Genomic DNA, 63,248 nt, shown 5'->3' with positions numbered 1-63,248 from the left:
AGTGGTAAGACGGCTGCATGGTCCCATGGTGTTTATACTTGCGTACTATTGCTTGTACAGATAAACATGGTACTTTTAGGTGTTTGGAAATTGCTCCCAAGGATGAACCAGACTTGTGGAGCTCTACCTTATTTTTCTGAGGTCTTGGCTGATTTCTTTTGATTTTCCCACGATGTCAAGCAAAGAGGCACTGAGTTTGAAGGTAGGCCTTGAAATACATCCACAGGTACACCTCCAATTGACTCAAATGATGTCAATTGGCGTACCAGAAGCGTTTAAAGCCATGACATCATTTTCTGGAATTTTCCAAGCTGTTTAAAGGCACAGTCAACTTAGTGTATGTAAACTTCTGACCCACTGGAATTGTGATACAGTGAAATATAAGTGAAATAATCTGTCTGTAAACAATTGTTGGAAAAATTACTTGCGTCATACACAAAGTAGATGTCCTAACCGACTTGCTAAAACTATAGTTTGTTAGCAAGAAGTTTGTGGAGTGGTTGAAAAGCGAGTTTTAATGACTCCAACCTAAGTGTATGTAAACTTCCAACTTCAACTGTATGTATAATAATGGTGTGTGTAGACAGTATGAACCGTATATGAATAGAAAAGGCATGTACAGCAGTAGTTGTATAGGATGAACCATTACTAGAATATAGTATCTATATATATATATATATAAGTGGGTAAAACAGAATGTAAACATTATTAAAGCGACTAGTGTTCAATTACTCTATAGTGCACAGCAGTCTCTAAGGTACTGGGTACAGTACAGGGTGGTAGCCGGCTAGTTTCAGTGAATAAGGTTCAGGGCAGGGTACTGAGAGGAGGCCAGCTAGTGGTGACTCGTTAACAGTCTGATGGCCTGGAGAAAGAAGCTGTTTATCAACCTCTCGGTCCCAGCTTTGATGTACCTGTATTGTCTCCTCCTTCTAGAGGCTAGGTTGGATGAGGTCCTTGGTGATCTTCTTGGTCTTCCTGTGAAACCAGATGCTTTAGATGTTCCCCCCATAATGCGTATGGGCTGACCACACCACTCTCTGGACAGCCCTGCTGTTGCGGATGGTGCAGTTGCCGTACCAGACAGTGATACAGCCCGACAGGATGCTCTCAATGATGCATCTGAAGAAGTTTGTGGGTCTTAGGGGCCAATATTAATTTATTCAGCCTCCTGAGGTTGAAGAGGCACTGTTACACCTTCTTCACCACACTGTCTGTGTGAAGAGACGATTTCATGTCGTCAGTGACGTACACACACACACACACACACACACACACACACACACACACACACACACACACACACACACACACACACACACACACACACACACACACACACACACACACACACACACACACACACACACACACACACACACACACACAATGTCAAGACCACTCACCATTGCTAATTCAAGATCACACACACCTCTCAACCTCTACTGGGCTGTACTACTGAATTAAAAGTACATCCCACCTAACCCCCATCCCCCAAGAAAATCCCTTTCATACATACGAGCAGCAGCAGCAGCAAGAGAGGTAACTCTGCTCTCAATGTTCATGAAGGAGTCTCATAGAGGAGTACAGTATGTGACAAAGCCAGCACTGTGCATTCATAAGGCCATTGTACATGACTATCTATAGCACATAATGTTATGGCTTTGGGACTAAGAGACTGAAAATGGATCTCAAACTAAATTAAATGTTTGTTGATGTAGTGGTTAGCAGGTGGGGTCTGGCGTTTTAGTAACCCAGTGTCACTGCTGCATAGCTTATTAACGTTAAATACTGTATCAGATAAGTTATATTTTAAGTAGTTCAAGGGATTGTGTATGATTCTAACATTACAGCAACATAATTCATTCCCTCTAATGGGATATTCACATGCAACTCAAACTTTCATGCTTACCTTCCACTGCTTTCAATGCTCTAATCTTGGCTCAAGTACAAGCCATGCATACATATCCCAACAAAGCATTTCTGTCCCTAAACAAACCACTCAAATGAATATATTAGGGAGAGACAACAACCCACCATTTTTTCTGTGGCATTGTGCCATGATGCCGAGTACCAGTCAGGGATGACAGGTAACACTAATACCAACCATTCAACCATTCACACTATTGCCCCTGGAACCCAGTTGCTAGGAGACCCTGTCCCACCATCTGCTACTATAGAGATAGAGTGGGAGGCCCGGGCACAATGGAGAGCCCGGTGATGATAACCAGCTGCGGCTAATATCCTCTTCAGACATCCAATGTTCAAAATGTCTAACCGTATCTACTTTTACACATTATGTACCAGCCTTTTGAGTCAGGCAGATGTTGGAACAAATGATTTTGCTTCATGGGATAATACATGTATGCATGAACAGTTATCGGTTATGCAGGTTTCTCTGAAATCCATAGTGGTCCAACAGCTGGAAAGTCAAAACATATGTACGATACAATTAACCTGGTTGCCAGATCTGTTTCTGTTTAAGCCAGCTCATTTCTGGTTGTTGTTCATCTCAAAAGCCAAAGTTGGCTCAAGTACAAAACAAGACTGGCAACCAGGTGAGTATAAAACGTACTTTGGCCTTTTTCTTCAGATCAATCAAATAAGAATCTTTATTGAGTCCCATATATTGCCATTAACCTTCCTTCCTTTACAAAAGACACACGAAAAATACATTTTCAAATAGTAAAAAAGTAGGAAATCTAACTGTCCCACAAGGTGTCCCAAGACAGACAGCAGAGCATACATGATCATCAATTGAATAAATAAATAAAACATTGAATATGGCTATTTACATGGTGGAATACAGTTTATCGTTATATAATAATAATGCATAATGCTTATGTTCATAGTGAATATACAGGTATTAACATTGTAATTGTCTCAACCAAACAATGCATTATCTCACAGAGAAAGCCCAGGGTTCGACAGTGGCTCTGGGCCAATCACAATCTTTCATTCTGCAACTTCCTGATACAAGCAATCTAGGCAGGTCCATTGTTTGGTTAATGTATTGTTGATGGGAGAGCCTTTGGTTGTTGTGCTGGGATGTGTGACACCCTCTGATTGGGTATTTCCACTGTCAGTCACAGTCTGTTGATTTCAATTGGTTCTCCTGTTCCAGACTGTGGAAAGTTAATTTTAACTGTTGGTATTTTCTCTAATCTCGTAAAATCAGCAAAACAAATAAGCGAGGAGGCAGTGGAGGAGGCAGAACCAGGTAAACAGAGAACTACCAGTTCACAAACATCAATCTGTGAAGCTCCAGAATTAGCTATAGAAATAGATCTAGAATCAGGTAACCCTCTCCATATCTTCACCTCAACCACTAGGGGGGAAACACAACACTAACTTTAGATCAGTGTCGAGACACAAGGCACTCCACTTGCCTCATTTCATCATCAGTTTGCATCACCGTTATAATGCCAGCTTTGAGCATTATTTTGAAACCGAAAAGAGCTAAGGGTGCCGTCTCTTTTCCAAGGTGACATGAAAACCTCTTGCACGCCGCCACTGTTCATTGTACACATCACCATTACTGAAACATTTACAGAGGGTGGTAACAGCACACTCAGAAAGGCAAAAGGACGACAACTTGAGTGACACCTCATTTTTAAGATTGCTACCATTGATTGGAATTGAGGGGTGAGGGAGGAACTAAAAAGCTGTTACCTTTGAACAAAGGGAGTAGAAGGGGAGATTGTCCCCAAACACCAAATAAATTCATAAATAAATCAATACCTTAAATTCATGCTCGAATAAATAAAAAAACAAAGAACAGCAAAATATGTATTTTTCCAGATGAACAGTCAAGCAGTTTTCTGACAATCAGTTTCAATCCCTCAAAAGGAGTTTTGGACGATTTCAGGCTACAAGAAGTCTGGTGATTCTGGTTGATTGGTTGGGTGGTTTGTGTCTTCCATGTGTGTGTGAAGGTGGAAAGATCCACATAGGGTAGTGAGGGTGATTGTAGGTTAAAAAAACAACAACAACAACCTCATTGTAGTGTTGGTGGGTCTTGGGGTAACATCCTTGTCTGTCCAGTACGATGTTCATTGTCCATCTCATTCACCCCCCAGATAGACCATTACCTATGACCTATAACACTTAGCCTGTGGTCTCCTGTCCACCCTGAGGCCTGGGACAAGCATCAACATGCAGTGTGAATACAAACATGTCTCTGAGCCACTGTGTGTGTGCGTGTGTGCAGTTCTGTATATTCTGTACACTGGAAATGATTTATCATTCTTGTAAACACACAAGCACAAACACGCCCTTACACCTATGTATTGTGGGGGTACATGAACTGCATGTCAGGTGGATAGGGTCACGTGGATGAGCTAGCAGTAAACCTTATTGGTGAGTCCAACACTGAGCTGTGCCCTACAGCTAAGCCACGCCTCTCCAACACTCTAGGTCTGCCCACTCAGTCCCAGCCATTGTCCTTGATCATGTGGGCCAGTTCGATAATGAACTTCCCCTCCTTGTACTTCTGACTGCTCTCAAAGGCATGCTCCTGCGGAGATTGGGGGGGGGATACAGTGGGGGTAGAAATAAGAGAGGGAGAAGAGGATAGAAAGAGATAGAGAGAGAGAGACAGGGATCGAGAATGGGAAGGAGGGGAGAGAGTCAGTCACAAACATTAGTGAACGGATGAAACAAGCATTTTCATGAATGTAAACAGTGCCTTGATGTTTTCTATCTGGGGTAATCTCTCTTGTTGTTCTATATGTAATCTCAGTGTGAGTGATTGTGTATGTGTGCGCGCGAGAGTCAGTAAGTGAAATTGAATTGTGTGTGTGTGTATTTGAGTGTGTGAGTGATTGTGTGTAGGAGAGTGCAATAGTGTGTTTCTGTGCTGATTATCCCCCCATTGATAAGTGTACTAGGTCAGCAGCAGCACCTTTGGCAGTGTGACAGTGCGGGAACATCAGGCCTCGTGGATGATATTAATAATAATATCACACAGATGGCAGCGCCATAAAACACCACAAGGCCGCGTACCGTCCGGGTTTCTCTCCCTGACCTCCACCCAAGCACGCACGCACACACGCACACACACCTTAACCCACATAGTTAGCCACAAAGCAGAGTCAGGGACCCCAGCAATGTGGAGCATTTATGTCTATAGATGTGTTATACACCTATATGTATACAGAACTGTTTGTAGGGGATTCCTATGTAATTAGCTACTCACGTATTTCCATCCCAGTGTGGTTTTACAGTTTTCACAGTAAATATCAGCAACCGCATGAAGCCCTGTCAACAGAACCCTCTCTTCTGCTAGTCCACACCCCACGTTCACCCTGAGAGGGGGGGGATAATGTTATAAATGGAAAGAAAGGCAAAGAAAAGAAAGAATGAGAAATAGAGAAATAGGGGGTGTCAGAGGAGCGATGAAGTGATAAAATACGTGCTCAGGTACTTACACTGAGTTGAACAGGTACGCTCGGCCTTGACTTCCTTGGAAAGACTGGACGAGAAAGAGAGAGAACAGGATGAGAAAAGCCATACATTACTATCACAGGAGTAGACATTTGGAATGGTTGTTTTTTTAATTTTTTTAATTTGTCTTACACAGCTTCAAAGCAGACAGATGGCATAGCACATTCCTAAAACAAAGGTATCCCATTCTCTATCCCACTCAGAAAAGATTGTTTATATGTTCATTATTGTTAACTCAAGCACAGATAAGTAACTTTTTTCAAATTTGGCACACAGAAACATGAGGCCATGAGTAACTTGGTCAAAAAGATTGGCGCTGCCATAAATAGTCTCACTTAAACCCTAATATTTTTTTCTTTATCAATCTACACAAAATACCCCATAATGATGAAGTGAAGAAAGGTTTTCAAAAAAAAAGGAAATACCTTATTTACATAAGCATTCAGACCCTTTGCTATGAGACTCGATTGTGCTCAGGTGCATCCTGTTTCCATTGATCATCTTTGAGATGTTTCTACAACTTGATTGGAGTCCACCTGTGGTAAATTGAATTGATTGGACATGATATGGAAAGGCACACACCTGTCTATATAAGGTCCCACAGTTGACAGTGCTTGTCAGAGCAAAAACCAAGCCATGAGGTCGAAGGAATTGTCCGTAGAGCTCCGAGCATCTCTTGCATCGAGGCACATATCTGGGGAAGGGCACCAAAACATTTCTGCAGCCTTGAAGGTCCCCAAGAACACAGTGGCCTCCATCATTCTTAAATGGAAGAAGTTTGGAACCACCAAGACTCTTCCTAGAGCTGGCTGCCCTGCCAAACTGAGCAATCGGGGAGAACGGCCTTTGTCAGGGAGGTGACCAAGAACCCAATTGTCACTCTGACAGAACTCCAGAGATACTCTGTGGAGATGGGAGAATCTTCCAGAAAGGCAACCATCTCTGCAGCTCTCCACAAATCAGGCCTTTATGGTAGTGGCCAGACGGAAGCCACTCCTCAGTAAAAGGCGCGACAGCCCGCTTGGAGTTTGCCAAAAGGCACTTAAAGGACTCTCCGACCATAAGAAACAAGATTCTCTGGTCTGATGAAGCCAAGATTGATCTCTTTGGCCTGAATGCCAAGTGTCAGGCCTGGAGGAAACCAGGCACCGCTCCTCACCTGGCCAATCCCATCCCTACGGTGGAGCATGGTGGTGGAAGCATCATGCTGTGGGGATGTTTTTCAGCAGCAGGGACTGGGAGACTAGTCAGGATCGAGGGAAAGATGACTGGAGTAAAGTACAGAGAGATCCTTGATGAAAACCCACTCCACAGCTCTCAGGACCTCAGGCTGGGGAGAAGGTTCACCTTCCAACAGGGCAACGACCCTAAGCACACAGCCAAGACAACACAGGAGTCACTTAGGGACAAGTCTCAGAATGTCCTTGAGTAGCCTAGCCAGAGCCCGGACTTGAACCCGATCGAACATCTCTGGAGAGACCTGAAAATAGCTGTGCAGAGAAGCTCCCTGTCATGCAGGTGAATGAGGACCCAAAAGCGACTTGGCGAAAACAGAGTCTTTAATCCAGTAAAGTAATTCTACAAACATAAGACATAATTCCACTCGTAATGACGAGAACAGACTGGAGACTCGATCAAGAACTGCAGGTTGCCTCGGGAAGGCACTTGAACCTAGCAGACTCAGACACCTGCTCTCCACGCAGCATCTGAGGGAAACACGACACGACAGGGCGATACACAGACACAGCACGGTGAACAATAGACAAGGATCCGACAGGGCAGGAACGGAAAACAAGGAGAGAAATAGGGACTCTAATCAGGGAAAAGAATAGGGAACAGGTGTGGGAAGACTAAATGATTGATTAGGGGAATAGGAACAGCTGGGAGCAGGAACGGAACGATAGAGAGAAGAGAGAGAGGAAGGGAGAGAGAAAAAGGGGAACGAACCTAAAAAGACCAGCAGGGGAAAATGAACAGAGGGAAAAGCCAAAATGACAAGACAATCTAAGACAAAACATGACACTCCCCATCCAACCTGACAGAGATTGAGAGGATCTGCAGAGAATAATGGGAGAAACTCCCCAAATACAAGTGTGCCAAGCTTGTAGCATCATACCCAAGCAGCTACATCTGGTAAGGGGCGGGGTAGGGGGGGTGTATTTGTCAATAACTACTGGTGCGCAATGTCTAATATTAAAGAAGTCTCGAGGCATTGCTCGCCTGAGGTAGAATACCTCATGATAAGCTGTAGCCCACACTTTCTACCAAGAGAGTTCTCATCTATATTATTCGTAGCCATCTATTTACCATCACAAACTAACGCTGGCACTAAGACTGCACTCAACGAACTGTATAAGGCCATAAGCAAACAAGAAAATGCTCATCCAGAAGAGGCGCTCCTAGTTACCAGGGACTTTAATGCAGGCAAACTTAAATCCGTTCTACATCATTTCTACCAGCATGTGACATGTGCAACCAGAGGAAAAACAAGATCAAGATCACCTTCACTCACACACAGAGACGCATACAAAGCTCTCTCTCGCCCTCCATTTGTCAAATCTGACCATAATTCTATCCTCCTGATTCAGGCTTACAAGCAAAAACTAAAGCAGGAAGTAACAGTGACTCGCTCAATACAGGAAGTGGTCAGATGACGCAGATGCTACGCTACAGGACTGTTTTGCTAGCACAGACTGGAATATGTTCAGGGATTTATCCAATTGCATTGAGGAGTATATCACCTCAGTCACCGGATTCATCAATAAATGCATCGATGACATCACCCCCACATTGACCGTACGTACATTTTCCAACCAGAAGCCCTGGATTACAGGCAACAACCGCACCGAAGGCTTGAGTTGTCGCTTTTCACTAATCCGGACGCTTATAATAAATTCCGCTATGCCCTCAGATGAACCATCAAACAGGCAAAACATCGATACAGATTGAATCCTACTACACCGGCTCTGATGCTCGTCGGATGTGGCAGGGCTTGAAAAATATTACGGACTACAAAGGGGAACCCAGCCACAAGCTGCCCAGTAACACAAGCCTTACCAGACGAGCTAAATGACTTTTATGCTCTCTTCGAGTCAAACAACACTGAAGCATGCATGAGAGCCGTAGTCAATGTGAGCAAGACCTTTAATCAGGTCAACATTCATAAAGCCGAGGGGCCAGACGGATTACCAGGACATGTACTCAAAGCATGCGCGGTCCAACTGACAAGTGTCGTCACTGACATTTTCAACCTCTCCCTGACCGAGTCTGTAATACCTACATGTTTCAAACAGACCAACATAGTCCCTGTGCCCAAGAAAGTGAAGGTAACCTGCCTAAATTATTACCACCCCATAGCACTCACGTCAGTAGCCATGAAGTGCATTGAAAGGCTGGTCATGGCTCACATCAACACCATAATGCCGGAAGCCCTAGACCCACTCCAATTCGCATAACAGATCCACAGATGACACAATCTCAATCACACTCCACAGATGCCCTTTCCCATCTGGACAAAAGGAACATCTATGTGAGAATGCCATTCATTGACCACAGCTCAGCATTCAACACCATAGTGCCCACAAAGCTCATCACTAAGCTAAGGACCCTGGGACTAAACACCTCCCTCTGCAACTGGATCCTGATGGGCTGCCCCCAAGTGGTAAGGGTAGGCAGCAACACATCTGCCACGCTGATCCTCAACACTGGGGGTGCTTGCTAAGTCCCGTCCTGTACTCCATTTTCACCCACGACTGTGTGGCAAAGCACGACTCCAACACCATCATTAAGTTTGCTGACGACACAACAGTGGTAGGCCTGATCACTGATAATGATGAGGCCGCCAATAGGGAGGAGGTCAGAGACCTGGCAATGTGGTGCCAGGACAACAAACCTCTCCCTCAATGTGAGCAAGACAAAGGAGCTGATCATGGACTACTGGAAAAGGAGGGCTGAACAGGCCCCTATTAATATTGACGGGCTGAAGTGGAGGGGGTTGAGAGTTTTAAGTTCCTTGGTGTCCACATCACCAACGAACTATCATGGTCCAAACACACCAAGACAGTTGTGAAGAGGGCACGACAACACATTTCCCCCCCATGAGACTGAAAAGATTTGTCACGGGTCCTCAGATCCTCAAAAAGTTATACAGTTGCACCATCGACAGCATCCTGACCGGTTGTATCACCACCTGGTATGGCAACTGCTTGGGCATCTGACCATCAGGCACTACAGAGGGTAGTGCATGTGGCCCAGTACATCACTGGGGCCAAGCTTCCTGACATCCAGGACCTTATATACTAGGCGGTGTTAGACAAAGGCCCCAAAAAACATGAAAGACTCCAGTCATAGACTGTTATCTCTGCTACCGCACGGCAAGTAGAGCACCACGTCTAGGACCAAAAGGCTCCTCAACAGCTTCTACCCCCAAGCCATAAGACTGCTGAACAATTAATGAAATGGCCACCCAGACTATTTACATTGACGACCACCCCCCCCCCCCACTTTTGTTTTTACGCTGGTGCTACTCGCTGTTTATTATCTATGCACAGTCACTTTACAAATGATCTCGAATAACCTGTACCCCCGTGTAACAGTGTAGCTTCCGTCCCTCTCCTCACCTCCACCTGGGCTCGAACCAGGGACACTCTGCACACATCGACAACAGCCACTCTCGAAGAATCGTTACCCATCGCTCAACAAAAGCCGCGGCCCTTGCAGAGCAAGGGGAACAACTACTTCAAAGTCTCAGAGAGAGTGATGTCACCGATTGAAACGCTATTAGCGCGCACTGCACTAACTAGCTAGCCATTTCACATCGGTTATACCCGCACATTGACTAAATACCAGTACCCCCTTTATATAGCTTTGTTATTGTTATGTAAATGTATTGTGTTACATTTTTTCCTCAGATTTTTTAACATTTAGTTTATTTAGTAAATATTTTCTTAGCCTCTTAAGGATCCGCTTCTTCATTCCAATTTTTCACCTAAAATGACATACCCAAATTGAACTGCTTGTAGCTCAGGCAGTTAGTACCATTGGTACCATTTGAAAGGAAACACTTCGAAGTTTGTGGAAATGTGAAAGGAATGTAGGAGAATATAACACAATAGATCTGGTAAAAGATTATACAAAGGAATAAAACACCGTTCTTTTGTAACATCATCTTTGAAATGCAAGATAAAGGCCATAATGTATTTTTCCAGCCCAGGTGCAATTTGGATTTAGGCCACTAGATGGCAGCAGTGTACGTGTAAAGTTTCAGACTGATCCAATAAACCGTTTGCATTTCTGTTCAAAATGTTGTATAAAGACTGCCCAAATGTGCCCAATTTGTTTATTAATAACTTTTCATGTTCAAAATAGTGCACACTCCTCAAACAATGGCATGGTATTCGTTCACTGTAATAGCTACTGTAAATTGGACAGTGCAGTTAGATTAACAAGAATTTAAGCTTTCTGCCAATATCAGATATGTCTATGTCCTGGGAAATGTTCTTGTTAAAATGTTCTTGTTACTTACAACCTGATGCTCATCTTAGCCTAAGTTAGCTCAACCGTCACGTGGACGGGACACTGATGAACTGCATTGTTGGTTAAGGGCTTATAAGTAAGCATTTCACGGTAAGGTTGTATTCGGTGCATGTGACAAATAAAAATTTGATTTCATTTGACTCAAGGCTATAATCGCTACCAAAGGTGCTTCAACAAAGTACTGAGTAAAGGGTCTATATATATATTTATTTTTTAAAATTTGCAAACATTTCTAAAAAACAGTTTTTGCTTTGTCATTATGCAGTATTGTGTGTAGATTGATGAAGGGAAAAAACTATTTAATTCATTTTAGAACAAGTCTATAATGTAAAACAAATTGGAAAAAGTCAAGGGGTCTGAATACTTTTTGAATGCACTGTATATATTATATTTTATATTATGTGATGGGATGTATAGACATTATGGACAGTATGAGGATAGAACAAATAGTATATCTGAAGAATATGTGGATAGAATAGTATATGTAGAGAAATTGTTGAATAGGATGGCCTTGACTAGAATACAGTATATACATATGAAATGGGAAAAACACTATGTAAACATGATTAAGATGACTAGTGTTCCATGTCTACAGTATGTACATAGGGCAGCAGCCTCTAACGTGCAGGGATGAGTAACCGGGTGGTAGCCGGCTAGTGACAGTGACTATGTTCAGGGCAGGGTACTGGGTGGAGGCCTGCTAGTGATGGCTATTTAATAGTCTGATGACCTTGCGATCGAAGCAGTTTTTCGGTCCCAGCTTTGATGCACTTGTAATGACCTCGCCTTCTGGATGATAGCGGGGTGAACAGGCCGTGGCTCGGGTGGCTGAAGTCCTTGACGATCTTCTTGGCCTTCCTGTGACACCTGGTGCTGTAATGTCCTGAACGGCAGGCAGTGTGCTCCCGGTGATGCATTGGGCTGTCCGCACCACCCTCTGGAGAGCCCTGCGTTTGCGGACGGTGCAGTTGCCATACCAGGCGGTGATACAGCCCGACAGGATGCGCTCAGTGGTGCATCTGTAAAAGTTTGTGAGGGTCTTAGGGACTGTTCACCATGCTGTCTGTGTGGGTGGACCATTTCACATTGTCAGTGATGTGTACGCAGAGGAACATGAAGCTTTTCAGCTTCTCTACTGCGGCCTCTTCGATGTGGATGTGGGTGTGCTCCCTCTGCTGTCTCCTGAAGTCCACGATCAGCTCCTTCATTTTGTTGACATTGAGGGAGAGGTTATTTTCCTGGCACCACTTTGCCAGGGCCCTCACCTCCTCCCTTTAGGTTGTCTTGTTGTTGTTGGTAATCAGGCCTACCACTGTTGTGTCATCTGCAAAATTGATGATTGAGTTAGAGGCTTGCGTGGCCATGCGTTCTTGGGGGAAAAGGGAGTACAGGAGAGAGCTGAGCACGCACCCTTGTGGGGCCCCTGTATTGAAGATCAGCGTAGTGGAGGTGTTGTTGCCTACCTTCACCACCTGGGGGCTGCCCGTCAGGCAGTCCAGGACCCAGTTGCACAGGGTGGCGGTTCAGAACCAAGCCCCCGAGCTTAATGATGAGCTTGGAGGATACAATGGTGTTGAAGGCTGAGCTGTGGTCAATGAACAGCATTCTTACATAGGTATTCCTCTTGTCCAGATGGGATAGGGCAGTGTGCAGTGTGATGGCGATTGCATCGTCTGTGGACCTGTTGGGGCGGTGTGCAAACTGAACTTGGTCTAGGGTGGCAACTCAATCATAAAGTTTGCAGATGACACAACAGTAGTGGGCTTGATCACCAACAACAACCAGACAGCCTACAGGGAGGAGGTGAGGGCAGTCGGAGTGTGGTGTCAGAAAAACAACCTCTCAATCAATGTCAACAAAACAAAGGAGATGATCGTGGACTTCAGGAAAAAGCAGAGGGAGCACCCCCCTATCCACATCGACGGGACAGCAGTGGAAAAAGTGAAAGGTTTTAATGGTCCACCCACATAGACAGTGTGGTGAAGAAGGTGCAACAGCGCATCTTCAACCTCAGCAGGCTGAAGAAATTTGGCTTGTCACCCAAAACTCTCACAAATGTTTACAGATGCACAATTGAGAGCATCCTGTCAGGCTGTATCACCGCCTGGTACACCAACTGCATGGTCCTCAACCGCAAGGCTCTCCAGAGGGGGGGTGAGGTCTGCACAACGCATCACCGGGGGGCAAACTACCTACCCTCCAGGATACCTACAGCACCCGATGTTACAGGAAGGCCAAAAAGATCATCAAGGACAACAACCACCCGAGCCACTGCCTGTTCACCCCGCTATCATCCAGAAGGAGAGGTCAGTACAGGTGCATCAAAGCAGGGACCGAGAGACTGAAAAACAGCTTCTATCTCAAGGCCATCAGACTGTTAAACAGCCATCACTAACACAGAGAGGCTGCTGCCTACATACTGTCATGTTTGTCATTTATTATCATGTCTTGTCCCTGTGCTCCCCATGCTATTCGTTTCCCTCTGCTGGTCTTATTTGGTTCTTTCCCTCCTTCTATCCCTCTCTCTCCCCCTCCCTCTCTCACTCTCTCGCTCTCTCTTCTCTCTATCGTTCCGTTCCTGCTCCCAGCTGTTCCTATTCCCCTAATCATCATTTAGTCTTCCCACACCTGTTCCCGATCCTTTCCCCTGATTAGAGTCCCTATTTATTCCTTTGTGATCCGTTCCTGTCCCGTCGGTTCCTTGTATTGTATTCACCATGCTGTGATTGCGTTTCGCCCTGTCCTGTCGTGTTTTTGCTGTGATTGTGTATCGCCCTGTCCTGTCGTGTTTTTTTGCCTTCATCAGATGCTGCGTGTGAGCAGGTGTCTCTGTCGACTACGGCCTGCGCCTACCCGAAGCGACCTGCAGTCTGTGGCCGCTTCTCCAGTTATTTCCCCTCTACAAGTCTAGAGGATTTCTGTTATTCCCTGTTTGGACTTTAATAAACTCTGTTTCTGTTAAGTCGCTTTTGGGTCCTCTTTCACCCGCATGACAGAAGGAACCGACCAAGGAATGGACCCAGCGACTTCAGACGCTCGTTACACTGCCGTCGAGATCCAAGGAGCCATGCTCGGCAGACACGAGCAGGAATTGTCCGCTGCTCGCCATGCCGTGGAGAACCTGGCCGCTCAGGTTTCCGACCTCTCTGGACAGTTCCAGAGTCTACGTCTCGTGCCACCTGTTACTTCCTGGCCTGCCGAGCCTCCAGAACCTAGGGTTAATAACCCACCTTGCTACTCCGGGCAGCCCACTGAGTGCCGCTCCTTTCTCACGCAGTGTGAGATTGTGTTCTCTCTCCAACCCAACACATACTCTAGAGAGAGAGCTCGGGTTGCTTACGTCATTTCACTCCTTACTGGCCGGGCTCGAGAATGGGGCACAGCTATCTGGGAGGCAAGGGCTGATTGCTCTAACAAATTCCAGAACTTTAAAGAGGAGATGATTCGGGTTTTTGACCGTTCAGTTTTTGGTGGGGAGGCTTCTAGGGCCCTGGCTTCCTTATGCCAAGGTGAACGGTCCATAACGGATTATTCCATTGAGTTTCGCACTCTTGCTGCCTCTAGTGAGTGGAACGAGCCGGCGCTGCTCGCTCGTTTTCTGGAGGGACTCCACGCAGTGGTTAAGGATGAGATTCTCTCCCGGGAGGTTCCTTCAGATGTGGACTCTTTGATTGCTCTCGCCATCCGCATAGAACGACGGGTAGATCTTCGTCACCGGGCTCGTGGAAGAGAGCTCGCATCAACGGTGTTTCCCTGCTCCGCATCGCAACCATCTCCCTCCTCTGGCTTTGAGACTGAGCCCATGCAGCTGGGAGGGATTCGCATCTCGAATAAGGAGAGGGAACGGAGGATCACCAACCGCCTGTGCCTCTATTGCGGAGTTGCTGGACATTTTGTTAATTCATGTCCAGTAAAAGCCAGAGCTCATCTGTAAGCGGAGGGCTACAGGTGAGCGCAACTACTCAAGTCTCTCCATCAAGGTCCTGTACTACTTTGTCGGTCCACCTACGCTGGACCGGTTCGGGTGCTACATGTAGTGCCTTGATAGACTCTGGGGCTGAGGGTTGTTTCATGGACGAAGCATGGGTTCGGAAACATGACATTCCTTTCAGAGAGTTAGATAAGCCTACGCCCATGTTCGCCTTAGATGGTAGTCATCTTCCCAGTATCAGATTTGAGACACTACCTTTAACCCTCACAGTATCTGGTAACCACAGTGAGACTATTTCTTTTTTGATTTTCCGTTCACCGTTTACACCTGTTGTTTTGGGTCATCCCTGGCTAGTATGTCATAATCCTTCTATTAATTGGTCTAGTAATTCTATCCTATCCTGGAACGTTTCTTGTCATGTGAAGTGTTTAATGTCTGCCATCCCTCCCGTTTCTTCTGTCCCTACTTCTCAGGAGGAACCTGGCGATTTGACAGGAGTGCCGGAGGTATATCATGATCTGCGCACGGTCTTCAGTCGGTCCCGAGCCAACTCCCTTCCTCCTCACCGGTCGTATGATTGTAGTATTGATCTCCTTCCGGGGACCACTCCTCCTCGAGGTAGACTATACTCTCTGTCGGCTCCCGAACGTAAGGCTCTCGAGGATTATTTGTCTGTGTCTCTTGACGCCGGTACCATAGTGCCTTCTTCTTCTCCGGCCGGGGCGGGGTTCTTTTTGTTAAGAAGAAGGACGGTACTCTGCGCCCCTGCGTGGATTATCGAGGGCTGAATGACATAACGGTTAAGAATCGTTATCCGCTTCCCCTTATGTCATCAGCCTTCGAGATTCTGCAGGGAGCCAGGTGCTTTACTAAGTTGGACCTTCGTAACGCTTACCATCTCGTGCGCATCAGAGAGGGGGACGAGTGGAAAACGGCGTTTAACACTCCGTTAGGGCATTTTGAGTACCGGGTTCTGCCGTTCGGTCTCGCCAATGCGCCAGCTGTTTTTCAGGCATTAGTTAATGATGTTCTGAGAGACATGCTGAACATTTTTGTTTTTGTCTATCTTGACGATATCCTGATTTTTTCTCCGTCACTCGAGATTCATGTTCAGCACGTTCGACGTGTTCTACAGCGCCTTTTAGAGAATTGTCTCTACGTAAAGGCTGAGAAGTGCTCTTTTCATGTCTCCTCCGTTACTTTTCTCGGTTCCGTTATTTCCGCTGAAGGCATTCAGATGGATTCCGCTAAGGTCCAAGCTGTCAGTGATTGGCCCGTTCCAAGGTCACGTGTCGAGTTGCAGCGCTTTTTAGGTTTCGCTAATTTCTATCGGCGTTTCATTCGTAATTTCGGTCAAGTTGCTGCCCCTCTCACAGCTCTTACTTCTGTCAAGACGTGTTTTAAGTGGTCCGGTTCCGCCCAGGGAGCTTTTGATCTTCTAAAAGAACGTTTTACGTCCGCTCCTATCCTCGTTACTCCTGACGTCACTAGACAATTCATTGTCGAGGTTGACGCTTCAGAGGTAGGCGTGGGAGCCATTCTATCCCAGCGCTTCCAGTCTGACGATAAGGTTCATCCTTGCGCTTATTTTTCTCATCGCCTGTCGCCATCTGAGCGCAACTATGATGTGGGTAACCGTGAACTGCTCGCCATCCGCTTAGCCCTAGGCGAATGGCGACAGTGGTTGGAGGGGGCGACCGTTCCTTTTGTCGTTTGGACAGACCATAAGAACCTTGAGTACATCCGTTCTGCCAAACGACTTAATGCCCGTCAAGCACGTTGGGCGTTGTTTTTCGCTCGTTTCGAGTTTGTGATTTCTTGCCGTCCGGGTAGCAAGAACACCAAGCCTGATGCCTTATCCCGTCTGTTTAGTTCTTCTGTGGCTTCTACTGATCCCGAGGGGATTCTTCCTTATGGGCGTGTTGTCGGGTTAACAGTCTGGGGAATTGAAAGACAGGTTAAGCAAGCACTCACGCACACTGCGTCGCCGCGCGCTTGTCCTAGTAACCTCCTTTTCGTTCCTGTTTCCACTCGTCTGGCTGTTCTTCAGTGGGCTCACTCTGCCAAGTTAGCTGGTCATCCCGGTGTTCGAGGCACTCTTGCGTCTATTCGCCAGCGCTTTTGGTGGCCGACTCAGGAGCGTGACACGCGCCGTTTCGTGGCTGCTTGTTCGGACTGCGCGCAGACTAAGTCGGGTAACTCTCCTCCTGCCGGTCGTCTCAGACCGCTCCCCATTCCTTCTCGACCATGGTCTCACATTGCCTTAGACTTCATTACCGGTCTGCCTTTGTCTGCGGGGAAGACTGTGATTCTGACGGTTGTCGATAGGTTCTCTAAGGCGGCACATTTCATTCCCCTCGCTAAACTTCCTTCCGCTAAGGAGACGGCACAAATCATTATTGAGAATGTATTCAGAATTCATGGCCTCCCGTTAGACGCCGTTTCAGACAGAGGCCCGCAATTCACGTCACAGTTTTGGAGGGAGTTCTGTCGTTTGATTGGTGCGTCCGTCAGTCTCTCTTCCGGGTTTCATCCCCAGTCTAACGGTCAAGCAGAGAGGGCCAATCAGACGATTGGTCGCATACTACGCAGCCTTTCTTTCAGAAACCCTGCGTCTTGGGCAGAACAGCTCCCCTGGGCAGAATACGCTCACAATTCGCTTCCTTCGTCTGCTACCGGGTTATCTCCGTTTCAGAGTAGTCTGGGTTACCAGCCTCCTCTGTTCTCATCCCAGCTTGCCGAGTCCAGCGTTCCCTCCGCTCAAGCGTTTGTCCAACGTTGTGAGCGCACCTGGAGGAGGGTGAGGTCTGCACTTTGCCGTTACAGGGCACAGACGGTGAGAGCCGCCAATAAACGCAGGATTAAGAGTCCAAGGTATTGTTGCGGCCAGAGAGTGTGGCTTTCCACTCGCAACCTTCCTCTTACGACAGCTTCTCGTAAGTTGACTCCGCGGTTCATTGGTCCGTTCCGTGTCTCCCAGGTCGTCAATCCTGTCGCTGTGCGACTGCTTCTTCCGCGACATCTTCGTCGCGTCCATCCTGTCTTCCATGTCTCCTGTGTTAAGCCCTTTCTTCGCACCCCCGTTCGTCTTCCCTCCCCCTCCCGTCCTTGTCGAGAGCGCACCTATTTACAAGGTACATAAGATCATGGACATGCGTTCTCGGGACGGGGTCACCAATACCTAGTGGATTGGGAGGGTTACGGTCCTGAGGAGAGGAGTTGGGTTCCGTCTCGGGACGTGCTGGACCGTTCACTCATCGATGATTTCCTCCGTTGCCGCCAGGATTCCTCCTCGAGTGCGCCAGGAGGCGCTCGGTGAGTGGGGGTACTGTCATGTTTGTCATTTATTATCATGTCTTGTCCCTGTGCTCCCCATGCTATTCGTTTCCCTCTGCTGGTCTTATTTGGTTCTTTCCCTCCTTCTATCCCTCTCTCTCCCCCTCCCTCTCTCACTCTCTCGCTCTCTCTTCTCTCTATCGTTCCGTTCCTGCTCCCAGCTGTTCCTATTCCCCTAATCATCATTTAGTCTTCCCACACCTGTTCCCGATCCTTTCCCCTGATTAGAGTCCCTATTTATTCCTTTGTGATCCGTTCCTGTCCCGTCGGTTCCTTGTATTGTATTCACCATGCTGTGATTGCGTTTCGCCCTGTCCTGTCGTGTTTTTGCTGTGATTGTGTATCGCCCTGTCCTGTCGTGTTTTTTTGCCTTCATCAGATGCTGCGTGTGAGCAGGTGTCTCTGTCGACTACGGCCTGCGCCTACCCGAAGCGACCTGCAGTCTGTGGCCGCTTCTCCAGTTATTTCCCCTCTACAAGTCTAGAGGATTTCTGTTATTCCCTGTTTGGACTTTAATAAACTCTGTTTCTGTTAAGTCGCTTTTGGGTCCTCTTTCACCTGCATGACACATACAGACTCAAATCATTAGCCACTTTAATAAATGGATCAGTAGTCACTTTAAATAATGCTACTTTAATAATGTTTACATATCTTACATTACTCATCTCATATGTATACCGTAATTTCCGGACAATAAGTCGCTACTTTATTCCCACGCTTTGAACCTCGCGGTTTATACAATGACGCGGCTAATTTATGGATTTTTCCCGCTTTCACAAGATTCATGCCGCCAAAAAACTAAGCACCGTCACATAATGTGACGTAAATAGAGCGTGCTCAAACTTCCCATCATTCTGATTATGGTAGTAATTTTGTCACCCTCATCATGGCAAAGACACGGAGAAATGCATATGATGCAGCTTTCAAGTTGAAGGCGATCGATCTGGCTGTTGGAAAAGGAAATAGAGCTGCAGCACGGGAGCTTGGCCTTAATGAGTCGATGATAAGACGTTGGAAAGCAGCGTGAGGAACTGACTCAGTGCAAAAAGACAACAACAGCAGTCAGAGGGAAGAAAAGCAGATGGCCCAAAGTATTTGCAGCCACTCGACATCAGTGTAAATCGTGCATTTAAGGTGGCGCTCCTTGTTCAGTGGGAGGCTTGGATGACCAGTGGGGAGAAATCCTTCACTAAAACGGGCCACATACGAAGAGCAACTTATGGTCAAGTCTGCCAGTGGGTCCTGACAGCGTGGAGCATTGTCAAAAAATCCACTATCATCAACGGGTTTCGAAAGGCTGGACTGCTGCGTGTTGAAGGGGCAGCATGAGCTCAGCGGGGTATTTGCCTCCGGATGAAAGTGACAAGAGTGACAATGAAAATGATCCAACATCGGATGAAGCAATTCTGAGGCTATTCAACTCCGACACTGAAGGAGATGGCTTCAGTGGTTTCAGTGCACAGGAGGAGTAAGATAGTGACCAATGACTTTCTTGGTAGGCCACTGTTTAATTTTTGTTACAAGCCGTGTTTCGTTTAAAGGCTGTGTAAAGTTCATTTGTTTCAATGTACCGGTAGGCACCTCCAGCTTATAGACATGTGCGGCTTATTTATGTACAAAATACATATTTTAAAATAATTCAGTGGGTGCGGTTTATATTCAGGTGCGCTTAATAGTCCAGCAATTACGGTATACTGTATTTTATACCATCTATTGCATCTTGCCTATGACGCTCGGTCATCGCTCATCCATATAATTATATGACATATTCTTATTCCATCCCTTTAGCTTCGTGTGTATTAGGTAGTTGCTGTGGAATTGTTAGATTACTTGTTAGATATTACTGCACTGTCAGAACTAGAAACACAAGCATTTTGCTCCACTCGCATTAACATCTGCTAACCATGTGTATGTGACCAATACAATTTGATTTGATTTGAGCTGTTCTTCCACAAATGAACTTTTAACAAGGCACACCTGTTAATTGAAATGCATTCCAGGTAACTACCTCATGAAGCTGGTTGAGATAATGCCAAGAGTGTGCAAAGCTTTCATCAAGGCAAAGGGTGGCTACTTTGAAGAATCTGAATATGAAATATATTTTGATTTGTTTAACACTTCTTTGGTTACTACATGATTCCATACGTGTTATTTCATAGTTTGATGTCTTCACTATGTAGAAAATAGTCCAAATTAAGAAAAACCCTGGAATGAGTTGCTGTGTTCAAACTCTTGACTGGTACTGTACCTTTAACCTATATCAACTCAAGCTTTTGTGTGTATTTTCTACAACTACAAGGGAACACCCAGGAGGCACGTAAAATTACAAGCCTCCTTTTGACTGGATGAGCCAGAGCTCTGCCCTACAACATGGCCATAATGAAAACAGATTTGAGGGAGGAGGCTTTATGACTGGCTGCTTTTTCCAAGGGTAGTGTGCTCGCACTGTGACATGTGGGAAGCTTTGTAGCCACCAGGTGTCATTCATGAGGGTGATGTACACAGAACAGGTCTGCACTGGGCAACTGCCACATCACAGTCATAGTCAAAGGGACGGATGGCTGTGCTCCACACCAGAAACTGAACACTAGCCAATCAGGACAGGGCTAGAGGCTAGAGCCCAGACAAAGGAAGTGGGTTGACCCCTGAATGAGACCGAGTGGTGTCTTTAATACCTGCTGGGACAGAGGTTATGATGAGAGAGTGGAGCTGAGAAGTGGCTATCTAATATACTGCAGACAAACTTCTATGGTTTAAAAAGCAGCTGCCTTTAAAAAGTAACTAATCCATGTGAAAAGGGCCTGTGGCATCGATATGAGTCAGAAACAGTTATTCTGGTGTCAAACTTGATTACCAAGTCTAAATAGGACAGTTTTGGTCATAAAGTCAGTCTCGTCTAAAACGGAGTTTGGAACATCGTTGCATCACAACAGGTAAATAGTGAAGGTTGGGTTTTGATTTGACTATGTCCATTTGCCCAGTCACATGGGGTGAAGCTCTGCGGCGATTGCCCTTGATCCAATTAAATCACATGCGCCAAATATAACAGGTGTAGACCTTAACGTGAAATGCTTACAAGCCCTTAACCAAAAATGCAGTTCAAGAAATAGAGTTAAGAAAATATTCACTAAAGTAAAAAATTAAATAAAAAGTAACGAGGCGATAATACAGGGGGTACTGGTACCGAGTCAATGTGAGGTGGTACAGTCGAGGTCATTTGCACATGTAGGTAGGGGTAAAGTGACTATGCATAGATAATAAACAGCAAGTAGCAGCAGTGTAAAATCAAAGGGGGGCCAATGTAAATAGTCTGGGTGGCCATTTGATTAATTGTTATGGCTTGGGGGTAAAAGCTGTTGAGACGCCTTTCGGACCTAGACTTGGCGCTCTGGTACCGCTTTCCGTGCGGTAGCAGAGAGAACAGTCTATGACTTGGGTGACTGGAGTCTTTGACAATTTTTTTGCCTTCCTTTGACACCGCCAAGTATATAGATCCTGGATGGCAGGAAGCTTGGCCCCAGTGATGTACTGGGCTGTATGCACAACCCTCTGTAGTGCCTTACTTTTCGAGAATCTGGTGACCCATGACAAATCTTTTCAGTCTCATGAGGGGGAAAAGGTGTTGTCGTGCCATCTTCATGACTGTCTTGGTGTGTTTGGACCATGATAGTTTGTTGGTGATGTGGACACCAAGGAACTTGAAATTCTCGACCCGCTCAACTACAGCCCTGTTGATGTGTGGGGGGGTGTGTTCAGCCCTCCTTTTCCTATAGTCCACGATCAGCTCCTTTATCTTGCTCACATTGAGGGAGAGGTTGTTGTCCTGGCACCACACTGCCGGGTCTCTGACCTCCTCCCTATAGGCTGTCTCATCGTTGTAGGTGATCAAGGCCTACAACTGTTGTGTTGTCATCAAATATAATGATGGTGTTGGAGTTGTGCTTGGCCACGCAGTCGTGGGTGAACAGGGAGTACAGGAGGAGACTAAGCACACACCCCTGAAGGGCCCCCAATAGCATAGACAGTGAGACAGACCTGCCCAGCAGCTTCAACTTTCATTACATAAGACAACACGTCGCACCAAACACCTTAGTTTGATGTAAAATTGCACAACAAAAACATCTTCGGCAAAAACATAGAAAATTTATTACAGATTTCATGAGTTATCTTAGATTCATTCTGGGGATTTTGAGGAAGTGAAATAGGCTTCCGCATCTACAGTGTCTCATGGGGGACAAACATCATTAACAAATGTGGAATCGGTCAGGAAACACACTTCCAAGACTAAAATATATATTTTGTAACGAGCAACAGAAAAACACGTGTGCCAATAGGCTTGTTCAGTGGCTCTTTAACACGCAAACACACTTTTCCTACTACCTACACACACTGACTCTCATTCCTTCCTTCTTTCTTTCCCTCACTCTCTTTCTCTTTGATTATCACATACACATACACAAAATCATCCATCCACACATACAGTTGAAGTTTACATACACTTAGGTTGGAGACATAAAAAAAAAATTCAACCACTCCACAAATGTATTGTTAACAAACTATAGTTTTGGCAAGTCAGTTAGGACATCTACTTTGTGCATGACACAAGTCATTTTTCCAACAATTGTTTACAGATTATTTCACCTTTAACTCACTGTATCACAATTCCAGTGGGTCAGAAGTTTACATACACTAAGTTGACTGTGCAGCTTGAAAAATTCCAGAAAATGATGTCATGGCTTTAGAAGCTTTTGATAGGCTAATTGACATAATTTGAGTCAATTGGAGGTTTACCTGTGATTGCATTTCAAGGCCTACCTTCAAACTCAGTGCTTCTTTGCTGGACATCATGGGAGAATCAAAAGAAATCAGCCAACGTATTGGAGTGGCCATCACAAAACCCTGACCTCAATCATATAGAAAAATTTGTGGGCAGAACTGAAAAAATGTGTGTGAGCAAGTAGGCCTACAAACCTGACTCAGTTACACCAGCTCTGTCAGGAGGAATGGGCCAATATTCACCCAACTTATTGTGGGAAGCTTGTGGAAGGTTACACAAAACATTTGACCCAAGTTAAACAATTTAAAGGCAATGCTACCATATACTAAATGAGTGTGTGTAAACTTCTGACCCACTGGGAATGTGATGGAAGAAATAAAAGCTGAAATAAATCATTCTCTCTACAATTATTCTGACATTTCACATTCTTAAAATAAAATGGTGATCCTAACTGACCTAGGACAGGGAATTGTGAAATGTCAGGAATTGTGAAATACTGAGTTTAAATGTATTTGGCTAAGGTATATGTAAACTTCCGACTTCAACTGTATGCTATCATTGCCCTCTTTATTTTAGTCTGACACAAACATGCTGCTTCCATGGAAACTGTGTGTTTGCAGAGTGAATCCAGTCAATCTGATTTGATGTGCTGCTGGCTTACACTAAAAGCCCACTAGTGTCTATGAAAAGCCGGGAGAGGCCGTGTGTGTGTGTGTGTGCGTGTGTGCCTGTGTGTGTATATATTAGGGAGCTTTGTAGCCAGGGATATTATCCAGGATGCTCTAGTCTTGAGAGTTCCAGGAGGGGACAGTATGCTGATCTCTCTCGTCCCTCTCTTTCATGGTTTCTTTTTCCTTCTTCATTTCTCACATAGTTGCACACAAAGCTAAATGGACTAAGGGCTATCCCTTGATCCCGCCATGTGGGTTAATTAAGTCAGGGCTATATACTGTGTTTATGACCCAGAGTTTCTGTGCCCCCATACTCACAATTGGAAACAACTGGTGGAATAAAGTGAACCCTGGTCATCCTGGTGCAACACGATGAACATCTGATGTTATGGCAAGCAAAGGAGCAAATGGAAGCAATCACGTTGAGGCAGAATCTACTCTCGGTTGCAACCGTACAGATACAAACACACTGAGGCCCTGCAGTAGATACTAGGCAGTGTGCCATCAGTAGGATTTACAGCCGTGAAAATATTGAGTATAACTACCACTGGCCTAAAGCTTCATACACATGACATAGCTTCCCTATTCACAGTTGTATTTCAACTTTTTTTGTCCTTGCAGAAAAAGCCTACCTTGGAGATGAGCTCGTCATGGTTGGCCAGGTGTGCTCGACAGTGGATGCAGCTGTAGGTGCGGTGGCAGTTGGGCAGGTAGGCCTGGAAGGTCTTGGAGCGCGTCATGATGATAGTTGCCTGGGAGACGGTGGTAGTTGCAGGGGCAACGGCGTTGCTGTTGCTGGGTGGGGTGGGGGGGCGGTGCAATAAAGGGATTCCAGCCCAGGACGGTTCGCAGGGGAAGCACCGCAACACACAGGTGAGGGCCGTGGTGGGGCGTGGGGCGGGAGGCACCCACCTGGGGGACACACATAAACACTTTAATATGGATCCATGACGACGGATCATGTTTGTCGTGAAGGCGCAAAAATAGTTTGTGTATGTTGAGTCTACCAAATATGAACATTTAATATTGAATTTACCATCTTTGTCATTTAGCATACGCTCTTATCCAGAGCAATTAGGGTTAAGTGCCTTGCTCAAGGGCACAGACAGATTTTTCACCTAGTTGGGATTGCGCACACACGCTAGAAACCCCTACTACTTTAAGATCTAGTCTCAAAATGGGAGTTGCTGGATCATTAACTCTCTCTCTCTCTCTCTCTCTCTCTCTCTCTCTCTCTCTCTCTCTCTCTCTCTCTCTCTCTCTCTCTCTCTCTCTCTCTCTCTCTCTCTCTCATACATATAGCATGGTGGAAGGCGTTTATGAATCATGACACAATTCAATACAATGCTCTCTATCGTATCATGGTACAACTATGATAGATCCTATGGCAGCAACACACACAACACAGACAATAAAACGCACACACACAGGGTCAGTGGGCCAGAATTGGACTATCAGAAGTCTGGAACCCTACCAACCGTGTGGGCTCCACTAGAAAGACACTACTGACTGACTCAATGTAGCCACACACACATCTGTGTTTTCGTGAAATGTCAGGAATTTTTTAAGTGTCAAATGTTTTCCATAACCCTAAAACCTAACTCTTAAGCTTAAAATAGCATTTTAACAAATTCAGGACCTGCAAAAGTCAACTTTTCAAAAAATGTTTAGGACAGGAGTGTAGGACAGGATGTATACGGCAGTAGAGAGTGAGCTAGTAAATGCTTCTGGCCTCAGTGGCCTGCTAGTGAGCCAGCACCAAAATGGTAAACATTGACATACATTATCATGGTATTTACGATACCAGTACTGCAATATTTTTTGCATGGCAAAAATGAAAACACAAACCAGACCCAACTCTTTGGTCCTTTAAAAACATATATGTCAAATATTGTGAGCTGTAGCTTGGAAAATAAATCAAATATGACTCTGAATGCAACATTAGAGCTGTTTTCCTAAAGAAATTAAATCCGCTATGTGTTTTGTTTCCTTGCCACGATACTAACGAGTATCGCAATACTGGTATCGTCCAGTCTCTAGTTTTTATGTACACAGTCTCATAACCTAGTGTTTCTTAAATTCTTTCGCTGGTGTTGCACTTTTTCATAGCTCTGGAATGATATCCAGCTGTATAATGTTGGCAGTGTGAGTGCCTTTGAATTCTTCAACAGGCCTAATTAAAACATAACAGGCTGCACAAAAGACTATGCTAACATTTGCCAAAACAGGATATGGCAAGCTATGAAGGCACAATTACATTCACTATTCTGTCATGTGACAGTGAATGCTCTGAACTTAGGCTAGACTCTCTGTCAGCTGTCATGAACTGTCAAACAGTTAAGAAAAGTGTTCATGTCAATCCATCCTTCTATCGAGTGTACAGTGGGCAATATACCAAGCATCCAAAACTGTCAGTGAAGCGAAAAGAACATGATAATGAAGCAGAAACAAACTCATGTAAGGTTCCAGATTTGTGCAATTTTGGGGATGACTTTGGATGATTCCATCTTGTGAAGAAGGGCTACCTCATTTGCACCTCTGGCCACATAAACAATGGCCGTGCCCATATATTGTCCTATGACTTCCCTCTACAGGGGCCTATACTGTTAACACACTAGCCATACACAATGCGCACTCCTGTATCCCCACTCAGCAGTTCACGCTAGGTAAGCGGCTCATGCCATGTAAGCTTGGTGTAAAGCCTGCTGACTAAGGACCCAGTGGCCTGGCACAATATGGAGGGGCTACCCACCACCCCCTGAGAGAAGAATGGAAGTGCTGAGCGCTCTATCTCTCTCTGGGCAAGGCGTGTGGGCAAGGTGTGTGTGCACCATTCCAAATGGCCAATCAAACAGACCAGCACAATCTCAAATTATTAGGAGGCACTAGCTGGATCAGTCGAGCCTTTTCAAATAAACAGACATCCCCTCTTGATGCAATAAAGCTTGGGATGACAAATTATAATTTACTTTGTGGTTATCTGGGCTGTATAAGCCATTCATTGTCAGATTTGTCTATGGGCAACAGCTGCAGCACCTCACTCAGCCTGCAGGTGTGTGTATGTGTGTGTGCCCACCAGTGACACAATGGGCAGGCATCACTAACTATTCTCTATCCTACCACATGCAAACGACAGACTCCATCTTGGGCAAAACCAATGAAAACAAAAAGCAAGCCTCTACACGATTCATTAAACAGAGCCTTAATAACAACTCTGCCTTCACCTCAGCACAAAGGTTAAAAAGAAAGGCAAATATCAATATACAAAAGATTAAACGCAGAAACAACAGCCAGCTCATAAAGATAAGAGACGACAAGCTATCATGGTGGGGTAATTTCAAATAGACCTAAAAGCCGACTCGGCAACTATTTAAATAGATCTTAAAGCCATGAAATGACTGCCTGTCTACCAATGAGCCACAGTCAATCAACCATGCCATGTAGAGAAAGATAGTCAGCTTCCTTCGAACTTCATGTGGCTCAAATTAGTGTCTCGGCCCATCAAAGGAAATTGGAGAGTTCTATCAAAGTATCTGGATTAATCTACTATGGGCCGAGGAGTCACATTTCAATTAGCTTCCATAGCAACTGTGCATAACCCCAGTGGGAAAAGTGTCACCCTCGAAACATGCATCTGCATCTCAACTAACCTGGTATGAACTAGCGTTGTTAGATAAAACCCTCGGATAGTGTCCTTGTGTTGTCCATTTCGATATTGGAAGAGAGGAGTCTGAAATTATTTTCAGGGAGTGAGACTGTTTGGCGATATAGCGTTCACCACCAGTGCTTGTGCAGGAGCTCACTGGAGCTGAGTACCGGCACCGCAAAGGTTCTACTGCTTGAGCTCCTGTTCCTCTTATAGAATATTATCTCAAAGTATTGTGGAGCTCCTGCACCTAAATATAAACAGTATCGGCACCCAAAATGAGTACCGGCACCTATTTCAGTCTGAGTCAAGCCCTTCCACAGCTTTTTGATCTATGTTGTCATTAGCTAACTGACAACGAGTTCAGTTAAGAATACATCTGTTAGTGTTTGTGAAGTTTTGTTCAGCCAACTAGCTAGAACAAAACAGGCATCTGTGCCATGGGGATGGAGAATGAGGCTGGCATGAGTGATGGGCATGAGACAGAGAAAACACAGGGGTCAGAGATACTGGAAGAATGAAAGTGGAAGAGAGAGAGAGACGGAGAGAAAGATATCATCTAAAAAAGGGCAGGGAAAATGAGGACAGAGATGCAAAGAGAAATGGCAGCAAGAGCAGGAGGAAGAGAAAGAAAATAACAGAAGGAAAAGAGAGAGAATGAAATAAAGACAATGAAAGACAGCAGTAGCATGAGAGAGAGAGAGATACACACATTATAAAAAATGGTAAATTAAGAAGAGTGGGAGAACCAGGTCAGTGGCAGCAGTAGCAGCAGCAGTACTGGTGTGTGTGAGTGTGACAGTATACGTCGATATGACCAGACTAGGATAGGCTGCTAGTACATTTGTATTTATTAAGATGACCATTAGCTACTGCCAAGCTAAGCTAACTTCTTCAGGTCCAAACAGGATTAAAACAATTACATCACAACAAAATGTAACAACAGCCTGCAAAAATAAAACAATACATCATACAATATATTATGATATTATTACAAATGTACAATATAAAATGAACAACACTACAATACAACAATATTACAATGTTACAATATGTAGGCCAGGGACGTCACCAGATTTCACAAATAGCTCCACTAACTCAGCACCACTTTGCTAACTAGCTACAGTGACGTGCGGTGAGGTCAGTGGCTGGGGAAGCACTGGTTATTATCAAAGCCAGATTTACTCACAAATAAACCTTGATGAAGCCAAAGTTCACCATACAACAGATATCTCCAACATCCAGAGTGACATAAGCTATTAACCCAAATGAACAAACAATTTTCACCAAATGTACATACCAATGTAGCCAAGATACACATGCGATAGCCTCCGATGACAGCATATTTCATATCATCCGACAAAATGACACACTGCTCAACTCAGCCATAGAACGATGTATGAACCACACTAAAATACCAAAATATGGACACATTTCATCCGAATAATTCACAATATGAACTCCATAGCCTTTAAAAATTGATTTTAGGGGGCCTCTCGAGTGGTGCAGCGGTCTAAGGCATTGCGTCCCAGTGCTAGAGGCATTACTACAGACCTGGGTTCGATCCCAGGCTGTGTTGCAGCCGGCTGCGACCGTGAGACACATGAGGTGGTGTACAATCGGTGCACAATTGGCCCAGCGTCTTCCGGGTTAGGGAGGGTTTGGCCGGCCGGGATCTCCCTGTCCCACCACGTGCTAGCGACTCTTTGTGGCAGGCTGGGCGCATGCATGCTGACTCGTGTCGCCAGTTGTACGGTGTTTCCTCCGACACATTGGTGCTTCTGGGTTAAGCAAGCAGTGTGTCAAGAAGCAGTGTGGCTTGGCACGGTCGGGTTTCGGAGGATGCATGGCTCTCGACCTTTGCCTCTCCTGAGTCCGTACAGGAGTTGCAGCGATGGGACAAGACTAACTAAATTGGGGAGAACAAGGGGGGTAAAAAAATGTTTAAAAAAACAAAAAACAAAGTGTCTTAATAAGGCGTTGGGCCAGCACAGCGTCAATGCACTTTTGCATAGATTCTACAAGTGTCTGGAACTCTACTGGAGGGATGCGACATCGTTCATCCACAAGAAATTCCATAATTTGGTGTTTTGTTGATGGTGGTGGAAAACACTGTTTCAGGCACAGCACCAGAATCTTCCATACGTGTTCAATTGGGTTGAGATCTGGTGACTGAGACAGATATACACATCCTTTAAACCCCCATGCTCCTTTGAGACCCCTCGTTCAAAAGCACGGAGATCTTGTCTTCTAGCAAAGGTAGACCAAATAATGGGCAACTGGGCATTTTTATACATGACCCTAAGCATGACGGGATGTTAATTGCTTAACTCAGAAACGACACATGTGTGGAAGCACCTGCTATCAACATACAGTGTAACCCTCATTTAAAGTTTTTAAATGTCACATGCACAAGTATAATCAACCAGACAAAAACACAGATAATGTATTTTAGAAAAACAGGTTCTAAGAGAAGTGCTTTTCAGTTTTGTTTTGGTGAAGAAATTCTTGAGTTTACTAGCAATTATAAATATTTGGGTATTTTTATTGATGAACACATGACCTTTCTATACGGCACATCTCCCCTGGCCGACTCAGCAAGTAGAGCTCTTGGGGGAGTTATAGGAAAAACAAAAACACTCAAAGATATTGGTTATTCTACTTCTTCCAAACTGCATCAGACGTGTGTCCTGTTCTGGACTATTCAGCAGGAGTGTGGGGTGCTAAGAAGTATCTCAAAAACGTCCATAACAGAGCAGTACGTTACTTTTTTAGGTGTCCACAAGTTTGCACCTATACTTGCAATAATTGGGGACATGGGCTGGGAACCCTGTGAGGTGAGATGGAAGCTGTGTATGGTGAGACTTTGGAATAGACTGTTGGATATGCCAACTACCAGAATAGCTAGTAACGTTTTTCAATGGGATCTATCCAAAGGGGGAGCCTGGGCATCTGAAATGTCTGACCTTTTTCTACAGTCTGACTGTGAACAGCTGCATAATGGCACCGGAAGGGATAGCTGCTACCGTCTCTTATGACCGAAAAGAGCTTCTGGACATCAGAATAGCGATTACTCACCTCGAACTCGACAAAGATTCTTTCTTGAATGAGTCCGACACAAAGGATATACTGCTTCCCGGAGACCAGGTCCAAATCCCCGTCATTCACGTGAGAAAAGACCGAAATACAGGAGGCGGAGGTCTGGGTGCCTTGTGAGAATTCGTCGGCAAATGAGTAAATCATCACTACCCTCTGTATAATTGGCTAACGTGCAAACAAACTGGATCAATGATTAAGACTATCCTACCAACGGGACATTACAAACAGTGCTTCTACACCTGCATTGCTTGCTGTTTGGGGTTTTAGGCTGGGTTTCTGTACAGAACTTTGTGACATCAGCTGATGTAAGGACTTTATAAATACATTTGATTGATTAATATCTTGTGTTTTACAGAGACTTGGCTGAACGATGACAATAATAATATGGAGATGGCAGGCTTCTCCGTGTTTCGTCAGGACAGAGCAGCTATGTCTGGTAAGACGAGAAGGGGTGTCTATTTGTCAATAACTGCCGGTGCGCAATGTCTAATATTAAAGAATATTCAACGTATTTCTCACCTGAGGTAGAATACCTCATAATAAACTGTCGACCACACTATCTACCAAGATATATTATATTATACTATATTATTAGTAGCCATCTATTTTACACCACAAACCGATGCTGCCACTAAAACAGCACTCAACGAGCTGTATAATTTTGAAAAAAGTAATATTTAACTAGGCAAGTCAGTTAAGTTCAAATTCTTATTTACAATGACTACCTACCGGGGAACAGTGGGTTAATTGCCTTGTTCAGGGGCAGAACAACAGATTTTTACCTTGTCTGCTCGGGAATTCGATCCAGCAACCTTTCAGTTACTGGCTCAACGCTCTAACCACAAGGCTACCTGCCGACTTGTATAAGGCCATAAGCAATCAACAAAATGCTTACCCAGAAGCGGCGTTAATGCAGGCTGTCATGTTTGTCATTTATTATCATGTCTTGTCCCTGTGCTCCCCATTCTATTCGTTTCCCTCTGCTGGTCTTATTAGGTTCTTTCCCTCTTTCTATCCCTCTCTCTCCCCCTCCCTCTCTCGCTCTCTCTTCTCTCTATCGTTCCGTTCCTGCTCCCAGCTGTTCCTATTCCCCTAATCATCATTTAGTCTTCCCACACCTGTTCCCGATCCTTTCCCCTGATTGGAGTCCCTATTTATTCCTTTGTGTTCCGTTCCTGTCCTGTCGGTTCCTTGTTTAGTATTCACCGTGCTGTGATTGTGTTTCGCCCTGTCCTGTCGTGTTTTTTGCCTTCATCAGATGCTGCGTGTGAGCAGGTGTCTCTGTCAACTACGGCCTGCGCCTACCCGAAGCGACCTGCAGTCTGTGGCCGCTTCTCTTGTTATTCCCCTCTACAGACTAGAGGATTTCTGTTATTCCCTGTTTGGACTTGAATAAACTCTGTTTCTGTTAAGTCGCTTTTGGGTCCTCTATCACCTGCATGACAGAAGGAACCGACCAAGGAATGGACCCAGCGACTTCAGACGCTCGTTACACTGCCGTCAAGATCCAAGGAGCCATGCTCGGCAGACACGAGCAGGAATTGTCTGCTGCTCGCCATGCCGTGGAGAACCTGGCCGCTCAGGTTTCCGACCTCTCTGGACAGTTCCAGAGTCTACGTCTCGTGCCACCTGTTACTTCCTGGCCTGCCGAGCCTCCAGAACCTAGGGTTAATAACCCACCTTGCTACTCCGGGCAGCCCACTGAGTGCCGCTCCTTTCTCACGCAGTGTGAGATTGTGTTCTCTCTCCAACCCAACACATACTCTAGAGAGAGAGCTCGGGTTGCTTACGTCATTTCACTCCTTACTGGCCGGGCTCGAGAATGGGGCACAGCTATCTGGGAGGCAAGGGCTGATTGCTCTAACAAGTTCCAGAACTTTAAAGAGGAGATGATTCGGGTTTTTGACAGTTCAGTTTTTGGTGGGGAGGCTTCTAGGGCCCTGGCTTCCTTATGCCAAGGTGAACGGTCCATAACGGATTATTCTATTGAGTTTCGCACTCTTGCTGCCTCTAGTGAGTGGAACGAGCCGGCGCTGCTCGCTCGTTTTCTGGAGGGACTCCACGCAGTGGTTAAGGATGAGATTCTCTCCCGGGAGGTTCCTTCAGATGTGGACTCTTTGATTGCTCTCGCCATCCGCATAGAACGACGGGTAGATCTTCGTCACCGGGCTCGTGGAAGAGAGCTCGCATCAACGGTGTTTCCCTGCTCCGCATCGCAACCATCTCCCTCCTCTGGCTTTGAGACTGAGCCCATGCAGCTGGGAGCGATTCGCATCTCGACTAAGGAGAGGGAACGGAGGATCACCAACCGCCTGTGCCTCTATTGCGGAGTTGCTGGACATTTTGTTAATTCATGTCCAGTAAGAGGCCAGAGCCCATCAGTAAGCGGAGGGCTACTGGTGAGCGCTACTACTCAGGTCTCTTCATCTAGATCTTGTACTACTATGTCGGTCCATCTACGCTGGACCGGTTCGGGTGCTACATGCAGTGCCTTGATTGACTCTGGGGCTGAGGGTTGTTTCATGGACGAAGCATGGGTTCGGAAACATAACATTCCTTTCAGACCGTTAGACAAGCCTACGCCCATGTTTGCCTTAGATGGTAGTCATCTTCCCAGTATCAAATTTGAGACACTACCTTTAACTCTCACAGTATCTGGTAACCACAGTGAGACTATTTCTTTTTTGATTTTCCGTTCACCGTTTACACCTGTTGTTTTGGGTCATCCCTGGCTAGTATGTCATAATCCTTCTATTAATTGGTCTAGTAATTCTATCCTATCCTGGAACGTTTCTTGTCATGTGAAGTGTTTAATGTCTGCCATCCCTCCCGTTTCTTCTGTTCCTACTTCTCAGGAGGAACCTGGCGATTTGACAGGAGTGCCGGAGGAATATCATGATCTGCGCACGGTCTTCAGTCGGTCCCGAGCCAACTCCCTTCCTCCTCACCGGTCGTATGATTGTAGTATTGATCTCCTTCCGGGGACCACTCCTCCTCGAGGTAGACTATACTCTCTGTCGGCTCCCGAACGTAAGGCTCTCGAGGATTATTTGTCTGTGTCTCTTGACGCCGGTACCATAGTGCCTTCTTCTTCTCCGGCCGGGGCGGGGTTCTTTTTGTTAAGAAGAAGGACGGTACTCTGCGCCCCTGCGTGGATTATCGAGGGCTGAATGACATAACGGTTAAGAATCGTTATCCGCTTCCCCTTATGTCATCAGCCTTCGAGATTCTGCAGGGAGCCAGGTGCTTTACTAAGTTGGACCTTCGTAACGCTTACCATCTCGTGCGCATCAGAGAGGGGGACGAGTGGAAAACGGCGTTTAACACTCCGTTAGGGCATTTTGAGTACCGGGTTCTGCCGTTCGGTCTCGCCAATGCGCCAGCTGTTTTTCAGGCATTAGTTAATGATGTTCTGAGAGACATGCTGAACATCTTTGTTTTTGTCTATCTTGACGATATCCTGATTTTTTCTCCGTCACTCGAGATTCATGTTCAGCACGTTCGACGTGTTCTACAGCGCCTTTTAGAGAATTGTCTCTACGTTAAGGCTGAGAAGTGCTCTTTTCATGTCTCCTCCGTTACTTTTCTCGGTTCCGTTATTTCCGCTGAAGGCATTCAGATGGATTCCGCTAAGGTCCAAGCTGTCAGTGATTGGCCCGTTCCAAGGTCACGTGTCGAGTTGCAGCGCTTTTTAGGTTTCGCTAATTTCTATCGGCGTTTCATTCGTAATTTCGGTCAAGTTGCTGCCCCTCTCACAGCTCTTACTTCTGTCAAGACGTGTTTTAAGTGGTCCGGTTCCGCCCAGGGAGCTTTTGATCTTCTAAAAGAACGTTTTACGTCCGCTCCTATCCTCGTTACTCCTGACGTCACTAGACAATTCATTGTCGAGGTTGACGCTTCAGAGGTAGGCGTGGGAGCCATTCTATCCCAGCGCTTCCAGTCTGACGATAAGGTTCATCCTTGCGCTTATTTTTCTCATCGCCTGTCGCCATCTGAGCGCAACTATGATGTGGGTAACCGTGAACTGCTCGCCATCCGCTTAGCCCTAGGCGAATGGCGACAGTGGTTGGAGGGGCGACCGTTCCTTTTGTCGTTTGGACAGACCATAAGAACCTTGAGTACATCCGTTCTGCCAAACGACTTAATGCCCGTCAAGCTCGTTGGGCGTTGTTTTTCGCTCGTTTCGAGTTTGTGATTTCTTACCGTCCGGGTAGCAAGAACACCAAGCCTGATGCCTTATCCCGTCTGTTTAGTTCTTCTGTGGCTTCTACTGATCCCGAGGGGATTCTTCCTTATGGGCGTGTTGTCGGGTTAACAGTCTGGGGAATTGAAAGACAGGTTAAGCAAGCACTCACGCACACTGCGTCGCCGCGCGCTTGTCCTAGTAACCTCCTTTTCGTTCCTGTTTCCACTCGTCTGGCTGTTCTTCAGTGGGCTCACTCTGCCAAGTTAGCTGGTCATCCCGGTGTTCGAGGCACTCTTGCGTCTATTCGCCAGCGCTTTTGGTGGCCGACTCAGGAGCGTGACACGCGCCGTTTCGTGGCTGCTTGTTCGGACTGCGCGCAGACTAAGTCGGGTAACTCTCCTCCTGCCGGTCGTCTCAGACCGCTCCCCATTCCTTCTCGACCATGGTCTCACATCGCCTTAGACTTCATTACCGGTCTGCCTTTGTCTGCGGGGAAGACTGTGATTCTTACGGTTGTCGATAGGTTCTCTAAGGCGGCACATTTCATTCCCCTCGCTAAACTTCCTTCCGCTAAGGAGACGGCACAAATCATTATTGAGAATGTATTCAGAATTCATGGCCTCCCGTTAGACGCCGTTTCAGACAGAGGTCCGCAATTCACATCACAGTTTTGGAGGGAGTTCTGTCGTTTGATTGGTGCGTCCGTCAGTCTCTCTTCCGGGTTTCATCCCCAGTCTAACGGTCAAGCAGAGAGGGCCAATCAGACGATTGGTCGCATACTACGCAGTCTTTCTTTCAGAAACCCTGCGTCTTGGGCAGAACAGCTCCCCTGGGCAGAATACGCTCACAATTCGCTTCCTTCGTCTGCTACCGGGTTATCTCCGTTTCAGAGTAGTCTGGGTTACCAGCCTCCTCTGTTCTCATCCCAGCTTGCCGAGTCCAGCGTTCCCTCCGCTCAAGCGTTTGTCCAACGTTGTGAGCGCACCTGGAGGAGGGTGAGGTCTGCACTTTGCCGTTACAGGGCACAGACGGTGAGAGCCGCCAATAAACGCAGGATTAAGAGTCCAAGGTATTGTTGCGGCCAGAGAGTGTGGCTTTCCACTCGCAACCTTCCTCTTACGACAGCTTCTCGTAAGTTGACTCCGCGGTTCATTGGTCCGTTCCGTGTCTCCCAGGTCGTCAATCCTGTCGCTGTGCGACTGCTTCTTCCGCGACATCTTCGTCGCGTCCATCCTGTCTTCCATGTCTCCTGTGTTAAGCCCTTTCTTCGCACCCCCGTTCGTCTTCCCTCCCCCCTCCCGTCCTTGTCGAGAGCGCACCTATTTACAAGGTACATAAGATCATGGACATGCGTTCTCGGGGACGGGGTCACCAATACTTAGTGGATTGGGAGGGTTACGGTCCTGAGGAGAGGAGTTGGGTTCCGTCTCGGGACGTGCTGGACCGTTCACTCATCGATGATTTCCTCCGTTGCCGCCAGGATTCCTCCTCGAGTGCGCCAGGAGGCGCTCGGTGAGTGGGGGGGTACTGTCATGTTTGTCATTTATTATCATGTCTTGTCCCTGTGCTCCCCATTCTATTCGTTTCCCTCTGCTGGTCTTATTAGGTTCTTTCCCTCTTTCTATCCCTCTCTCTCCCCCTCCCTCTCTCGCTCTCTCTTCTCTCTATCGTTCCGTTCCTGCTCCCAGCTGTTCCTATTCCCCTAATCATCATTTAGTCTTCCCACACCTGTTCCCGATCCTTTCCCCTGATTGGAGTCCCTATTTATTCCTTTGTGTTCCGTTCCTGTCCTGTCGGTTCCTTGTTTAGTATTCACCGTGCTGTGATTGTGTTTCGCCCTGTCCTGTCGTGTTTTTTGCCTTCATCAGATGCTGCGTGTGAGCAGGTGTCTCTGTCAACTACGGCCTGCGCCTACCCGAAGCGACCTGCAGTCTGTGGCCGCTTCTCTTGTTATTCCCCTCTACAGACTAGAGGATTTCTGTTATTCCCTGTTTGGACTTGAATAAACTCTGTTTCTGTTAAGTCGCTTTTGGGTCCTCTATCACCTGCATGACACAGGCAAACTTAAATCCGGTTTACCTCATTTCTACCAGCATGTCACATGTTCAACGAGAGGGGAAAAATCTCTAGACTACCTTTACTCCACACACAGAGATGCATACAAAGCTCTCCCTCGCCCTCCATTTTGCAAATCTGACCATAATTCTATCCTCCTGATTCCTGCTTACAAGCAAAAACTAAAGCAGGAAGTACCAGTGACTCGCTCAATACGGAAGTGGTCAGAGGACGCTGATGCTATGCTACAGAACTGTGATGCGGATGCTACGCTACAGAACTGTTTTGCTAGCACAGACTGGAAAATGTTCTGGGATTCATCCAATGGCAATAAGGAGTATAACACCTCAGTCACCGGCTTCATCAATAAGTGCATCTACGACGTCGTCTCCACAGTGACCGTATGTACATTTCCCAACCAGAAGCTATGGATCACAGGCAACATCCACACTGAGCTAAAGGCTAGAGCTGCTGCTTTCAAGAAGCAGGACACTAATCCGGGTGTTTATAAGAAATCCTGCTATGCCCTCAGATGAACCATCAAACAGGAAAAGCGTCAATACAGGACTAAGATTGAATCCTACTACACCGGCTCTGACTCTCGTTGGATGTGGCAGGGCTTGAAAACTATTACAGACCACAAACAGAAACCCAACTGCGGAGCTGCCCAGTGACACAAGCCTACCAGACGAGCTAAATGCATTTTATGCTCGCTTTGAGGCAAGCAACACTGAAGCATGCATGAGAGCACCAGCTGTTCCGGACGACTGTGTGATCATGCTCTCTGTAGCCGATGTGAACAAAACCTTTAAACAGGTCAACATTCACAAAGCCGCGAGGTCAGACGGATTACCAGGACGTGTACTCAAAGCATGCGTGGACCAACTGGCAGGTTTTTTCACTGACATTTTCAACCTCTCCCTGTAATACCTACATGTTTCAAGCACGAAGGTAACCTGTATAAATGAATACAGCCTCGCAGCACTCACGTCGGTAGCCATGAAGTGCTTTGAAAGGCTGGTCATGGCTCACATCAACACCATCATACCGGAAACCCTAGACACACTCCAATTCACATACCGCCCCAACAGATCCACGGATGACGCAATCACATTTCACACTGCCCTTTCCCACCTATGTGAGAATGCTGTTCATTGACTACAGCTCAGCATTCAACACCATAGTGCCCACATAGCTTCCTGACGGGCCGCGCCAAGGTGGTAAGGGTAAGAAAACAACACATATACCATGCTGTTCCTCAACACGGGGGCCCCTCAAGGGTGCGTGCTTAGTCTCCTCCTGTCCTATATTGCATGGCCAAGCACAACTCCAACACCATCATTAAGTTTGCTGACGACACAACAGTGGTAGGCCTGATCACCGACAACAATGAGACAGCTTACGCGGAGGAGGTCAGAGACCTTGCAATGTGTTGTCAGGACAACACCACCTTTTGCCCCTCAAGAGACTGAAAAGATTTGTCATGGGTCCCCGGATCCTCAAAAAGTTATACAGCTGCACCATTTAGAGCATCCTGACCGGTTGCATCACCACCTGGTATGGCAACTGCTTGGCATCCGATCATAAGCCGCTACTGTCGGTAGTGTGTACGGCCCATTACATCTCTGGGGCCAAGCTTCCTGACATCCAGGACCTATATACTAGGCGTGTCAGAGGAAGGCCCAAACAATTAATCAAATGGCCACCCGGATTACTTACATTGACACCGCCCCTGTTTGTTTTTACACTGATGCCACTCACTGTTTATTATCGATGCATAGTCACTTTACCTACATGTACAAATTACCTCGACTAACCTGTACCCCCACACACTGACTCAGTACCGGTACCTCCTGTATATAGCCTCGTTATTGTTATTTTATTATGTTACTTTAGTTTATTTAGTAAATATTTTCTTAATTATATTTCTTGAACTGCATTGTTTTGATTTGATTTGAAATTAAAGGAGACATAGATGTTATTTAAAAAACACAGTTGATGCAATATGAAAAAAATTATAAATCATAATCCCAAATTGAGAACCTTTTAAGGATGAATTCGTGTGTGAGAGATATATTATGTATAACCTACTTAAAAGCAAGAGATCGCTATGTGCACAGTTAAGATCAGGGATATTGACTCTGGGTATTCAAACAGGTAAGATCAGGGATATTGCCTCTGGGTATTCAAACAGGTACGATCAGTGATATTGACTCTGGGTATTCAAACAGGTAAGATCAGTGATATTGCCTCTGGGTATTCAAACAGGTAAGATCAGGGATATTGACTCTGGGTATTCAAACAGGTAAGATCAGGGATATTGACTCTGGGTATTCAAACAGGTAAGATCAGGGATATTGACTCTGGGTATTCAAACAGGTAAGATCAGGGATATTGACTCTGGGTATTCAAACAGGTAAGATCAGGGATATTGACTCTGGGTATTCAAACAGGTAAGATCAGGGATATTGACTCTGGGTATTCAAACAGGTAAGATCAGTGATATTGACTCGGTATTCAAACAGGTAAGATCAGCGATATTGACTCAGAGTATTGAAACAGGTCGGTATTGTGGTGAAATGGAAGAGGAAAGACTATGTAACTATTGTGACCTCAGAGAATGAAACTCATTTGATCCTCTATTGCCCTTTCTACCATGATATACGCTTGCTCTTATTCCAGAAAGCACACCAGATATACTCTGGGATTATATGGATGAGGGATGAGGAGAAATTGAAATGTTTTTTTTGTCCATTGTGTATTTCAGTTTGCGGAATATTTAGATAAAGCCTGGAATAGAAGAAAAAGGGCTACCTAAAAATATTTAGCTTCTAAGTGGTAAATGGCACGTGTGTAGACACAGTTGAAGTCGGAAGTTTACATACACATAGGTTGGAGACATTAAAACTCGCTTTTCAACCACTCCACAAATTTCTTGTGAACAAACTATAGTTTTGCCGTTTAGGACACCTATTTTGTGCATGACGCAAGTAATTTTTCCAACAATTGTTTTACAGACAGATTATTTCACTTACTTTCACTGTATCACAATTCCAGTGGGTCAGAAGTTTACATACACTAAGTTGACTGTGCCTTTAAACAGCTTGGAAAATTCCAGAAAATTGTCATGGTTTTAGAAGCTTCTGATAGGCCAAATGACATAATTTGAGTCAATTGGAGGTGTACCTGTGGATGTATTTCAAGGCCTACCTTCAAACTCAGTGCTTCTTTGCTTGACATCATGGGAAAATCCAAAATAAATCAGCCAAGACCTCAGAAAAAAACATTGTAGACCTTCACAAGTCTGGTTCATCCTTGGGAGCAATTTGCAAATGTAATAAGGTACCACATTCATCTGTACAAACAATAGTACGCAAGTATAAACCCCATGGGACCATGCAGCCATCATACTGCTCAGGAAGGAGACGCGTTCTGTCTCCGAGAGATTAACGTACTTTGGTGCGAAAAGTGCAAATCAATCCCAGAACAACAGCAAAGAACCTTGTGAAGATGCTGGAGGAAACAGGTACAAAAGTATCTATATCCACAGTAAAATGAGTCTAATATCGACATAACCTAAAAGGCCACTCAGCAAGGAAGAAGCCACTGCTCTAAAACCGCCATAAAAAAGCCAGACTACGGTTTGCAACTGTACATGGGGACAAATATCGTACTTTTTGGAGAAATTTCCTCTAGTCTGATGAAACAAAAATAGAACCGTTTGGCCATAATGACCATTGTTATGTTTGGATGACCATCTTTATGCAGAAGAACACCATCCCAACCTTGAAGTACAGGGGTGGAAGCATAATGTTGTGGGGGTGCTTTGCTGCAGAAGGGACTGGTGCACTTCACAAAATACATGACATCATGAGGCAGGACAATTATGTTGCTTCAATATATCCACATCTCAAGACATCAGTCAGGAAGTTAAAGCTTGGTAGCAAAATGGCTCTTCCAAATGGACAATGACCCCAAGCATACTTCCAAAGTTGTGGCAAAATGGCTTAAGGACAACAAAGTCAAGATATTGGAGTGGCCATCACAAAGCCCTGACCTCAATCCCATAGAGAATTTGTGGGCAGAACTGAAAAAATGTGTGCGAGCAAGGAGGCCTTACAAACCTGACTCAGTTACACCAGCTCTGTCAGGAGGAATGAGCCAAAATTCACCCAACTTATTGTGGGAAGCTTGTGGAAGGTTACACAAAACATTTGACCCAAGTTAAACCATTTAAAGGCAATGCTACCAAATACTAATTGAGTGTATGTAAACTTCTGACCCACTAGGAATGTGATGAAAGAAATAAAAGCTGAAATAAATAATTCTCTATACTATTATTCTGACATTTCACATTCTTAAAATAAAGTGGTGATCCTAACTGACAGGGAATTCTTACTAGGACTAAATGTCAGGAATTGTGAAAAACTGAGTTTAAATGTATTTGGCTAAGGTGTGTGTGAACTTCCGACTTCAACTGTATATGTATGTGTGTGTGTGTGTGTGTGTGTGTGTGTGTGTGTGTGTGTGTGTGTGTGTGTGTGTGTGTGTGTGTGTGTGTGTGTGTGTGTGTGTGTGTGTGTGTGTGTGTGTGTGTGTGTGTGTGTGTGTGTGTGTGTGTGTGTGTGTGTGTGTGTGTGTGTGTATGTATGTATAATTTTTTAATGCTCTAGGGATATAGTTATTGTTTGGATAACTTTATTTACCATTATGTATTGATTTACTATGTTTTCACTCTTTATGAGATGCGCACTGCAGAGAACATCGGAAGAAGAATTATCACAGTGAATTATTGTAATGTTTGTTAATGGGTCAATTTAATCCCATAGGGGATGGGTTGCCAACTTTTGATTTGACATGAAAATAAAATGTAATTCATTCAGTCAGTACAGTGAAATGGAGTTTTTGCCAACTCTCATCCTAACAATGCAGTAATCAATAACAATGTAATACAAAAAGTAACAAGGTAAAACAAACCAAAAAATATATAAATAAAAATAAGAACAAGATAAAGAAAGCATACTATATACAGGGTCAGTTCCAGTACCATGTTTACAATGTGCAGGAATACTGGATCAATAGAGGTGCGTATGTACAGACTCCCAAGTGGCGCAGCGGTCTAAGGCACTGCATTTCAGTGCTGGAGATGTCACCACAGACACCCTGGTTCAATTCCAGGCTGTATCACAACCGGCCTTGATTGGCAGTCCCATAGGGCGGAGCACAATTGGCCCAGCGTTGTCCGGGTTTGGCCGGTGTAGGCTGTCATTGTAAATAATAATTTGTTGTTAACTGACTTGCCTAGTGAAATAAAAGGTTAAATAAAAATGTGTAGGGGTAAGGTGACTAGGCATCAGGATATATGATTAACAGAGTAGCACAGCGTGGTTGTGTGTTGGAGTGTCAGTGAGTGTGCATGGAGAAGACTAAAATACAAGGGTCAACTCAGATATCTAACAAAATGGCTACACATACTATTTAGCAGCCTTATGACATGAGGATTAAAGCTGTTCAGGTGTCTGTTTTGAAGCACCGGTACCGCTTGCCATGCGGAAGCAGAAAGAACAGTATGTGGTTGGAGTCTTTAATGATTTTCTGGGCCTTCCTTTCATGCCGTCTGATAAAGAGGTCCTGGATGGCAGGGAGCTCGGTCCCAGTGATACATTGGGCTGCCTGCACCACCCTCTGTAGCGCCACACACTGTTTCCTTTATTTTGTCAGTTACCTGTATATAATAAAAAAGGTTCTGGGCTTCCTGAGTGGCACAGCGGTCTAAGGTACTGCATCACAGTGCTAGAGACGTTACTACAGACCCGGGTTCGAGCCCAGGCTGTGTCCCAGCTGGCCGTGACTGGGGAAACCCATGAGGCGGAGCACAAATGGCCCAGCGTTGCCCAGGGGAGGATTTGGCTGGTGGGATGTCCTTGTCCCATCACGCTCTAGAGACTTCTTGTGGTGGGCCGGGCGCATGAACACTTACTTCGGTCACCAGTTGTACAGCGTTTCCTCTGACACATTGATGCCACTGGCTTCCTGATTAAGCGAGCAGTGTGTCAAGAAGCTGTACAGCTTGGCAGGGTCGTGTTTCGGAGGACGCATGGCTCTTGACCTTCTCCTCTCCAGGGTCCGTACAGAAGTTGCAGCGATGGGGCAAGACTGTAACTACCAATTGGATATCATGAAAAAGGGGTAAACATTGTTTGTAATAATTTTAAAAAAAGATTCTAACAAAATTTCCACATCAACAATCGAAATTACTGAAAAATGCTGTTCAAACATCAAAAAGTGTCTCATGAAATTGTAGCTTGATAAATCAAATGCATTCAAAGGGTCGTTGTCTATTCTCATGATTAAACAGTAGCCTAACCTGCAGATTTCAAAGGAAAGTGCATTAAGGCCTAACTTTTCCTGTAAATTAAGTCCATCCGTCTGGTGAACCTCTGTGTGACAGTGTTGTAGAAGTCTCAGCAGAATGTTATTCTGCATGCACACAGCAGGCCCCACAGTCATGAGGGATTGGAGACGCATCCGCAAGGCCTCATTCGGTTTTATTTTCACACTGACACAAAAAGTCACACACAAACAGTAGCTGGTAGCACAGTTATTCTCCCACGCAGCACACAGGCAGCTCCATCCATTAGGGGATCATGCTCTCTGACGGGCTGAATCCTCCCGTGCGTGTGCGTTGCCATGCAGCCACACATGTAGAATGGTTGTAGTGTAGTGAGTTGCATCTATCTTGTAGAAGCCAAGGCTCTGGCCCGCATTAAGTGGCGGGAGAAGCTCCATTCCCAATACGTCCACAAAGCAAAAGTAAATGTCCAAGAGGTGTAAAACCCAGCTAAAAGGTATTAATTGGTAATGATGTTTCAGACAAGTGGACAGCACAGGAGGTTGGTGGCACTTTAATTGGGGAGAACAGGCTTGTGTTAATGAGTGGAGCGGAATGGTATCAAATACATGGTTTCCAGGTGTTTGATGCCATTCTGTTTGCTCTGTTTCGGCCATTATTATGGCTGGAATGGCGCCGCCGGTGGTGGACAGTCCAGTTCACTTCGCCTGCCCAACAGCTAGCAGTGAGGGAGATGGTGGTTGCCATGCCTGTCATGAATAAAGTCACATCTTGTATGCTTTATGCTGCCTTTGCCTCATCTTAACTTTCATTATAGTTGACTTCCACTCTTCGAACCTTCCAAAATGTACATTATTCCAACTTCGAAAATTGTTTGTACAGTATAGTAACGTTAGTGTCCTTTTGTCAGGTTGTTTTTGCTAGCTAGCTTTGTTCATTTCAAGAGATCTGAGAGCCAAATTATATAGACACGCACAAATGTGCACAGCTTACTCCAGGCAATACCCACAATACAACAAATAAAGCTACTTCAAGCTAGGCAAGGCAGCAATGCCAATATAGTGACCCTGTCCATTAACAGTGACTGGAGTCATGAAATGCTGCACTCTTAAGGATTTTAATGGCATTGAATGGATGGAAAGAAAGGCATGAATACCCTGGCACCTTTTCTGAGGTTGTGATGCACTTTTAGCAAATGTACAGTTGTGGCCAAAAGTTTTGAGAATGACACAAATATTAATTTTCACATTCTGCTGCCTCAGTTTGTATGACGGCAATTTGCATATACTCCAGAATGTTATGACGAGTGATCAGATGAATTGCAATTCATTGCAAAGTCCATATTTGCCATGCAAATTAACTGGATCCCCAAATAAACCTTTCCACTGCATTTCAGCCCTGCCACAAATCGACCAGCTGACATCATGTCATCAGTGATTCTCTCGTGTGAGTGTTGACGACGGCAAGGCTGGAGATCACTCTGTCATGCTGATTGAGTTCGAATGACAGACTGGAAGCTTCAAAAGGAGGGTGGTGCTTGGAATCATTGTTCTTCCTCTGTCAACCATGGTTACCTGCAAAGAAACAAGTGCCGTCATCATTGCTTTGCACAAAAAGGGCTTCACAGGCAAGGATACTGCTGCCAGTAAGATTGCACCTAAATCAACCATTTATCGGATCATTAAGAACTTCAAGGAGAGCGGTTCAATTGTTGTGAAGAAGGCTTCAGGGCGCCCAAGAAAGTCCAGCAATCTCCAGGACCGTCTCCTAAAGTTGATTCAGCTGCGGGATCGGGGCACCACCAATACAGAGCTTGCCAAAAAATGGCAGCAGGCAGGTGTGAGTGCATCTGCATGCACAGTGAGGCGAAGACTTTTGGAGGATGGCCTTGTGTCAAGAAGTGCAGCAAAGAAGCCAATTCTCTACAGGAAAAACATCAGGGACAGATTGATATAATGCAAAAGGGACAGGGATTGGACTGCTGAGGACTGGGGTAAAATAATTTTCTCTGATGAATCCCCTTTCCGATTGTTTGGGGCATCCGGAAAAAAGCTTGTCAGGAAAAGACAAGGTGAGCGCTACCATCAGTCCTGTGTCATGTCAACAGTAAAGCATCCTGAGACCATTCATGTGTGGGGTTGCTTCTCAGCCAAGGGAGTGTGCTCACTCACAATTTGCCTAAGAACACAGCCCTGAATAAAGAATGGTACCAACACATCCTCCGAGAGCAACTTCTCCCAACCATCCAGGAACAATTTGGTGATGAACAATGCCTTTTCCAGCATGATAGAGTACCTTGCCATAAGGAAAAAGTGATAACTAAGTGGCTCGGGGAACAAAACATCAATATTTTGTGTCCATGGCCAGGAAACTCCCCAGACCTTAATCCCATTGAAACTTGTGGTCAATCCTCAAGAGGCGGAGGAAAAAAAACAAAAGCCCACAAATTCTGACAAACTCCAAGCATTGATTATGCAAGGATGGGCTGCCAGCAGTCAAGATGTGGCCCAGAAGTTCATTGACAGCATGCCAGGGCAGATTGCAAAGGTCTTGAAAAAGAAGGGTCAACACTGCAAATATTGACTCTTTGACTCTTTGCATCAACTTCATGCAATTGTCAATAAAAGCCTTTGACACTTATGAAATGCTGGTAATTATACTTCAGTATTCCATAGTAACATTTGACAAAAATATCTAAAGACACTGAAGCAGCAAACTTTGTGGAAATTCATATTTGTGTCATTCTCAAAACGTTTGGCCACGAGTGTATATATTGAGCATCAAAGCCACCAGAATCATTGAGAAAACATACACACACCTGGAAACACTCAGTCACATGCATGCACTGTCTCTAGGCTTTTCATCTCAATCAGATCTTGCTTAAAACATAGACATGGAATGTGCCACATCCTTCACAACACAGGGCAGTCTCCTGGATGCGAGGAGGCCAGGGGTGTAGAACGTTCTGCCAACGTCCCAGATGGTGTGAATGACTGGCAGGAAATAGGTGTGACCAGTTGGATAGAGGTATAAACATCCCTGCCATGCTCCCTCCCTCTGTTTATTAGCATTGGATGAATGCAAGAGCTGGTCTCTGAATTGGTGCCAAATGAGCACCCAGCAATGACCTTTGAATAGCACTCTTTTTGCACACACACACACAAGATGATGGGAAGCAGTGAACACATGCTAATACTTGATCCATTTCAGGGACTGTCTTGTAGTGTTGCATTATATGATGTGCATTAGGGAACGTATATCATAGTTACCTTACAAGGTGCAAAAACAATGGAGTAAACACTGAATAATTTAAACCGTACACTCTTCAGGGGAAATGAACGTTGAATTGTAAGACATTCCTGACTATCACCAGGTTTATTATACATTGTATTGTACTTGTCCTGGCTATGCCTATATGGACATTATGCCCAGATTTTTCCCCCCAGCATCTGTGATGGCAATTGATTCCAAAGTGTGCTACCATACTAACCTCAGTCTAACCATACACAGCCATTTGTATGCCGACTGACAGAGAGAAAGCCTCCTACTCAGGCGGCCCCAGGGCTCACAACCTTTTTTAAATAAAAAAAAACCCTACATTTCAGTCATTTAGCAGACGCTCTTATCCAAAGGAGCAATTAGGGTTAAGTGCCTTGCTCAAAGGCACAACAGATATTTCACCTAGTCGGCTCGGAGATTCGAACCAGCGACCTTTCAGTTACTGGCCCACACAACACTCCCACACAGCTATATCTCTGTTGCACTGATTGACATATAGGCACTGATTTCATGCTTACGCTGGAATTTTGTGCTTACGCTTACAATGATTTAAAAGGTTGTTTTGGTCATGGTACTGAGTGGCTAAGAAAGAAGTGACAAACATTGAGCTCTTGACCATATCACGTGATGCATCTGCTATGATGTGTTCCATAGGTAGCTTCCTTTGGGTGGTTTTAAAACTACCTGTTAAGTGGTTTAATTATTTATATGCCAGTTAAGGTCATTATGACTAAATAGGAAACCAAGTTAGATATCAATGAAAATGTCAAAATGAACAGAGATGTTACTGTGGGTAAAAATAGCTACCCTTTTGCTCTCTGCCAACTTAGTCGAGATTTAGAGTAGACTAGTCAAGGGGAACCAGCTGTCATCCGTTTATGTGGCCAGACCTTAACTGTATTCACTATTTTTGTTATGGTCTTTTAGCAAAAACTATAGCAAGATAGTGAGAGGCCTCTATCGGGTCACAGAGTAATTTAGGAAAGATTGTTAAAGGTTCAAAATATTGATGACAATAACATATGTTACATTTATTACAGCATATTGTTACAACCACTAAACGATGGTAACATTTTGAATGACTGTTAAAACAACCAATACAAGCTTGTCAATTATATTAATAATGGCATAAGTAATGACAAATGATTGTCAACAAAAACATGTCAGAACCGAAACAAATTTCATAACGGATTCCTCTTTGCAACTTCTACTTCCATCGTCCGCATGCACCAAAAGCAATGTTTGGATTCGGTGGTGCAGAATACGACACTGCCAACTTTGTGTAATCTAAAACCAGCGCATGTAGTGCCACCGCGTATATTTTACATCAATTCTACTCGCATCATATACTATACCTGTAGGTTATACACTAAGCACAGTCGGTCAGAATCGTATTATCGTTTAATTGTTATCAAATAGTTATAATCTAGTCTCAGGCCCCATTATAAACTTTCGGACAAGATGCAGTCAGTTGGAAAATGTACCGTTACAGTTGCGCAATAACAATAAGCATTGACTTTACCTTTGGATAGAGAAAATTAAATCGTCGCCTCTAGTGCTTTGCCGATCACATCTTTATGTGGCAAATCCTTCTCATTCAGTTTAGAGGGTTAAAGTTTGCTTCTACGAGTTGACTTCCAATGCTCAATAAGTAACGAAGGAGGTCTTTCCGATACTGAGCGCACCGCTTGAGTTGATGTTATTGCGCAAAGACAGTACCCGTCTGAGGCAGACTGACAGTCAAGGGAACCAATCAATGTAACATTACAGCATAGCAACATTGTGCCGATTGGCTACAGATGGTAATGGCTGACCAATCGTTGCGCGGAGAAAAGTAGGTGCCTACTGTCCATTTCGCATAAGTGTGGGGGTCCGCAATAGCAGAGTTCATAAACAGAAACGCATTGCACACTTTGGGTCTCAGTAAGCATACCAATTAAATTTACCAGACAACACGGACAAATTGCAAGATTGTTTTTTTATGTCATGATGGATAAATAGGCTACATACATGACGGGTAGACTGCTCAACAGCAAACATTGTACCTGCAGAACAATATATTTATTTAAGTATTGTAATACAAGTTGGGAGGCATGCATGATAATGCCACCCATAATACATACCAGGCCTGAAGGACAAAAGGATATTAAAAAATATACACATCCCAAGCATTTTAAATTACAGGATTATTAATCTTTCTGCAAGGTAAATAACATTTTTTTGTTAGGGGCCCATGTAGAGAACTTTCTCATGACGCCACAATCAATAACTTGGTTAATAGCGACATCTAGTGCTGTGCCTTCATCTAAGAATTCTGTGGCAAGGCTTCACATAAACGTTGCATGCCATTTAATTTATTGATGACTAACTGTAATGTGTGATATCACCCGTATATGGTGGTCTGAACAATGATCCTAGCACAATAACAGTGAATAAAGCCAACAAACAAGGATCAATAAAATGTCATTTATTCTCTCCTTAAAGGCCCAGTGCAGTCACAAACGTGATTTTCCAGTGTTTTATATAGATGGCCCTTTAAGTGTAAGAGCTGAAAATACAGCCTGACAACCCTGTTCAAAAGATACCATGAATAACATAAGATCAGAGAACAAGATCTTAATTTGAAATATATCCAAGTGGAGATGCAGTTCTATGCAGATCAACACCTTTTTCCTTTTGAGATTGCCATTCATAATTAACTAACCCAGCACAATTCCATTTAACTCAAAATAGTATTTTAGGGGATGAAACAACACTACGCAAGAGAACACGGTCCAACTGACTCGAAGTCATTTTTAAACTAACCTTGCAAATAAGTGCGAGAGTCACATTGCGGTGCTATGGTGTGAGTAGAGATTACTGTGGAGGAAGAGGGTTGGCACGCAGGATGCCTCTGAGGACCTTGTAGCTGGCCAGGGGCTGGTTCTCTTTAGGTGGGTAGCATGGGCCACGGTCTGTGACATAGGAATAGGGGAAACGTAGGACCCACAGGCCATCGGAGGGCAGCACCAGCTCTGTCCGCTCGGGGTGGAACACTGGACATGGAGGGGGGCCGGGTTGGACCTAAGAACAAAAAGAAGAGGGGCAGCGTTTTACAGTTAACATTAATCAAGCATTACATTTCTCATTAATCAACAAAGGGACTATTTGCCAACACAAAATGCATCTCTACACAGCATATTGCTACACTAAGAACTCACAATGAGTTCAGTTGAAATTGTAATGACAGTTTAGCATAACAGCTTGTCTATCAAGATAGGTAAGTCAATTCCTCTCAAATATTCCTGGTGACAAACACCCGTTGATAGGGAAATGTATGTCAGGGAAATGTATGCCAGGTAAGTGTACCTGTGGGTTGAGTGTTATCTCCAAGGGGGCGTCAGGGACCACAATGTAGAGGCGCGCCAGCTGGGCGTAGTGGGTCTTTAGGCCACGCCCCTGGGCTGGAGAGGGAATGTACAGGGGCATGTCTGTGTTCAGGGCCCTGGTGGCTGGCTCTTTGGCCCCTCCAGGCCCCAGCACTTTCACCACTTTATCAGGTCCTGAGCTGAGGAAACGCCGGCCCCTACTGTCCTCGTACTCAAAGCCCACAAAGGCCCGGGCCACGTCATCCCGCCTGCGTCCCCGACCAAGGCCCCCTGCACTCCCTCGCTTCCCCGCCACGGTTTTGTTGGGGGCCGGCCAGGAAGAGGGTCCCCCATCCAAGGGCTCAGTTAAGCCCACCTCCTCTTCAGAGCGGGAGCGAATCACCACATCCCAGGGCAGGAGGAAGGAGGAGCCAGGCAGGAAGCCTGGCTGCTCCAGGCCAGTGTGGGGGTTGTAGGTCTTAGCAGGGCCAAGCTTGACCAGCGACCAGCTGGAGAACTTAGGCAGCAGACCTTTGGAGCAGCCTGAGTGGAGCATGCCTGGAAGGTACTCCACAGTGGAGGCCTGGCGATCCACCAGGCTGTGCCTCTTCTCCTGGCCCTCACCGCCCCCTCCATCTCCATAAGGCCCTAGGCTGTCAGTGGAATGGCCCAGGCTGAGGGCCAGGCTGAGGCTGGTGCTCTCTCCGGGGGTGTGGGACACTGGGTGGGACGCTGGGATGCTCTCCTTTAGCCTCTCCCCCTCTGATGGCCCTGACCCAGGCTCTGGCAGTGGGACTGGGACTGGGGCAGCCACCTCAGTGGGTCTGGGTGCTTCTTCACAGGCCGGGGCTGGATCTGGGGTGCTTGGCTGGAAAACAGGAAAGTCGATCCTCTCCAGCTTCCCGCAGCATTTCTCCTCAAACATCTACAAGGCAACAGAGTGAGACAAAGTGTAAACAAGACTGAAGTACAATTGAATAGATTTTAAAAGAGATCATGGGGTTATACTGGTGTCCTCTGTAGAGATCGGTTAAAGCGGATACTAACTTGGTAGAAGTCGTAGTTGGCAGCTTGGATGTCAAAGGGGTCCTCACGAGGGGCTTGCTTCCGGCCACAGTTACACGAGCTAGTGGAACGCCCCCTGCTGTTGTGGTTGAGGATGGGCGGGTTGCGGTCCATCTCTGGCTTCTCATCTGCAGATGACAATGGCCTTTTATCAATTGATTTGCTCACCTCATGCATCCTCTCACAACCCAAAATAAATGTGTAATGTCATCAAAACAAATTAAGTTGTGCAAGATATTATATAGATAACAATAAGTAGCATATTTTTTATTTTATATATATATTTTTTAAATGTGTGCATGTTTTTCTCCTCTGACAAAACAAACGCTGATTCAAAGGGGGTGTGGCAGATTTTAAAACTCTTCTGCGGTAAGATACATGACAACTCTTTTGATACCTGTTATGATACATTTCATTTGTGTAATAAATAATACATATTTTAGAAATTATAGTAACAGTAGTATGTTCTGTACAGTGATTGAGGCTTTACCTGGCTGAGGCAGCAGGTGAAACTTGTGCACACAGTGTTGGTCTGTCAGACTGCGCTCTTCACATAGCTGATGCCCATTACTCCAGAACTTGTAGCAGTCCTCATGCAACTGCAAGGCATAGCGCTGAAAAGCTACACCGCGTGCATGCTGGCTGTAGACCCGAAGTGCTTGTGTCAGTTGGTTTTTATGCACAGTGGTGGTATAGTTATGGGGAAGGTTAGACTGGTAGGCACTATGTGCCAGTGGCAGGGCTTTCTGGCAGCGGTTCTCAGAGAACTTGGCATCTGCGTCCAGGAAACCTTCCAAAAACTTAAGCTGACTCTGCACCTTGACGGCCAGCTCTGCAGTTTCCTCCTCTGTGTTGGCTATCATGATCTGATGCAGCCTGTAGGCCACTTGTGCCCATTTGGAGTAGGTTGGCAGCTCAAAATGAGAAGGCTGCGGATTGCGACCAACGCTGTCATCAAAGCCTTTCTTGGTCAACACCAGTTCGACATGCTGCCAAAGGAACTCCTTCAAATTACAGTCTACTAGTTGCCCCCCTGAGAAGCTGCTGCTTTCTACATTGAAGGATGGTTGTCTTGCAGAGTGACGCATTTGTTGGTAGCGCCTGGGTCCAGACACAGAGGTGCTGGTGTCATTTTCCCTCAGGGCACAGTTGGAGCGCAGCTGCCCTAGCACGGCTGCCACTGGGTCCTCCTCTGGCCCAGGCACCACGTAAACAAACGCTTGGTTAGCAGGGACAGTGAATAAGCAATTACTGCTCTGGTTGGTGAGGACCCGACTTTTCCGGAAAATGCGATATATCTGGTCTTCCAATGCATGCTGGAGGCGTCTCCTTGGCGAGTGTTTCTTGGGCTTATCAGCATTTCCCCCAGAAGGGTCTGAACCATTTCCACCATAGCTTCGCAAGGCTCCATTCATCTGGAATACGAATAGCAGGCGAGGAGGACAGGGCCGGCAGTTCACCTTCCATTCTTTGGATATGGTGGAATCCTTGATTGCAGCACGTAGTAGTGGCAGAACTTTCTGGCGAAGTGCATCCAGAGCACGGAACAATCGGTCATAGGTGACATCAAAACAGCATGTAGGATGGACCAGTAGCAGGACATGGCACAACGAGAATAGGTAAAGCAATGCTAAGCAATGCTGTTTATCCGCTCCTTTCCAGAATTCGTGCGCCTCCGAGTGTCCGACGCCCGTACTCAAAGACTCACACGCCCACAAAAGCTGTCGGTTGTCACAAACTGAAGTAAGCACCAGATACAATACGCGGTTTTCTTGGCTGTAGTACGCATGAATCAAGCTTCCACTGTTGTGATTGTCTGTCTCATCCAGTCCAAATAGTGGATAGATGTGCTTGTCCGCGAGCGTGTTGATTAGAAACTCTTTCGGTGATCCGGGTAGCATTGCAGTCTTACCGAATATACCAAGTACACAGAGACCTTCATCTTTGTATAATGGATCCTCTATTACTTCTGATTCTAGAAGCGCTCCCACACTCACGGGCAACGCCATTTTTTCCGCTCATATCATGGGGAAGATAAACAGCTGCGCACAAGGCCACTTTCCGTGAACACAAGTAAAATGTTCCGTATAGAAACCTTATACTTCTGTGGTAGAAACAAGATACATTTTCTGTGTCACTTTTTACCCTTCCAGCAACCAAAACCGGTACATTTATTTATTTTGTTAATTTATTTGGTGTTTCCTAAACATGTCTAGGAAATCACAAATGAAATGATATTCTTATAAACACAATATTGGTTCAAATACTTGAAAAAACAATGTGCTCAATGTGAAAAATAAATAAATCAAAAGATAATGCAAGAAGCTTTTTGGAAAAAGTAACAAGGCTTTTACAGAAACCTGTTTGATACAGTGGGATGGTCAAGGCTTTTACAGAAACCTGTTTGATACAGTGGGGTGGTCAAGGCTTTTACAGAAACCTGTTTGATACAGTGGGGTGGTCAAGGCTTTTACAGAAACCTGTTTGATACAGTGGGATGGTCAAGGCTTTTACAGAAACTTGTTTGATACAGTGGGATGGGCAAGGCTTTTACAGAAACCTGTTTGATACAGTGGGATGGTCAAGGCTTTTACAGAAACCTGTTTGATACAGTGGGGTGGTCAAGGCTTTTACAGAAACCTGTTTGATACAGTGGGGTGGTCAAGGCTTTTACAGAAACCTGTTTGATACAGTGGGATGGGCAAGGCTTTTACAGAAACCTGTTTGATACAGTGGGATGGGCAAGGCTTTTACAGAAACCTGTTTGATACAGTGGGATGGTCAAGGCTTTTACAGAAACTTGTTTGATACAGTGGGGTGGTCAAGGCTTTTACACAAACTGCTTGCCTTTAGAACTTTTATGTCCTTTTTAAAATTGTGGTCCAAGACAAGTGTTTCCTCTTTTCATCCTCAATCTACCTAGCACTTAGTAACTCATTCAGCAATGGAAAAAGTATGAAATAACCCATTCAGCATTGGAAACCAGAAAGTGCTAGAGAATGTGCATTGTGCCAATAGTTACATCTATAGCTTGCGTTCCGTCCTCATTACAACACTGGAACTTTTCATCGTGGCAGTTGCCTTTCCGTTACATTTGAACTAGTCTCGGTTGACATCTGTGTATACATCAACAAATGTCTCAGTTTTGATCAAAGCTTTCGTTGAGATTCTTTGCCTTTGGAGACAGTCCTCGTGGTAAGGTACTCTGAGGGGATAAAGAACAATATAAGTGGTGACAAAGGGGACACACCTTTAAACCACACATGCATAAGACACACAGGCTCTGTAAAGAGTGATCTACCTGGAACTTGCGTCGCAGGGCCTGAGTCATGATGGGGGTGAGGCCAGTGCCCGTCTCCATATTCTCCTTATCAAACAAAGGAGTGCCATCAGGACTCCTAAAGAGTAGAGAGAAACACTTATAGTCAGACTCAGCTCTCAATTGATGATAGTCCTTTGACTTCCTGTTCAGGTAACACAAGAACTCCAGAATAGAGCACTTAAGTGTTGAAATGCATAACCTATTGATTTGAATCCTTTTCAGCTGTGTACGCAGATTCATAGGGCTTTTGGTAGGTGTTCTAGAGTGGGAAATAACATTTGATAATCTCCACAATAACACAAAATAAATCCAATCAAGAAAACAAATGTTTCAAAAACTGTTCTTCAATCCTGGTGTGCAGGCTTTTGTTCCAGGCTTGATAAACCTTGTTAAATTATCATAACTGGCCTGGGGGGAAAAGCCTGGACAACATGTGGTGGGTCCCCAGGACCATGAAGGAGAGCAAATGGCAGCCAATTAAGAAATATGGGATTGGTTTACCTGCCAAAGCTAAGGAGTTTGAGAAGTTTAGGGGGCAGTTGGCAGTGGGATTGTTTCAGACGGACATTCTGGAGGTCTGCCACAGTGACCAGAGGGGCATGCATCTTCTCTGGAGTTCTCTAAAATAAAAGACAGGAAATGCAAGAAAGAGTCAGGCACCTTACTGCATGCTATGTGGGAGTGTCCTGTGGAGCTTCCATTTTGTACAGGTGGAAGCAGAAATTAGTTTTGAGTATGCTAAGGTATATGCATTGCTTACCTTTGATTTCACACTGCTGACAATAACCTTTCTCAGTTTAACAGCCTGTAAATCCCTGAGCGTCACAGCCACCAGTATGTCCTGCTTCTCCTTAGTGACATAGGTCAGATCATAGGAGAGAATACATTTTACATTTGAGTAATTTAGGAGACACTCTTATACAGAATGACTTACGGTAATGAGTGCATACAGTACATTTTCGTACTTGTCCACAGTGTGGAATTGAACCCACAACCCTGGCGATGCAAGCACCATGCCCTACCAACTGAACCACACGGGACATAAATCTATGACCACCAAATAAAAAAATAATGAAAGATGAGTTATTCAATTCTTACCTGTTGAGTATTGGAAGCCACTCTTTTTTTTAGGGATGTAGGGTTGCAGGAAAGTGTTGGATGTAGGAGGAAGAGGTGGTGGTGGTGGTGTGAGAGCAGGGAGAGGGTCCACACTGGAGCCACAGCCTAATGGAAGAAGGGTAGGAGGAAACATTGGACAGACTGAACTACCAGCAACAGTCCCATGGCAGTGGCATCCAGTCTTACCACCCTGCTGAAACAAGATAGGCTTTGGTGATGTAGTACTGCATGTGGCTTTTTGTCACATGATCATACCATGAGGTATAACATTTTCCCTCAACCAAAACAGCCCTGTTAGAAACATAGCCTTGCTGTAGAAACTTACCTGGCTCAGGTTGTTCCTCCAGATTTGGAATATCCTGCCAAATGCCAGCAGCAGCAATCTGACACCCAGTAAAGGAACCCATTTCTTAACATTCTTTACAGGGGGGTCTTCTAGTTGCGCTGGACTGGTTTGGGCGATTGGGTCACAATTTCCAAGTCTAAAGAAAATACACACAGAATGATAAGGGTTATGAGTTGATAGGATTGTCCACCCTCTTGTGCATGATCATTCAGCCAGCCATAGATTAATGTTGACTTTGTAAATAACCAGCGTTTCCCCTAGGATTTTTTTTCCAGCAGTGGTGGGGTAGTGGGGTGCATTGCTACTAGTGTTAGCACAATGACATGCTAGCTGTTCCCACAGACTTCCAGTCATTGAGTTAACAACAATTTATTTAAAAGCATGTGTTTGCAGGAATACATTATATATATATACAGTACCAGTCAAACGTTTGGACACACCTACTCATGAAGGTTTTATTATTATTTTTACTATTTTCTACATTGTACAAATATAGTGAAGACATAAAAACTATGAAATAACACATATGGTGTCATGTAGTAACCCCCCAAAAAGTGTTAAACAAATTCTTTGAAGTAGTCACCCTTTTCCTTGATGACAGCTTTGCATACTCTTAGCATTCTCTCAACCAGCATCATGAGGCAGTTCCTTGGAATGCATTTCAATTAACATGTGTGCCTTGTTAAAAGTTAAACACGAGTAATGGACATTAGACAGGTGGAAATCTGTCTTTTCGTCTGTTGACTCCAAATTTGAGATTTTTGGTTCCAACCGCTGTGTCTTTGTGAGACGCAGAGTAGATGAACGGATGATCTCTGCATGTGTGGTTCCCACCGTGAAGCATAGAGGTGGTGTGATGGTGCTCTGCTGGTGACACTGTCTGTGATTTATTTAGAATTCAAGGCACGCAACCAGCATGGCTACCACAGAATTCTGCAGCAATACGCCATCCCATCTGGTTTGCGCTTAGTGTCATTATCATTTGTTTTTCAACAGGACAATGACCCAACACACTTCCAGGCTGTGTAATGGCTATTTGACCAAGAAGGAGAGTGATGACCTGGCTTCCACAATCACCAGACCTCAACTCAATTGAGATTGTTTGGGATAAGTTGGACCGCAGAGTGAAGGAAAAGCAGCCAACAAGTGCTCAGCATATGCGGGAACTCCTTCAAGACTGTTGGAAAAGCATTCCAGGTGAAGCTGGTTGAGAGAACACCAAGAGTGTACAAAGCTGTCATCGAGGCAAAGGATGGCTACTTTGAAGAATCCCAAATATATTTTAATTTGTCTAACACTTTTTTGGTTACTATATTATTCTATGTGTTATTTAATAATTGTCTTCACTATTATTGTGCAATGTAGAAAATAGTAAAAATAAAGAAAAACCCTGGAATGAGTAGGTCCAGTTGAGGTCGGAAGTTTACATATACCTTAGCCAAATACATTTAAACTCAGTTTTTCACAATTCCTGACATTTAATCCCAGTAAAAATTCTCTGTCTTAGGTCAGTTAGGATCACCACTTTATTTTAAGAATGTGAAATGTCAGAATAATAGTAGAGAGAATGATTTATTTCAGCTTTTATTTCTTTCATCACATTCCCATTGGGTCAGAAGCTTACATACACTCAATTAGAATTTGGTAGCATTGCCTTTAAATTGTTTAATTTGGGTCAAACATTTCAGGTAGCCTTCCACAAGGTTCCCACAATAAGTTGGGTGAATTTTGGCCCATTCCTCCTGACAGAGCTGGTGTAACCGAGTCAGGTTTGTAGGCCTCCTTGCTCGCACATGCATTTTCAGGTCTGCCCACAAATTTTCTATGGGATTGAGGTCAGGGCTTTGTGGTGGCTACTCCAATACCTTGACTTTGTTGTCCTTAAGCCATTTTGCCACAACTCTGGAAGTATGTTTGGGGTCACTGTCTATTTGGAAGACCCATTTGCGATCAAGCTTTAACTTCCTGACTGATGTCTTGAGATGTTGCTTCAATATATCCACATAATTTCCCTACCTCATGATGCCATTTATTTTGTGAAGTGCACCAGTCCCTCCTGCAGCAAAGCACCCCCACAACATGATGCTGCCACCCCCGTGATTCACGGTTGGGATGGTGTTCTTCGGCTTGCTAGCCTCCCCCTTTTCCCTCCAAAACATAATGATAGTCATCATGGCCAAACAGTTCTATTTTTGTTTCATCAGACCAGACATTTCTCAAAAAAGTACGATCTTTGTACCCATGTGCAGTTGCAAACCGTAGTCTGGCTTTTTTATGATGATTTTGGGGCAGTGGCTTCTTCCTTCTGCCTTTCAGGTTATGTCGATATAGGACTTATTTTACTGCACCAAAGTACATTCATCTCTAGGAGACAGAATGTGTCTCCTTCCTGAGCGGTATGATGGCTGCGTGGTCCCATGGTGTTTATACTTGCGTACAATTGTTTGTATAGATGAACGTTGTACCTTGGAAATTGCTCCCAAGGATGAACCAGACTTCTGGAGGTATACAAAAAAAATTCTGAGGTCTTGGCTGATTTCTTTTGATTTTCCCATGATGTCAAGCAAGGAGGCACCGAGTTTGAAGGTAGGCCTTGAAATACATCCACAGGATCACCTCAAATTGACTCAAATTATGTCAATTAGCCTATCAGTAGCCTCTAAAGCTATGACAATTTTCTGGAATTTTCCAAGCTGTTAAAAGGCACAGTCAATTTAGTGTATGTAAACTTCTGACCCACTGGAATTGTAATACAGTGAATTATAAGTTAAATAATCTGTCTGTAAACAATTGTTGGAAAAATAACCTGTGTCATGCATAAAGTACATGTCCTAACCAACTTGCTAAAACTATAGTTTGTTAACCTCTAAGAAATTTGTGGAGTGGTTGAAAAACGAGTTTTAAATGACTCCAACCTAAGTGTATGTAAACTTCCGACTTAAAGCTCTTTTGTGGGGGAAAAAAATAATTCTGATTGGCTGGGCCTGGCTCGCAAGTGGGTGGGCCTATGCTCTCCCAGGTCTACACTTGGCTGTGCCCCTGCCCAGTCATGTGAAATCCATAGATTAGGGCCTAATGAATTAATTTAAATTGACAGATTTCCCTATTTGAACTGTAACTCGGTAAAATCGTTAATTGTTGCATTTATATTTTTGTTCAGTATATTTTACACACCAAACTTAAATTCACACACACTTGTAATGTTGTGGGTGCAACACACACACTTTTAATGTTTTGGCTGCCATGGTATTTGGGCAAGATCTAATTTTACAAGCTATGTTTTCTTTAGGCAGCCTATAACCTAGGTCCAATAATTGAGTATCTTAATTGTAACCACAACTCGCTAACCTAACAACTACAAACAGACTTGCCTAGTTATATAAAATAGTTATCTATCTATATATATATATATATATATATATATATATATATATATATATATATATATATATATATATATATATATATATATATATATAATGTTTTAAAAATATTTTTAAACAGGCTAGCCGATTAAACTCAACTCCACGATTTGCGATGCAGTTGATTGGCGACTAGTGTGGACAGACAATAGCTCCGACGTCACATACAATTCCGTTTTTATTAAAAACTACATGGTTCAGCACCCAAAGAATAGCCCGCAATTACACACAACATTGTTGATTTTATGTGACGTCGGCGCTCCAGTGCGCCCACACTAGTCACAGCTCAACTCCATCGTAAATCGTGGAGTTTAGTCGGTTACAAGCAGGCTGGACTAACTGCTTTTTTTATACCTACATCTACAAAACTGTTTTAAAGAATCAATATAAACTGTCAACACATTCTGCTTCATCAGCCAAACGAATGCATAGCTATACAAATTAGTTTTGCTGCCAGCAGAGCTTTTGCAACACATAATGCTAGCTAACGTTATTCGTGGCGGTAGTTTAATCCAGATGTCTCATATTTTTTGGCTATTCACGCAAATGAACGTTAATGACATTTATATCTGACGTTACATACCCATGATCCAGCCATAAAACCGTATTCAAACTAGAGAATACAAAATATATGTGTACAATCTTTGCTCATAAAAACAAGCAAGGATTTTCAAAATATAGTAATAAATTCGCTTCAACAAATCAGGAAACGTATTACAAACAGCTGGATGAAGACGTACGTGGATAGGCTACTGAATACGGATTGCGTTTGTAAATTCCCTCTGACAATCCGCTCCGATTTCTGAGCGCTCTCGTCTGAGTGTGCGAGAGCGCAGAATATAATAACTGATGAATTTACGAACGCTCAACACCCGTTGAATACGGCCGGTTTCAGTAAACGTCGGCAAAAGGGGTAATTAAATTGTTGCCAACAGCATGGTTACAGCCACCAATGCTCTGGATAACATGAAAACACTCTAACCAGCTCTGCTAGGGCGAGTAAAATGGTCATAGTGCGATTTTTCTGAAATTGTAAACATAGGCAGTGAATTTAGGAACGCACCTGAACACATCCCAACAACATAGATAGAATGTCCAATCACAGATTAGTACTGTACAGCCAACCGCAATGCCCGTTATTGTGTTACCGAGCAACAAAACATAAACAAACATTTCCTTCATATTACGTGTGTTTTGCTCAGATATGTTACAGAAATGTTGAAGCTAAGCGCCTTTGGATCGTTACCTTGAGTGGAAAACTTCATTTTGTCATTTTCATTTTAACCAGGTAATATTTTGCCCTAACCCTAACTACCTGCAGGTTTTTACTAGCAACATCAGTGAATTAGTTAGTCAAGCATGTGTTGTTAGCAGAAACCATACGATATCTTATTAAATTACTAGATGGGCTATGTCATAAACCTTCAAAGTTCCAGAATGGGGTACAAATGGGAGTCATATTGCGATGGTCAGGGAAAATCCAAAGTAGTCTAATTGGAATGATTGGCAGTAGATACATAATCCTGATTATATTTATACAGGAAAATAAAAGTAAGGCATGTGATGCATCATAAATTGTCAATCTAAAATATTGTCATATAACTATAAATACAGTTTATAGGGGTTTTATAACTATTTTATTTATAAATAGCATCTAAAATATATGTAAACATACCATAAATGTCTGCATTTTTGTTTTCTTAGAAATCTGTGAGTTTATTGTCATGGGTTGTATGTTTAGTCACAATATTGTTTCGAACGTTCATTTTGAAAAAATATGTATTGGAAAGCTGTGAGTGCTTTTATATGATACAATATCAATACTTGTTGCATATACAACTTGTATCTAAATCCTATAGTCAACTGATTACAGCCAGTGAATGGCTGTGTGGCTGCATTGTTTGATTGGAATGTTGGCATATTGGCAGTTAATTAGAAAAATTTATTGAATCATTTAATCCCTCTAAAACTGTCTGGCTAGCTAGCTAACAAACATACAGTGCAGATCAATCATTCAAATTCATTATTTTACACAATATCTTATCACAGCACTAGTTGACCAACTCCCTGACCAAAATGGATGACCTTCACCCTGTCATAAAATTGTTCATGGCCATTCTAGTATTCTAGTTCCTAATTCATATATGGCAGAGACAAACATTAGGCTCAGTATTTTTTGTGCTAACCAGGGTTCTCTACGATTTCTGATGTTCGTTTGCAAACTCGACTAACTAGCTGCAGAAATATGTTGATGTTCGGCGAAAACAAATCTGTATATTCTTCACAAATTAGTATTTGAAGCATGAGGTGAACGAGCTAATGTTAGCTAACTAGCTAGTAACTATGTAGTGACGTGGAAATGTCCTCTATTTACCAAATCATGAGCGCAAACCACAACACAAGTCAGTTTGTTATCAAAGTCCATCTTTAATTATATGAGCTCTATCACAACCCTGTGACTATCAGATCAATTCAGTGTCTATCAATGAATTATCTGAGAGCCCCCCTCTACATTGCAACTGAGATCCTTTAATAGCAAAGAACACACATAGTCAGACAGCATAGACATAATATATCGTTCAGCTTTGTCTCCTTACTCAAACCCAGAACCATAAACCAATCCTCCATATCAACAGGCATATATATCAAATTGTCATTTAGATACAACCAATTCTAAATACAACCAATCCTGGACAAGCTCACGGAGAGGAGAGTGAGGCTATAGGTTAAGATAAGAGGGAGCATAGAATGATTCCAGACACTGCCATCCTCCTCTCCCCGATGGGAAAAGTAGGGAGTGACTGGCACACAGACACAGTGGAGCAAAAGAGCAAAAGATATGTTTACACATGATGACACCTTGACCTCTCCCCTCTCTGCGGCCCATGCAACTTAGTCTTGACATAGAACAGATAACTGCAAACCCTGCCACAGTATTATACAAAAATAACATTCTGTTGAGAAGTAATTTACAAACATATGATGAATATAAAACATCTTACCTATGTTACCACCTAATTCTGATTATTCCCCAACAGTAGTCCAATGCAGGGTTTTCAAAACACCGACTTTTTATTTTCAGGTTGTCAGGTTTCCTACAATGGCTGGAACAACCTTTTGTGAGGCGTCTGAGCTTTACAACATTCTCAACCAGTACACCCGGCTGTCCAGATTGGCAGAGTTCAACTTCCTCTGTTTGATTGGTAAGAGCTAGGTAGGGGCAGACAGTCATATCAGTTCAACACAATGAAAACAAATCTATTGTGTTGATAAACGTTACTTATTTCTAAGATTCAGTCCAATATAATACACTCAAACTTGCCTGGTGGACAAATGGTTATGCTGTTTTCTCAGATGCCCGTGCTAAAGGACAGTACAATGCCAGCCATATCATTACTGCTAGAAATGCAAAATGGGTATGCGTGTCAAATCAGTTATTAACACATTACAACACTAGCTTATCCCACCTTAGGATGACAATACTGTGCTTCAATTATTTTGCCATTTTGAAATACACGTTGCAATGTTCGGCAGTGTAATAAGTAAGATGTCATTGTTTTACTCTACAGGACTCTAAAGGCAAACTCATTATGCCTGTAGGCGTGGAGGTGGAGAGTATGAGGTATATTGTGGTTTATGACAGCAGCACCAGTTCTTTACAAGGTTCAGGTGAGCTGAACATCACCAGTCTGTTCACTGACAATTTTTTAATTAACCTTTATTTAACTAGGAAAGTCAGTTAAAAACGAATTCTTATTTATAATGAAGGCCTACCCTGGCCAAACCCTAACCCGGACAACTGTTTTTGATTGAATTGTCAATGATTGAATGAACCAGTCAATAATATTCGATCCATGATATCCCATTAGGGCGATTTAATTTTAAAAAATGTATTTAACTAGGCAAGTCAGTTAAAAACAAATTCTTATTTACAATGACGGCCTACCCTGGCCAAACCCTAACGATACTGGGCCAATTGTGCACTGCCCTATGGAACTCCCAATCAAGGCCAGTTGTGATACAGCCTGGAATCAAACTAGGGTCTGTAGTGATGTCTCTAGCACTGAGATGCAGTGCCTTAGACCGCTGCGCCACTCGGGAGCCTGAGTGGGGTAAGAATGGTTTGTAGTTATTCTGTGTGTGTGTGTTTGTAGCTGAGGCTATTGAGTGCGCTGAGGCCCTGACAAAATCAAGCCACTATCCTGTCCAGATTCTGAAAGGAGGCTATCAGAGGTTCTCAGCCTTTTATCCTTTCTTCAGGACACAGAAAATCCTTTACACCATAAAGGTAACGCCTCCATTGCGTCAAACCTTT

At 44.5% G+C, this 63,248-nt stretch overlaps 4 protein-coding genes across 4 annotated transcripts in view; 1 reads left to right on the top strand and 3 right to left on the bottom strand.

Moving 5' to 3' along the window:
• Nucleotides 1–2,588: 2,588 nt before the first annotated feature.
• On the bottom strand, nt 2,589–48,093 carry LOC123999235 (protein yippee-like 1). Its single transcript, XM_046304786.1, has 5 exons — nt 47,835–48,093; nt 24,328–24,607; nt 5,430–5,473; nt 5,198–5,306; nt 2,589–4,516 (listed from the first exon to the last, which is right to left on the bottom strand). Exons 2-5 carry the CDS (start codon nt 24,433–24,435, stop codon nt 4,427–4,429), a joined length of 351 nt encoding a protein of 116 aa, XP_046160742.1. The 5' UTR covers nt 24,436–24,607; nt 47,835–48,093; the 3' UTR covers nt 2,589–4,426.
• A 671-nt stretch (nt 48,094–48,764) lies between these two features.
• Nucleotides 48,765–52,781, bottom strand: LOC123999234 (protein SMG8-like). The gene is made up of 4 exons (XM_046304784.1): nt 51,215–52,781; nt 50,707–50,852; nt 49,661–50,584; nt 48,765–49,375 (listed from the first exon to the last, which is right to left on the bottom strand). The coding sequence occupies exons 1-4, from the start codon at nt 52,731–52,733 to the stop codon at nt 49,169–49,171; spliced, it is 2,796 nt and encodes a 931-aa protein (XP_046160740.1). The 5' UTR covers nt 52,734–52,781; the 3' UTR covers nt 48,765–49,168.
• Nucleotides 52,782–53,220: 439 nt separating this feature from the next.
• Nucleotides 53,221–55,865, bottom strand: LOC123999776 (proline-rich protein 11-like). The gene is made up of 7 exons (XM_046305802.1): nt 55,852–55,865; nt 55,491–55,647; nt 55,145–55,270; nt 54,807–54,896; nt 54,548–54,666; nt 54,026–54,122; nt 53,221–53,929 (listed from the first exon to the last, which is right to left on the bottom strand). The coding sequence occupies exons 1-7, from the start codon at nt 55,863–55,865 to the stop codon at nt 53,864–53,866; spliced, it is 669 nt and encodes a 222-aa protein (XP_046161758.1). The 3' UTR covers nt 53,221–53,863.
• Nucleotides 55,866–60,108: 4,243 nt separating this feature from the next.
• Nucleotides 60,109–63,248, top strand: part of LOC123999775 (serine/threonine/tyrosine-interacting-like protein 1) — a 3,775-nt gene continuing 635 nt past the window's right edge. Inside the window, exons 1-5 of the mRNA XM_046305801.1 lie at nt 60,109–60,221; nt 62,016–62,136; nt 62,288–62,349; nt 62,503–62,602; nt 63,088–63,221. Of these exons, the coding sequence (XP_046161757.1) occupies nt 62,034–62,136; nt 62,288–62,349; nt 62,503–62,602; nt 63,088–63,221 (399 nt within the window). The 5' untranslated portion in view covers nt 60,109–60,221; nt 62,016–62,033. The remainder of the gene's footprint in view (nt 60,222–62,015; nt 62,137–62,287; nt 62,350–62,502; nt 62,603–63,087; nt 63,222–63,248) is intronic.

This window comes from Oncorhynchus gorbuscha, linkage group LG16 (assembly GCF_021184085.1).
Source record: "Oncorhynchus gorbuscha isolate QuinsamMale2020 ecotype Even-year linkage group LG16, OgorEven_v1.0, whole genome shotgun sequence".
NCBI classification, from domain to species: Eukaryota; Metazoa; Chordata; class Actinopteri; order Salmoniformes; family Salmonidae; genus Oncorhynchus; species Oncorhynchus gorbuscha.
This window is presented reverse-complemented; position numbering and strand designations above follow the sequence as displayed.

What these genes read in the sequence shown, in the direction of transcription:
- LOC123999235 (XM_046304786.1), bottom strand. Translation starts at nt 24,435, where the DNA reads ATGACGCGCTCCAAGACCTTCCAGGCCTACCTGCCCAACTGCCACCGC. An exon ending in GCGTACCTGTTCAACTCAGT is followed by an intron (nt 5,307 to 5,429) that starts GTAAGTACCTGA and finishes CCCCCCTCTCAG; the next exon opens with GGTGAACGTGGGGTGTGGAC. An exon ending in CCACACTGGGATGGAAATAC is followed by an intron (nt 4,517 to 5,197) that starts GTGAGTAGCTAA and finishes CAATCTCCGCAG; the next exon opens with GAGCATGCCTTTGAGAGCAG.
- LOC123999234 (XM_046304784.1), bottom strand. Translation starts at nt 52,733, where the DNA reads ATGGCGTTGCCCGTGAGTGTGGGAGCGCTTCTAGAATCAGAAGTAATA. An exon ending in TCACCTGCTGCCTCAGCCAG is followed by an intron (nt 50,853 to 51,214) that starts GTAAAGCCTCAA and finishes TGTCATCTGCAG; the next exon opens with ATGAGAAGCCAGAGATGGAC. An exon ending in CCAACTACGACTTCTACCAA is followed by an intron (nt 50,585 to 50,706) that starts GTTAGTATCCGC and finishes GTTGCCTTGTAG; the next exon opens with ATGTTTGAGGAGAAATGCTG.
- LOC123999776 (XM_046305802.1), bottom strand. An exon ending in GGAGGAACAACCTGAGCCAG is followed by an intron (nt 55,271 to 55,490) that starts GTAAGTTTCTAC and finishes TTCTTCCATTAG; the next exon opens with GCTGTGGCTCCAGTGTGGAC. An exon ending in CCCTGCGACGCAAGTTCCAG is followed by an intron (nt 53,930 to 54,025) that starts GTAGATCACTCT and finishes TTATCCCCTCAG; the next exon opens with AGTACCTTACCACGAGGACT.